The sequence below is a fragment of the Athene noctua genome, chromosome 9 (assembly GCF_965140245.1).
Source record: "Athene noctua chromosome 9, bAthNoc1.hap1.1, whole genome shotgun sequence".
Classification (NCBI taxonomy): Eukaryota; Metazoa; Chordata; class Aves; order Strigiformes; family Strigidae; genus Athene; species Athene noctua.
Genome location: NC_134045.1, coordinates 8325214 through 8397302, shown reverse-complemented (window position 1 = coordinate 8397302; position 72089 = coordinate 8325214). Strand labels below are relative to the sequence as shown.

At 38.6% G+C, this 72089-nt stretch overlaps 1 protein-coding gene across 1 annotated transcript; it reads left to right on the top strand.

Annotated features, from left to right (window-relative positions):
• Positions 1-36441: 36441 nt before the first annotated feature.
• On the top strand, positions 36442-71454 carry MMP2 (matrix metallopeptidase 2). The gene is made up of 13 exons (XM_074912981.1): positions 36442-36733; positions 41012-41238; positions 42767-42915; positions 45047-45175; positions 46793-46966; positions 52783-52956; positions 54863-55036; positions 56189-56344; positions 58104-58257; positions 63951-64087; positions 65937-66096; positions 69487-69596; positions 70631-71454. Exons 1-13 carry the CDS (start codon positions 36590-36592, stop codon positions 70732-70734), a joined length of 1992 nt encoding a protein of 663 aa, XP_074769082.1. The 5' UTR covers positions 36442-36589; the 3' UTR covers positions 70735-71454.
• The last annotated feature ends 635 nt before the right edge of the window (positions 71455-72089 follow it).

Sequence of the window (72089 nt, the reverse complement as noted above, 5' to 3'; positions counted from 1 at the left end):
TAGTCCCAGATCCACCTACTGTGCTCACACTTTGCAACAGCGTAAGTTCCTCAAGGATATCCAAATTACTTTTCAGTATCAAATTTACAGGATCTATGATTCCTAATACCACTTGGTTACATTCAGGAATAGATTTACATTCAGATTAGCTTCTACAAAACCTGCTGCCACCTACCTACCTTTTATCAAACTCAAAAATAGTTTTATTCAACACCTTCTGACAGTGCCCCTTTAAGTGTTGCCTGATCACAAGTAGGAAACAGTGAGCAATCCCAGGCAAGGAGACAGCAGTCTGCTTATCTGATAAGGCTTCATTAGAATAGGTAGCTGCATTTCACAGCAGAAAATCTAATTCCAGTTCCAAATTAAGTCATTTGAACCAAAAGCAAAAAATCAAAACATAGGGCTCAGGGGAAGATGTGAAATATTTTAAGTATAATATCAAAGAAATAAACTAATTTTGTACGAAAGTTTGCCAGTTTAGAGCTTGAAGGCTGTTGAAAAGTGACAACAAAAAATAAAACATCCAGTTTAAATGTCAACTTTTTTGAAAGGGTCCTCATGGAAAAAATAACCATCTTCCCTAAAATTTCAACCACAACTTGGCTTCAAAACCTATATAAATTTTCTATCAACTTCTCTTTCTGTTTCCCACTTCTTCAGAGCAGAAAGCTGAGAGGAGTGCTGGGGATCTGGGGACCTGTCAGCCAGATCCCATGGCTATCGTCCAGGGCACTGCAGCCTCTCCCTCTGGGTGCAGGGGGGGGAAGCCTGGAAGGATGCAGCTCTTTAGGAAAGAGCCTGCAAAGCTCCTGCAGAAAGCATCTTCAGAAGGAAAACCTGGGAGACCACAACCCCAAGGGCATACTGGAGGGTTTTCAGAAGTAACTGAAAGCCCTAGAGCAGAGGCAGTGCTGTCTGAGTCACCAGTCCTGCGGCCCTGAAGCACTGTATGCAGGGTTGCATGCACCAAACAGGGAAGCTCTCTTCAACTGAGAAAACATCCAGAAACAAAGTTTAATATCCTTTTTTGGTTTTGTTTTTCCCCAGAGTAATTCTGAAAAAATACCTTAATAAACCTGCAATATAGAATCACTATTAGATTGTTGTTTCCTTGCGTTTTTTGTGTGTCTTGTCTCACAAGAGTGAGATCTTGTGATGCTCAATGGCAGCCCAGTCCACCGCTGCTGCTTGAAGAGGTGCTTCACATAGATAGCCAGGGAGCTCAAATTTCTTCCCCGTGTGGATAGGATTCTGAGATGGAGTGTTGTTCATTAGAAAGGTCACCATAACATAACCCAGGTTTTATAATCCCACTATAGGTGCTGGGATTGTGAGTGGAGGCAAATGCTCTCACGTCAGTGATGAACTTCAGGATTGGAATTGAGCTAAGGGCGGCTGGAGTGGCTGCCTGCCAGTACTAATATGTACACGAAGGGTGTTGCTTCAGCTTCATCACATGCAACTTTTACCAGAGATACTAAAACAACAGCACTGTGCAGTCCTTCAGAGATTGGGCTAGCCTTGCAGAAATCTTTACAACAGTAAAAGATGCTCCAGGCCAACAAAAACATTGTTGCACACATTGAAAACTTCAGACCACATTGGTTTCTTGGCCAAAGGCCACGAGCCAATTGTTAAGCATGGAGAAAATTGTGGTTTAAGAAAAGACACAAGCCAAGTTGTGCTCAGGTCTGTCCAACTCCATGAAATCAGAGTAGCAAATATCAAGATTTGGTCCTAAACACTTCCATTGTCTTTATGAACACAGCATTTAATGAAGGTTTCTGGGGAATGCCAGTTCCCCCCCCTTACTCTCTTTACTTCTGCAGTGACGTACCCATGGTATTCCCAGTTCTAGCCTATGACCCAAAACAGTGCAATGATAGTTAACCACTGCATGTTTTCAAACCCTAGCTAGAATGATTGCAGAATGATATAATTTTGGTTTTCTACAATACAAAAGAAAACTATGTGCTCCTGAAGAGCTAGTAAGTTGTATATAGATACTTTTAAAAAAATATGTATTAGCCACTCTACCAGGTGCAACTTTGCTCCTGAGAATAAGAAAGAAATACAAGTGGGAAGTCCAATGCAGCTCACTTAACTGGTTTTTGCTTTAGGCTGTACCTAAAGGCACAGGATTTTCTAAAGAATACTTGGATGAGTCTCATTCCCAGGAGATCTGCAGCACTGGATATATGCTTCCAGATAGTTTTGGTGAAGCCTTATAATGAAATTCTGAAATCAACCTGAATAAACCCTTAAGATTATTACCATCTCACACATATTCTCTTCGTGCCAAGAACTGGTTTTACCACACCTAAGTTTCACCATTTTTCCTAAATTCGGGACAATATTGCATCAGACACCATATAAACAGTCAGGCAGACTGTGCTAGATGTGCATTAAAGACGTCCAGAGGTCAGTAATATCATGGTCACTGAGCTACCAAGCTACAAGCATTCCTGCAATTCATCTGTAAGTATAATACTTTGCACTTTTTACTAATAAAGTTTTATCCGTTTCTAGTATTTCAGTTCTTGTGGTTATCCAAGAAGTGGGTAATTTTCCCGTCTCACCCACAGCAGGAGACTCACCGCAGCTTTGTCTGAACAGTATACTACAGTCAACTCTTTCAGGTTTTGCATTTAAGTTAATATTTCTGAAAAAATAAATTCAAGGAACCCTAGTTGTGTTTCTACCATACACACTGGGGGCCGGATCTTCCTGTAAAAGCTTTAGATCACACCCTAATCTCTATTCAGTTAAATCTACTACTTCAAAGGGAGCAGTTTTTTTGAAGCTAACCATTTCCTATAATCTCAACAAAAAGAGAACAGAGATGAAAAGTCTAAAATTTTGATCCAAATTTGAACCAGACCTTATTTGCAGTTCAAAATTGTCTAGCCAACTACTGTCTTCAATTTCTGTTACTGGTCGTGGCTAACTCTGTAAAACGGAATATCAGGACTGTCTTCAGAAAATTAACAGATTACTCTGGAAGTTCAACAATATTGGTGCATTTCAAAGAATTCCAAATGCTTGTTATCATACCTCTAAGACATTCACCTGTCATTAGAGAAAACAAAATATCCCAGTAGACCAACATTTTGCAAAAGACGAATCCTTCAAACATAACAAAAAACCTAAACCACACCATGACTGGCTTTTCACATAGATTTGCTATCTTAGTATGGTTATTAAAACTGAACCTTTAAATTACTAAGTCCTTAACTTTCGGAAGGAAATCAAGGAAGAATAAAAATTGATTTAGTGATTTAAATACTGGAAGTAATAAAGGCTTCATGTGACTTTTGACCTCCTGATAAACTGTGCTGCTAAACAATTCCCAGTTTCAGAGTAGTGATAGCATGATTTGGTAAGGAAGAGATTGCTTCTATACTATACCCACAGGCAAAATATTTTATTCACTGTAGACTAAAAATCAGATTTTTGGGAGAGGAGTTAGTAGACCAAAAGGGATCAGTCCCATACATGTTTTTCTGAATCTGCATCTATCCAAAGGAGGCAGTGATTCCTCAGATGTGACCCAACTATGCAAACTGATACATCCAGTTGATTTTATTCCTTGAAAAGGTAACTTAATAAAATCCCTACAGTTACTAGCCTTTTTATAGCACTCCTATCTTATACATAGTGGTGAAATATAGAAAGATGCTTTACAGTCTGTTGCAAGATTGGTTCCATCCTCCATCTACTACAGGCTCTGCATCATACTTCTTGACAACATCAGAGAGAAAAAGGTTAGAATTTTCTTGAAAAGGCAGAGGGATCAAAATAGTGTTTGTTTGTTTGTGGGGTTTTTTTCCTTCTATTTTTTTACTATTCGAAGCAAGTCAGGAAGCAATAGGACAGGAGAAACTGGAAGTTCAATAGTACCAGGCCAGAAGAAATAGGGCATAGGACCAGTACTCTAGGGTTGGATTTCTCTTTCAGATTTGTGGAATCAGTCGTTTGTATTCCCCAGGAGGCCCAAAGTACTCCTTTCAAGTATAAAAACAGGACTTTCAAAAGGGAATATTTGAGGAACAAACCAGTCTACAATTCAGTGGAGCACAGTGTGTGAACCCTTAAACAAGCTGAACCCCAAACCAATTCTCCTGTGCCCACAAATCCTTTTATAATCCTGCTGTGGAACAAAACTACTATACACATACATATGGCAACCTTCAGTCAGGATGAATTTCTGGACAGAAAAATCCCCCTACAAACCAGCACAAGCAGCATTGAGGCAAAATTTCCTCCATTTTACCAGGTTATTTTGAGTTCTATCTATTTCACCATTTTCTGCACATGGATCCTAAGCCTCTTCTTTCTCCATCTGCATTTAAGAGCCAAATTCTAGCGGATTTCAACAAGGACTCTCAGAAGAAAATGTAATAGAAACAGCAGGAGCAGTCCTAAAAAATCCCTTAAAGATTTTTTTTTCTCTTCTGAAGGTCATAAAACAAAACTAGGGGCAGTAGGGTCTTCACCCTCTTAAAATGTCCCTCTAGAAGTTGACCAGATCTGCCAGTTTGAGACTATTTATTTATTTGAGGGATAGATACTTTGAAACAGGACATGTGAAGAAGAAAATGGGTTAATACAGAAAAAGAGTGAAACCTGTGTAGTTAACCTTTGATCAAATGCTGAAAAAGCTCTTTCATGATGTTGATTGAGGAATTACAGTACTTGACATGTGCACACATCAAATTTTATTCCCTAAGTCGAATGACTTTAATATTACATTTAACAAATGTTGTGAAGACAAAGTTATGCCATACTTTGATGTCTCTCTTTGTTATAATAAATTCCCCGAATTCATTTAGATGACCTTGATTTCTTTAGTCTAAAAAAAAAAAAAAAAAAAAAAAGAGTTCCACCTCATCCTTCCTTTTCTTTTAGCCCTGGTGCATCACAGTTTTACATTATGTCATTTCAGTTGAGAATTCTCAGAATACCAAAAAAACCCCATCTCATTTACTAATTCAAGGATGCCCTGACCAATCACTCCTTTATGGTAGGATTCAGTTAGGCAATATTCCACAGGAAGTCCAACTTAAGAAATATTTTAAAGCAGAGTTTTCTCCCCTTTTCTTCATAATGTCTTTCCCATGTGGACACACAAATTGTGAGTACTGGTGGGAAGCCATCTCCTTTCCCCTTATTTCCATTCAGGATAAAGCAGACTTGTCAAACGGTAATGAAGTTTTCAGCATAGTTCAGGTAATTAAGGATAAAGTATGAGCCTGATAAAGAGAAAGAGCAGCTCAATATTGACATTCTCCCCACATGTGGGAGCAGCTAGCAGACATGTTTGCCATGGTAAGGGAAAACATAATGAGAGCTCTACCAGATCTAAGGCATACGAGTGCTGGCCACATGGAGCCAAGGAGCCAGTGCAAAGGAGCATCTCTTGTGACACTTTTGCCCAACCACAGAAGCATTGCAATGCTTCCTTTCTGTGTGTCACTAGACTTTAAACATCACTCTTTCTCTGCCACCTGCTCACAGATGGGGTACTCCAGAGCCACATGTCAATACAGACCCTCACAGCAAGTTCACAGTGCCACTGACAATTATTTTTCTTTTGCTGGGAGGTCAGGTATCTCACATGGAGACAATCTGAAGAACGAGACATTCACAATACAAATCCTGATTCAGATAAGAAGTGAAAACCCGCTGACATCTTTGGGACAAGCAAAAGTTTAAGTACTCTTACACCACACCACAATGCCTCACCACCTTCATACCTGAGATCAAAAGTCTTCCTGAAATTCTGCTGGTTTTCTAGTCAAGCTGTTTACAGTTATTTGTGAAGCCTGAAGATAAGAGTGGGAAAGTGAGAGCAGGCTACTCACAGAAGGGTTTCCCTGTCACATTTGGGGCTGGGACTGTGCCCATACAGCAGGGACTGTTCCATCCTGCAGGCCTCCCAGCTGCGCACACAGCAGTGTCACGGTATCCACAAGCCCAAACCTTACGGCTATGTACTAAATACAGAAATGACCAAACACCACTTGAAACGCAACATCCAAAACAGGACTTAGTTCAAGATCCATGAACACTTTATCAGCTGTAGTCAGCTAGAAATCTGAAAACCAGGAGAGCTGCTCCTACCCAGAGTTAATCCAGCCCCCAAAGCAGTACTGTGTCACACATCGGGAGTTATGACTAACTGGCACTACTAAAGCACTTTCAAAACCAGCCTTTGTTTTTCACGCTGGTTCTTTGAGAATGTTTGTGAAATATCACCCTGGAGTTGACTGCAGATATCTGACCTTAGAAAGGGCATGTTAGAGCATTTACGATGTGTTAAATAACATTGTACAGACCTGCCGAGCTGTAGATTTTCTGTGCCACACTAGTAGGGAACTCCAAGTCAAATGGCAAAGCCCTAGCACTATTTCTTCCTCTCATTCATCACTTACCCGCTGGCCTGCATTTGGTATCAAGACGCTTATGGAAACCAACCATCATGACAAGAGCAAAGGAGAAACTGCTGCATTACAGAATTTCAAACATGTTTTACTTTGCTTTTATTTTTTCCTTGTAAACAAAAAGCAAATACACACTAAGGCTTTTTGTTTTTAAAGAAAAAATAAATACACAGAAAGGCTCTTTGAAGGTCTAGGGGAAAATACCCAAACAGAAAACAACTTCGGTTCATAAATATTTATTAAAGAACTCTGTGACTATATAATGTCTTTCGGCCTGAGATTTCAAAGTACTGGTTTCTGTGGTGAGCATCATACTCTGCAGTGCTCCTTCATGCTCAGCAGCATCCCTTTATGGTATAAACTGGGTAGCTCAAAAAGCACCTTAAATTTAAAATGCTCTCATATGTGCTTTAATAGTTTTTTGAAACAGAGGCATAGAAGTTGCATCAACTGCTTTAAGTAACAAGACAACCCTTGGGTACAGAGTCCTCCAAGTTTTGACTTCCATTACAATCACTATGCCAAATATTTCCCCCTGTGTTGTAGTAAAATATTTAAAGATGGCCGGTCTTTAAAGTCAAGGAACGTATAAAATAATCCTGCAGATAAACTAAATCCCTCTGTCTCATACTAGTTTTACACCAAAAGAAGTCCCATATGACTTAAATTGTCTGATGGGCTGAAATAACAAAATCCAGAAACGCAAGGACAGGCCTAAATCAGAGCGCTTGGATTTGATGTTAAACAGAGAGAATGTTTTTGGTGTCCATTACAGGACCCTGAACCATCAGGCACTGACCTAAGTTTCAGAGAAGAGAAAGTTGTAGTTGTACTGGCCAGTTACTGAAAATATACATGTATTACAAGACATCTTAATTCCTCTTTCCCCTTCACATATGAACAGCCATGGAAAAGCACCATTTAATTTCCTTCACACTTTTTTTTTTTTGTTGTTGCTGTTGATAACACAAACTTTTAACACATTCCCAGCTTTGCAGAGGTATGTTAAATTGCTTTGCAATGTTGGCAAACACACAGCAATTTATTTAGTTAGATGTTTGTCACACACTGCCCGAAAGCTGCTTCCCACCAGGACATTCCTTCCGAATGAAATACCGTCTTATGCCTCCCACCCCAAAAAGTGAAGCACAACTGCAGGGGAGAAATGCTGTCACCTCCTAACTGCAGCTGGCGTAAGGCCAGAAACAGCTTCAAAGGCTGTGGCACAGTGATCCCTGCATTAACCAGAGCCTGGAGGACATCTTCATGTTATGAACTCAGAAGGGTTTAAATTTCTGGTGAACTGTTAGGGTAGAATTAATTTATTGGTTTCCCTTACTCTGCTTACGTATGTGGGCAGCTATAACCTAGAGCTTAGTTTCACTTGCGAAGAAATACCCAGACTTGCTTAATGGATATGTCTATTTGGCAAATTAACCTTTCTTCCCCCCCGCCCCCCCCCCCCTTTTTTTCAGATATAATTTTCCCTTTTTTAAAAAAAAAAAATAAATCTGTAAGACCTGTCACAGGACATCATGGCCACTTACACTCCTCTAACATGCAGATCAGTAATAAAAGTGCACTATAATGCACAACAGCAGATTAATTTATGTGCAAATATAAAAGGATTCACATGGAAAAAGCAAAAAGTGATATGGTACAATACAGACAATAGAAATTGCACAGACTAGTATGTAAAATCTGAAAAAAACAACTATTGCTGGCCCAGCAACAGCAAAAAATGAAGATACAAAAATCCCAAAGGTCATGTCAAGTGCTTTGATGGACTGAGTGGGTTAACTTTCCCAAACTGTACTGGCATTCATCTATCTCCCCAAAAGGCCACAATTAACTTTTTAAAATAAACTTTTAAAAAAGTAAAATCTAAATATAGAAAAGTATTGGGATTTCTAAATATAGAAAATAGTTGGGATTTCTTTTTTCTTGCTTTTTTCTGAAGAATGAGTTGCAGCATTATTTCTCATGTGATTTCAGCAAACTTTTGATTAATACTTTCAGAAAATTAATGCAGGGTTGCAGTAGATTTATGCTTCTGAGCTTGACCGTTGTTTTTGAGAAATTGCCCCATAACCTATTTTTGGTAAGCAAAAGGACCAGTATATGCTAGGAAACCTATGTTAATTTGTTAACAGAAATCATACATCCACACAATGAAGCTGTAAATTAAACACAGCAAGAAAAATAATCCCCAGCTGTTACTGAGTTTCAGATTAAGATATCTGTAATCCCTCTGTGCTGGATTTGTTCAGATATAAGGTACAGGTGACCCACATAAACTCTGTATAGTTCCAGGTACACTTTAGCCCTGAATGATCTCTTAGCCCAGGGCAGGGGGATGACACACCAAAAAACCCACAAACCACCAAACAACTAAAATCTACTGACTGATTCCACAGCTACAAGTTTGGATCTTTTATTACCTCAAAGGGCCAAAAAGAATTTCCTTCAGACTTAGAAAACTGTTTTTAACTGTCAGCTTTCAGAACTTGGAAAACTCCAATTCCTGAATCCTCTCCTCCTCCATCAACCAAGTTTCATGTATTCTGGATTCAGATGAAACCATTTTAAATTGCAGCATAAATGAACAAGCAGGGCATCACATTCTAGTCCTCTTAATGCACACTGCATCCACTATCAAAGCACACAGAACATACTCCTGACTTAATTCACAGTTAACCTATGCAATGTTCTATACCTGCATAGAAACTCATGCCCCAAGTTAAGCAGATATTAATACCTACACATGGTAAATTGCAAATATAGTAGTAACACAATAATTTTCAAAACTATTTCCAAGACAATGACAGAAGTACCCTCTATACTTTCTGATTTTCAAACTGAGCTGAACAAAATACTTATTTCAGGTCCACAACTGTAGATACACAGTTATTGACAGTAGTTTAGGTAAAGCTGGCTTCATGAATGTCTTCCCTTACACATACACTGTAAAAATGAAAACACAGTCAGGTATGCTCTCAGTTTTGCTCACCTAGCAATGCACATTTCAGTTTGAGAATTCAGTCCCTTATAGTCATTAAGAAATACACATTACATTTATGCTTCCCAAAATCCTGTAGTAATTTATTACAATGTTCTCTCAACAGAGACCTGAGTCTGGAAAGCCAAAGTGGCTTCTGAAGGCCCAACAGGCTGAAGGCAGAGGAGTCTATATTAACGCTTGAAGCAGTGAAAAAAAGCAAATTAAAAAGCCCCTCATCATAGCATCTTTTACGTTGTCCACATAAGCAGCCCAGTATTGATACTCTTTGTAATTAGAATTAACCCAAATAAACTGCTTAGGGGAAATGAGGAATAGTTGCTAATCAAAACACATGGGTTCAGAATCAGCTGCTTTGACTAAAGTCTGAACTTCTTTATGCTGAGATTACATCAATCCCCACTACAAAAAAAATATTTTTAAACAGGAACAAAAAACTTGAGACATTATATTTCATTAGGAAGCGTTCCATCTCACACATTTGTTTTCTTTTCTTCCCAAATATTGAGAAGTCCAGATACAGTGTCTGCAGTACCTCCAGGGTTTCCTGGCAGAACTACAATATATAATAATCAACCCAGGCTCAATCATAAGTGTGTTAAAGAAATGCCACAGTCATGATTTATCCTTAACCAGACTTACACGCCTCAAAAGATTCAATTAACCTAATGAAAAAACCCTGCACATTTTCAAGTTGACATGTCAGAAGTTTAGCTTTACTTCCTGAGGTTTGTTTAAGGTTGCCAAATGCTCAGATTAGTTTATCACTGAGATATCCCAACAGCACACAGGCCAGAAATCTACAGTTATTCACCTCTCCTCCTGTATTTCAGCTTTGTCTGCTAGGTAAAAGAAAGATACAAGACACTTACAAACATGACCCACAAAAAAATACTTTTCTTTTTGAGAAACACTGCCAAGTTGAGTCCCAAACATAGTTCATTATTCAGTAGTTTAAAACTAATAATTAACTGTCCACTAGTTTTATAATGTTGATCCATAAAGCTTATCACATCCCATTTAAAGAAAGGTATGTAGTTACTTAATTTCTGTGCTTGTGACACATGTTTGAAACTTTAACTAGCATAAAACTAGTACAAGGCTACTGACTTGAGGGCATGTTAGGTAGCTTCATATTCATAAGACTTGTCATTACACCATATTGACACCAATTATGCCCAAATATAAACAAACCTTTTATCAGCAACTAAACAGAATTAGCTACATGTTTAAAGCAGAAAATGGAGAATATTTCTGTTTGAAATAAAATTTTATAGTAGAGATTTGTAAAGGTCTTTTGTTCTCTAATGAGAGAAAAGAATGAGGAGAGTAAAACCACTCTGAAAAATTCTACATTACTCATACTGTCTTTAAAACAGACAGGAAAACTAATATTAAAAAAAAAAATCCATTACTGGGTAAAACTTACTTTATAGCAGATAATACTTTCAACAAAGACTTATATGCATTCCAGCATTCATAAAGACTAACTCCTTCTAAGTGAAAACAACCTTTTGTGAGTGAGACAAAAGAAACCTTAGCACCATTTGAAATACAGATCATCACTTAGATTTTCGACTGCTGCAAATCTAGGTAGCTCAAGTGATTTCAATTCCCTTTGACTTTAATGGAGCTCATTTTGTGTTAAACCAGCTGAGGACATCCCTGTAGACATACTTACTTATGGAAACCTAATGCAGCAAATCATTTAGGAATGGTGGTCCTGACTGAGAGGACTGCCCTGCTCTAAGTAGAAGCCTATCAGTGATCGTAAGGATGGCTAGGAATTGTTCAGTTCTTTGTTGTGTTTGGTTTACAAATGTCCTGCTTGCTTGAAAAATCAATGCTTTGTTGCCTTATAAGAGAATTGCTTTATTTCTCCAGAAAACTATGTAGCAAAAGAAGGCATGGAAACTTTTAAGTACATCTCCCTCCCCAAGGATGCATAGCAGACACCACAGTAGAGTGCTCTCGGAGGTGTAAAGCCTCCCTGTGCCTCTATGAGGTTCACCAGTCCAGTTTCATATATCTAGCCAAAACTCATTGCTAGGAATGAAGCTGCCTTAAGGCTTCCTATGATAGGAGTGACTCCAAAAGTGTTTCATTTGCTCCACCAAATGGCCCTGCTATCCTTTACCTGGAAAATACTGTTTTCTTAAATGACTTTAAGGATGCTCAAAATACCTAGATGGTTTTAATGTTTATATAAAACTCTACAAATAAAACTAACATAAACGATGTTCTGTTACATTTCAATAAACAAAAGACATCCAAGGCTGAGTGATCAATTCTGCCTACTATTATGTTGATGTAAATGAAGGAGTGGGGGTATTTGTATGACAGGACTAAAAGCTAGCCTTGATCTGATCAGATGTAACTGAGAACAGAATTTGGCCTACAGCTATAAAGTGTTGAAGTTTAAAAATCTAGCTTTATCCTCACAAGCAGTCTGAACTGCACAGACAAATGCAATAACATGTAGATTTGGCAAACAATGTACTACTGGAGAGGGAAATGTCCCAGAGCAGCCCACAATAACAAATTGTCACTGTTCACGCTAATAAGAACAAGCACTTAGCAAAGTTGATGCAGAGAACTAGACTGATCTTTACATGGTAGCAGGTGACAGCAGCGGCAAAGACATTTATGGAATTTGGAACAGTACATGGAACAAGGGCACCGCCGTCCTCCCACTGTGAGAGTGCCTTAGGCTGTACACAGAAGCATCAGGCTTTAATCTCCTCTATATTGCTCAGAACTGAGACCATAATCAGTATTAGATAAAGAGGCATTTTCATATTTATTTATGTTCTGGATGGCAGAGAAATACATGCCATCATTTGAAGCCTTAGAAATCAGATATGCTGGGGGTTTTATGCATCTGTCACCAAGCATTAAAGTGAAGGATCTCTCACTACTTTACTAAAAGCTATGCTAGGTAGCTATAAAACAACTTTATAATCATCTGTTTGTGGAGATTGCTCCTCATCCTCTTTGATGTTGCATCCCAGATAGTACCCGACAGCAGAATACCTAGTGGGATCATCATTCTGCTGCATACCTAGAGTTCATCTGCTTGCTTTTCTCTCACAGCCAGTTACAAGCAGTAAGCCAGGTCTTTGTTTCATTCATTTCTTGCCCATGCTACATGGCCCTGTCTGCTAATTGCACTAAATTTATGTCACAGAATAGAAGAGTTGGAAAGAACATTTCTTACCACAGAAGACCTATAAAGACCATCACCCTCTAAGTCTGAATGAAAAGTTGAGAAAGGATAAGAATGAGGGAGGGATAAGAGAGGAATGTTTTGTTCATGGTTAGACAAGCACAAACAGAATGGCTGGAGGTTATAAATGTTTGCATTTCTTAATAGGGTGCTGAAAGGTATTTTGCAAATAAATGCAGACATAAAGTCCATGCTTTGAGAAACTCAAAATCCAAACATTAAATTTTGGCCAACTCTTCAGGGTGATGTTGGACTGTCCAGGTTTCCCTAGAACAAAAAGATCCTTCTTAACAACTGTTGGCATGTCCAAAAACTGAGCTGATCTCTTCTATTGCTCCTCTGACCTGCGCTAGTGAATACAGGAGAGTTGGATGCAGATGCTATATAACAATGCCCTACCACAGTGTGACCAGGGAAGCTCTACAGACTGGAAATCTCCAAGTGCTCTCTGTAAGGCTGACACTGTCAGCCAGCCTGAAGGGGCCCAATTAGTGCACAATGCCTCTCTCAAACCAATATAGTGTAGAATACCTATCCTTTCAGGTCTGCTTCCAATTTACTACTTGGTACAACAGAAAATGATCTTGATCTAAAAAGACTAGTGTGGTAGGTTTCTGCTAAGTTTGAGAAACTGAATCTCTCTCCAAAGTGGTGTCACTCACAATTGAAATTCTCTGGGACACACACAAAAACATTCCCAAATTCATGCCAAGAGGCATTTGCTGTTTCTCAACCCTTGTATTCACATCCCTTCTTGGACGTAAAGCTAAGTTTAGTGGGTGCCTTTAGCTTAGGGACATGAGAAAGGCCATGATAGTTCAAAGAAAAAGTCTCATCTAGCTCTATTGTGCCCATCCCTGGTGGTCAGGAGCACATGTCTGGAGAAAAATGTAAGAGACAATAAGTGCATAGCATGATTTTTCCTTGTATAAACTTCACAAGCGTCTCAGAGTCAGTGTTTCAGGGGCTGCCAGAGCTGGTGGGTGCCTTTAGACCACTCTAACAGCAACTGATTGATCTGTGAACTCAGTATGTTTAGTACAAACTCAATAAATTTAGTACTAGAGTTATGATCAGATCTGGATTATTCACCATGACTGAATGTATATTAATTGACATTAACATTTCCTAACACCATCTGTGGGCTCTGAACACCAGCTGCAGAGGCTGTATTTCACTGCTTAATGTATGTGAATGATAGATACTTAGCCAGCTCACCTTGACACCCTTATTTTGAGGTAGTTCATAATCTTTCTTGCTCTTAAAAGCTCGAAGACCTGTAGCATAAGAGTTTTTAATCCCACATGTGCTCTTAATGAGCAACTCAAGCACCTGAGAAAACACAGCCTACTTGGCAGTTATAAACAGCCATCACTCTTGGATCTTCTCCTCATGGTTCAGTGATGTGGTATTTGGCACACTCACCGTACAGTCAGAGGAAGCACAGAGTTACTAACGTAGCATCTGGGTCACAAGAGAGCTTGCAAAACTGAGGGGTAGCACTAGCTGTCCTCTAAATGTGTTCCCCTCACTGTGTACAGCATATGTATGGGACTCTCATACATATTTCTGCTGTCAGTGTAAGTGGAGTAAAGGTCTTGTTTGTCTTGGATTACTTTGAAGTTTGGAACAAGGAGAATAAATTGTAATTTCCTTCTTTTACCCTATTTCACTGTACTTGTATTTCCCATGCACACTTACCAAGTCTGAGAACACTTAGCATGGTTCCTTTCTCCTGACACTTCAGCAAGGAACCTTTTCAGAAGAAAAACCACCTCAGGTTCCTCCAGAGTGGAAGCATTAATGCTTTTCAGTTACACATGACTCCAGGTGATGTGTACTGCATGACTGCCTGAAAGTCACTCACAGCTGCCTGTAACAAACTTTGATAGAATTTAGTATCACTTCAGACATTTGCGATGCCTTCATTAGCACTTGCTGCCTGTAGAGAAAATCTTGCATTGGTTGACACAGAGGACACAAAACAGACTACAGTGCCAAATCTTTAGAATGTCTCTTTTTCTGCCATGAGTACAGATGATTTTTGAGTAAATACAAGTCTGGAAAATGTATATTAACTGTAACCAGCAAATTCTGTTGTAATAGAATGGAGAAATTAACTTTCACCTTTTGTACTTGCCAACTAACTTCACCCATATGTTGGAAGTATTTAATGAATTTAACATTCCTGAATTATTTGGGCTCCATATTCTTATAAATATTTATACTCAGTATGAATCCAAGACAGTGTCTCCATCTAAAAATAGCATTCTGATTTGTGGCTTTGCAAACATGAGATGAGAAGTCAGAGTATTACAAACTACATACAGCAAGTGTGTGTAATTATGCTTATTAAAATACTGCAAGTGGAAAAATTTTCATTACCCTGGGACACAAGAGAAGCAGGGCAGACACACCCTGGATCCTGGTTGCAGGCAACATTTACCAAGACCATGTAATCCCATATTTCTAGCAATTTGCTCAGACTCTCAGCGACTTGCTTCTAGCCCTGAAGCTAGAACCTGTCCATGCAGAGCTGGGGCAGATGCACAACCACTTCCTGAGTAAATCCCTGTAAAATTACTCCATGGGTTTCTGGAAGGAACTCTGGTCTGGACTTCCAAGTGTCAGAGTTGGAATTTGAAAAATGCCATGGAAAAGCTCTAAGCTTTAGAGTCCTGGTCTTCCAAGATTTCATTGTTTAAAAAGCAATTTGCTTGAGTGCAAGCTGAGTATTTAGTGTTGCCACTCAATGGATGCTACAAGTGGGATCTTCTGGAAGCAGAAATATAAATGAAATCACCATCCCATAATTGCCATCTGTCTGCTGCATCTGCCTTAATTAGAATGGCCATTTTACTTTCATTCTACTACTGTCTGGTTTAGTTTAAAAAGCATAAATCTTCTGTACACATTTATTCTCCCACACATTCAGACTTTCTCCTTTTCCCCTCCAAACACCTTCACACTGTTTCCCAAAGATCCCAGTATGATTGTGCACTAAAAAATTAGGGGGACCACGATCCTTTTCACTTCTCCTCTGAATGAAAGCACAGCAGGGAGAACTCCTGTAGTAATGTTTATTCAGCTGTGAAACAGTCTTCCAAAGGAAGTAGCAGAATTGCTAACACCTGAGTCATTTTATCACAGTGACCCAAAGTACTGCAGAATGCATGTCCTCCACTAGCAGAGCAGAGCTGATCCTGTATTGTCAAAAACCTCTAACCCCATGCTCCCTTGTTTGAAGAAAGCAAAATAAAATACAAATCAATAAAATAAAAGTTGTGCATCGATTCTTCTTGCTGGGCAATAAACGCTTGTTAGGCTTCTGATTCTTGTTCTTTTCCAATCCATGTTGCATGGAAATGCAGTCAGTTTGTCTTTCCTCTTGATAGGTGACTGTGTGCATAGTTAGCAGGAAACGGACGCTCTGGAGAACACGTATTTACTGCATGTCTTAGAATAACTGACAGGAATTTAAGTTTTCATTTAATCTACCAACACACTTTCCCTCTAAGAACTTAGTTATAAACCTCATCTTGGTAAACTACTCTCTGGTCCGTTTTTCATGATGTCAGATACGTTTTTAATATATTTACACATTTCACTGGCACAGATGTATCCCAGGAAACATGAAATTTACAGTGAAACCAATCATAGTCCTCGTACACAGGTTAACTGCAGTGCTTCTGCTGTAAGTATAACTCTTTGGCCTGGAGCAGAAGCAGAGATGGTAGATAAGGAATCAAATTCAGACGGTTCCATAATGCCCCTTGTCTAACATTTTCTCATGGTCTCACCCATTCTCTGCACATGCAGGACAGTAATCCAAAGGAGTGTGCACTTATTGACTGCTCAACCTGTAAAAGAAGGTCCTGCTTGTGCTACTGGATTGCTAGCACTTCAATGGAACACATTTTACTGACCTAAATATTAAATCTTTTTAAATCATTTCATGTTGGTGCACAAGCAGAAACTTTAGATTATATCCAATTTTTTTTTTTCATTTGAAACGTCAGAGTAAGAAACATCACCCCATTCTGCACTTGCAGAACCAATTCAGGCTCCAAATGGTTAACCTCTTCCAAAAAAGGAAAAAAAAAAAAAAAAAAAGGGCATTTTTCCTTCCGGGCTTCCTCCCTATAGCTGAAACTGAAAACAGAAGTGCCAGAATACCACAATAAAGGCTGCCTTTACTGTACTTTTGAATTGACTAGAAGAGACAGAAAGATCAATAAACCCTGTGAGAGATAATAAAAGACAAGCGCTTGAAAACTGAATTGTGATGTGGCCACCAGAAACACCACTCTCAGAAGCAAAAATACTTGCAAGTGCATCCCTTGAGAACGGACTGCCAAGACCTGGCTCGGCAGCTCTGCTCTTTTTTCAAGTTAGATTATGCAAGAATCTTCTGTGAGTGCATGGGGGGAGAAAAGCAGCAGTGGCTTTTGTCAAGCATCAGGCTATCGTGAAAATCTAGGAATTACCATATTAGATTAGGCTATGCCCCTATCAAGTTCCTCTTAGCAGTCATTAGCCCCAGATGCTCCAGAGGAAGCCAAGACAGTTCCAGCATATCATATTCCCCAGGAGACCTTCCCCCCCTGTTTCCCATAGTCAGCATTTGGATAAAGCACCTAAGCATCAGAGAAGGACTCCCTCCCTCGGTGCTTGAAAAAACTCAGAGGAAATGCATATAACTTGGCCCTTAACTGGTACGTCTCTGGATCCTTTCAGTGTAATTCAGAGTTAGCTCTAGTCCAAAGAAAATTTCATTTGTAAATGTTTTTAATAAAGCAATGGAAGCCACCCACGTTCTGCTGGGAGAGTAGGGGTTTGTGTTTCTGAGCTCTTGAACCATATTTCAGCAAAAAACTGATGCACACCAGGATCCTTTTAAACGTCATATCAGTCAGTAAGGGATATTTTGCATGGTGAGCTAATTAATTTTTTAATAAAAAGGAGTGATCCAACTAAATTTTTGCTATGAACGCACACAACAGTAGCCCAGCTCAAATGTTTATGCAAGATGAGTACATAGCCCATTTTTTTCCCTATTACCTTTTGAGAGGCAGCAAGGCAGCCTCAGGCAGGCCTCTGTCTCCTTGGGAACGCCACTGGGGAGCTGTACCACTTCAGACTTCTTCAAAATAGGAAAGCATTTCAAAACCAACCACACACTTTAATTACTGGCAATTAGAAATTCCTGGGTTTGTGTGTTTACAGCTGAAAAATGTTAATGTGTGCCAGTTGTGTCAGAAAGTTTGATTAAGCTCTTTAAACTGAACTTGAAAAACTTAAAACACTCCAAACACTCTATGATCAGAGTATCTTGGGGGGCTTTCCAAAGTGACATATAGAAGTCAGAACTGCTTTAATAGTCTCCTCACTGTTCCCAGCAGACCACAGCTTGCCTTGTGAAGACACACACCCAACACAGTTGGCAGAGGAGATTTATATCTGGCAGTTTTACAAAGACTAAGCAGCATCTTAATCACATCTAAGGTCACTATCTGAATGGTAAACTGGAGTTACAGCTGAGGTTCAAATGGATATACCTGGTGTGTAGAGGGGTATATGTGCAGCTATGAAATGAGGTAAAAGTGGGGCTGTATGGGTTAGCTTCTTTTTCAGCTTACAGCAGAGCTGTCTTAGTAGTTTTCTTAGAAAATTAAGGACAGAAAAAACCCAGCATCAATAAGAAAGTGATGTTAGACTAAATTCATAAGAAAAATACAAAGAGAACAAAAGGTACTTTTTCTGGCCTAACAGAGATATTTCCATAGCTATGTAAGGCCGATGATGGATGCCTGCTACAGACCTCTCCATGTGTCATAAAATATGAGCAATAAAATAAAGTCCAAGAATTGAAAAGACAAATGACAAGCCTCTCTGCATCATTAATGAATGATGAGGGTAGAAAGGCAGAAGATAACCCTCCATGCATATAATAATGATGTCTTTGACTGGTGGTGCTTCTCTATGCCTGCACGTTTAATAAGAAGTGTTAGAATTAAAAATTTAAAAATCAAGTCCATGTGCTCCATAAAATATGAGAAAAGAAGCAACTCTAGCCTAAGTTAAGATTTTAGCATTGTACTTCCTATGTAAGAATGAGATGTGTTGATTTATGCAAATACACATAAATGAAGCATGGAACTATTCTAATACTGATAAAAAACCCAAGTCATACAGTCAGTAATCTCATGTCTCATTAAAGGAAGAATTTTCATACTTAGCAAAGAGTTAGTAGTCCACAGAAAACTATCCGTTACTGTATGAACTGACATTTTGTCAGCTGCTTTATAACTGAAGCTGCTTACAGACACCAGGCTATCTAGTAGGATACTGTATTTTTTCCAGAATATCATGCATTAGAGAGAAGACACAAAGAATCCACATCTTGCTTTTAATACTGTCCCTTGCAAAGGAACTGAATACACTATTTAATGAGCAAACCTACACGGTGCAGCCCTTTCAGTATCACAGGTATTTACTAGCGGAGAAATAAATGCACTAAGATTGACAACTTTCTTTTTGCACATCTTCAGGAAGTGTTTTTATGCTGTGCTCTCTATTTCACTGAAATACAACTTAACACTATCCGATTTGACATGCCTTTACTGGAAGTCAAAGCTGTATTTCAAACTTTTTTCAGGATTAATGACATAACAGGATTGATAATGGTTGGACTTGATGATCTTAAAGGTCTTTTCCAGTCTAAATGTTTCTATGATTCTATGTTACACTATTTTCCCACAGGCATCCTCAGACAAACATACACAAAACAGCTTTCCAGTTATAAATATATTGGGAACATCTGAAAAGCAAGACTTAAAAGGGTGATGTCAAAAAACTGGAGAGGTGGCAGTGGTCTCAAGGCAAGGAGACATTAGCCACGGGAGATGTGTTGGGGCTCCTGGTAAAAGTCAGAAGGACATGGAGCTTTGTGTTGTTGATCGCAGGTGACCCAGATTGGTCTGAGATTGCAAGTCACAGCTTCATCAAAGGGATAAAGACCTGCTTATTTGTCTGCTTTTTGCCTACCACAGTGAGGATACAACAACAGTCAAGGTACAGAATCTATAAAATTGTGATCCCAATGGGACACCTGCACCTCTGCAACATCCAGTTTGGAGGGATTACCACTTTCTGAGAGCTCCCCAACACTCACCACCCCACACAGCAACAGTGGAGCTGGTAGCTCCCCATGCTATGAAGGGAGAGAAATTGCCTCTTACAGGACAAACAAGCCACATGAGTACAGCAGATATTTTATCATCTTGTTGACTAAGTATTTAGTTCTTTCCTAAATATTGCCAGAAAACCAAACCAAAAAGCACCTGGTGTTATCCAAATCACACCCCAACCATGCTGGGTTGTTTTTGAAACACCCAGCACCATTGCTTGTGGTTTTTTCCTTTGTTATTGTTACGGGTAGGGTAAAAAATGTGGGTTTGTTCATCAAATTCAGTGAACTGTAATATGAACTATTGCATATTGTGTAATAATAACAGCAAATGCTTAATTGAACTAACATGATAGTGTAAAAAAAAAAAAAAGTGACAGGAAGGGTGGGGGGAACAACAAGAGAGGAAGCATCTGTACATCAGAAGATGTGGAGAATTGCAGGCACATAATTGAATAAAACAGGAGGATGTTCACGACCATGGATCTCATTATGCAAAGAGATTACTGGGCCTAGACTGATAAGAACTCTGCAAACTCAGAGGATCATCACATTCCAAGCCAAAGGTGAAACGCACACTGTGAGGAGGACCTACGGCCTTCCTCCCAGAAGACCACCCCCCACGATTTGAAGACCCCTGACCATAGTTTTAACAACATCTGCGCAAGCGTAAAGGACTGATAAGCTAATTACCATACGAAGCGGGAGTAGGCGGGTTCAAGTAATGAATATGTATATGTGTATAATGACTATGTAATACTTTGTAGTATAAGATTGAAACAGAGTGCCCTGGAGGGTGTGGGCCGTTGTTGGAGCAGGAGACTCCCCGGCCGCCCAGCGCTGTTTTGCTTGTTGCCGCTTGATAAATAAAGAAATTGGGAACTCTGACTCAGCCAAATTTAAGAAGTCAGTTTATAACATTCTACTCTCCTTGTTCATATCCACATACACAGCTGGGGTCACTTCCCAACCTGCCTTTGTTGCTGGCCACATTGCTGTCATACCCATGTCTCACTCACTCAAGTACTGAAAGTGCAGGAAAAAACAGGCAGCAATCTCCAGAAAAATATGCAAAACTTCCTGTACTCCAGATATTATAGGCACAAATTAGGGTGCCAGTATTACACTCTGGGACAGATTTCACCATGCTTGGTTTCTCTGACACCATCATCTCACCTGAATTTGCTGGACAAATGGTGCTGATAATTGTTCTGCGTTACCAGGCAGAAAAAAACCCCAAACCTTCCAACTCTAGCTCTGTGTATTAAAGTTTTGCTGAAGAGAAAAGACACAGCAGATATTTCCATGCATGTCCAGAATCTGGAAATGGCTCAGCTCCCCTCAAAGTTCATTTGATTACTTGTTTTTAGACTTAGGACAGGTATTTCGTGAAGCATGAAGCACGGTCTGCTTCCTGCAGGCTGGAGCCTCCAAGGAACCTGTATATTTGAGCAAGAAGAGAGGTGATTTTGGAAATGTGCATCTGAATGACCAAGTGGGTGGACATTGCTTAGAAGTCTGGGATGTGGCTAAATCATGGGATGGGAGGCCCCTGACTCACCTTAACAACCATTTTAGCAAGAGTCTTTGACTTACATCACCAACAATGCGGTGGTTAAACGACAACAGCTTGCATTTCTGTAGTACAGCTGGTGCTAAACATTCTGACCAAATCTGCAGAAACAACTAATTATACAGAAATAACTAAGCAATCTCTGAATTATTTTGTACTATGACCTCCACAACAATAAAAAACTGAATTTAAAAAAGTGCTAGTCATAGAAGAGTAACCAGAAGTAGAAACAGCATGGTGAGTGTGAGATCATGATATTACTCCGAAATGCCATTGCAGTGAGTTTTATATTGAATGCCAAGTGCAAGCTGTGCCTCTGGAGAGAGTGCTGAAGGGGCAGAAAGGAAAGCGGGTGTGTGTAACCAGATGATGGGGTGAGGCTGGAGTCCTGGAGGAGAAACACATCATAAAATAGGTAATGGAGTAAGAGCATGTCACAACTTTTAAAAAGAAAAGACCCACAATCCATCATGATATCTCTCATACCTTGACAGGTTTTTTCTACAAACACCATTAACAACTCTCTCCCCCTGCTCCAAACTTTGTTTGAACTCAAAAATGATGAAAATGTGCTTTAATGAACCATTAGTGTCTCTTAATGTCTTCCAGGCTAATTCTACTCAATTTACAAAGCCAGTGATTTTCTTTTCTCCTTTTTTTTTTTTCCCCCCCTCCCCATGTTGTCAGCTCTGCAAATGCAACCTGGAATCAGAAGTCTGATCCCAAGGGCTCAAGTATCATCACCAATAATAAAGATCTGGTAACTGAAATCTACCTGAGAGTGATGCTGTTAATGTGCCAGAGCAGAAAGCCAGCTCACTTTCCCACAATTATATTGTCTTTTAATTGTTAGCAATAATAAAAGCTCATTTCCGTTAAGTAAGTAGATACATTAGACATATGGGGACCAGGTCCAGGGGGCAAGTGCCATTGTTTTATAGTCATTTCCCTCACTGTAATGGCATTTAAGAAGAAGTTACTTTCAGCATGTAAACCAAAAATAGGATATGCATGTGGGTGTTGTGTGAGAGACAGCTGGACTAAGAAAAGCATCTGGCTTCTATACAATAGAAATCTTCTATCTTAGAGCGATTAAAGATCTTTAAAGTAAGGGACACTGTCCTGTTCCCCAGTGAAGTGAATGGCCAACCTTCCAAGGTCTGCAAGAGGAAGAGTCCACTGTCAAAACTTTCAGAAGTAAAACACAAGCTATGTGGTTTGCTGTGCTTGAAAAGTTCTTGGTCAAAACAGGAAAGGGTTTTGTTGTAAAAAACTCGTAATGTTAACATTTTTAGTTACGCAATTTTCATTAGGATCTAGAAATTCCAGTTTACTATATAAAGAGAACAAGATTATTTTTAGCAGTATATTCTACATAAAAAGGACTGTAATAAAATCCATTCTCATGACTCACAACAGAGAGCGAAGAGAGGCAGCATCTTTAGCCTGCAGGGGCTGGGAGATAGAGAATGGGTTTGCTGGGTTGTATGATAAAAGGTTCTACCCACGGTTCAGGGGAGTATATTACCCATATTCTAAATCTACATTGCAGCATAACTCTCTGAGAAGCAAGTAACAAACTTCACAATTAGTATTATATGCCAGTAAGAGGGGAATGATTCTTCCACATGGCCTTGCCTATCCACACTTTCATTACAGCAGTGTACTAACACCGGACAAGTTGACTTGACCAGCCCAAACTTACTGTTTGGTGGAAGTGAAAAGCAGAATGAGTGCAGTAAAATTTAAATCCAAGACTTGGTGTCATGGAGGAGAAAAAGGAAAACTTCTTATTAAAGGAACTTGGAGAATGGTGAGTGAGAGCTGTACTGAAATCATATTTTAAAATTATTTTTATCCAGCTGAATGACAGAGCTTGTCACTTCTATGTAGAATAAATGACTGAGTAGTTGGGATGAGCAATAATACCATGGCAGATTGAGTCAAGCCAAGATTTGATTCTTAACCCTGCTACCAATTCATGCAGATAAATCATTCAAATTCTTTGTGCTTTGACTTTCCCATCTGAGAAAGGAGATATTCAGCTTAGTTCACAGAGGTGTTGAAATGTTGATCATTTTTATGCACACAGCAATGTGAACTCATTGGGTGAAAGGTGATTTGGAAGTATTAAATATTCTTGTTGCTATTATGCCTACTTTCCTCTTCATACTGTTTATGTGTGGTGCTATTCTTTTGACTGAAATTCAGCCCATTAGAACCTGACAGCATAGAATTTACATTCTTCGCAATGATAAATGCATTTGATTTTCTTCAAATACATTCAATTCAGCTTTTAAGCATAAAACTAATCTCTTTTGTTTAACATGATTATTGAGTAAAAACAAGTGCTCGAGTGTTTTGTCAAATTGAGCTCATAAGAGCTTTTGCAAGAATAAACAGCAACTGGCAGTTGAACCCTGTGATTTTACAAAGTTTTCTTCCAAACTGTGAAGAAACTGTCAACAATTCGGTTGCCATCCCACCGACATGGATACGGTGTAGTATATGTACACACGGGTTAAAAAAAAAACCAAACCCCAACTAATTTCCCATCATAGTCTTGACTCTTCCACTAGAACTGCAATATCCTGTGTTACATCTTCCTCCGACTTCGGAAGGGAAAGCAGCACTAATTGCAAGTCTAAGAAGTTTGAGGGAAGAGACAGATTCTTCCCTTCACCACCCTTACAGGGACTGAGTTTTCTTTTGCAGTTTATTATCAGGTGTGGTGCATTTCCTAAAACTATAAGAATCTAATACACCAAGAATGTCTCTGACCATTTCTGCTGACTTCCTGTTTTACACATCAGTAGTAGTTCTGTTTCTTACACAATTAAAAAATTGATGCAGGGTACAAGGAAATTTGTGCAACCTATGAGGTATAAACTCATTAATCCCTCTAGAGTACATGCAGTGAAATCAGCTATATACATGCAGATTTCATTGATTTAGATCTTTATATTCACAAATGATTGTTATGAATCAGTTCTCCTTTTATCTGCAGTAAACCAGGAAGTAATATAAAGAGTGCTCCGTTAGACTGTTTTCCTGAGGTGTTGTATTTGATCAGAGACACTGTGACGAGGACTGCCGTTTGTAATCTGCAACATGATGGATTATTAGGACTTCACCTGACTTCAATATAAATAGGTTTCCTTGATCAGAATGAAGTCCAGAAGGCAGAGGACAATGTTCCCTCCACACACCCCCGCCATCAAAATTTTGAAATCTTGAGATATGACAAGGCAAGTAATCATAGCCCCAGCTCTGCACATGGTATTAGGGAAACCTAAAGAGTTTCTTGGAATGTTCTCATCAGCTTTATTGACAGACCTGATGAACTTAAGTGAAACAAATGAAAATGGAAGTTTCTGTGCATACGAACTAATGTACGTAAGAAATAGCCTAGCACAGAACCTACAGGTAAGGCATACTAAGATTGAATTAATGAGCAACATACATGCAAATATTTCTTGAAATGGTGAATTCTGGGAGGGAAATCTGTGGCTTTTCTGTCTGGAGCAGAAAACTGGAAGAGCTAATGTGTAAAAACCTCCAGTGGACATGCAATACAGAAACTAATAAAGCATTTGAGTAGCTGGGACACCTGAGGAGCCTTTCTTCTCTCAAACTCAGGTATTATTAAGGTGAGCAAAACCTAAATTCAGTCATCAGGAAAGGTACTAGATCAGTTCTTGTACAGATATGGTTAAGATTAACTTACACACAATTGGTAGCAGCAAATGCTCAGTGTCGTTATGCTCAGAAAGGGGTGGTGAAGAGGGACAACTGGGTCTTAGACCAATAGTGTAAAAACTTCTTGTCTTAATTTATGAGATCTTTGCAGACAAAAATACATGGTGAATCACCTATTTCATTCCCCAAAGAAGTCTAAATGTCCTACCTCTCACTTTGGAACACAGAAAGTTGAGTTTTTAGGGTTGCAGATTTCTGATGTGCAAATTACCTGAGAGACAGATTTGTTGACTGCATGTACAAGCACCAGAGGAGTGGACAAAAGCTCAATAAAGCAGTGTCCAGAATGAAACCAGTGGGTTTGGTAAAACATTGTGTCTCATCCCAGGTGACATGTGGACTGCCATTCCCAAAGCTACCCAGGAGATCAAGCAGAAAAAGATAATTAATTAACTATGACTGTTGAGGTTGCAAAGATTCTAAATGTGAAGAGCTGAAAGCAAGAGGGCTTGCTGCATTTTCAGGTATATCCCTTCCTGGAATAGGAAGGTGATTCCATCATAGATGGTAATGCTAAAAAAATAAAACAAAGGAAACTTAGTAATACTGTACTGGCACTGCTGTACCACAGAAGATGGCGTGTTTTCAGTAATGCCTTTTAAGCTGTCATTGTACACAGAAGTTCTCACTGTTTATTTTACTATCATCAGAAAACATGTATTGATTTGCTTATGATCATAATTCCTCATTCAAATCTTTGTCTATTACATCACAGCAAATGTGTGGGGGGGAAAGGAAATCCAGAAATAAAATCAAAGTAAATCTCCATTTAGATTTCAGAGTAAAACCTTAAGCATTTTATTCTTTGAAATGGAGGAAAAAATACATGATCCAGATTTTGTGTGAAGAAGTAGTAGTATTATTTAATATCATCTAAAAATCAGGAACAAAAAACAGTACAAAACTTGTGCAAATGGCCCTAGAATCAGTCTTCCTGACAGAAAAATGTAGACATGCTGTATGGCCCATCAAGGTGCCTCTGGAAGTACTTTAGCCATTTATTTGCCCTGTATTAATAATGGTCAAGTATGAAAGAAATTAACGGCTCATAAAAAGCATAGGAAGAGTAATAAAAATGTTGAAAGACAAAAAGTTGGAATTTAATCCCTTTACAGAAACATTCTCACTGACCATTAAAATGCTGCCTTTATTCAGTCATTCCCATTAACAACTAACACAGACCGCTGAAGGACAGGCAGGTGGTGACGCTGGTTCGGGTTTTCGCTCTAATGGAGGTTTTCCTTTGAACTCAATACCTCCCGCCGAACCGCTGAGAGCTGGCAGCCTTTCCACACTTCTCCCTTTGGGATTCCCATGGTACCCTTAGATTTTTCTCCTTTTTGGCATGTTTGAGGTTGTGATTCTCTTCCTGAGATCTCCGTGATGGACCAAAGACCTAGTACGTCTTGTTAAAGGAAAAGAAGCTGACCTTGATACCTAATTATAGCAGAAAGGAAGGCACTAAATAAAAGCCGCGAGCCTGATTTACTTAACAGCCCACTCAAACAGCTCCTGCTACACGCGCAGTGCTGAAAACTGAGCAATCCTGGTATACACACCGAACACGCTTCTGCACATCTGGGCTTGAAAATAGTCCAAAGATTTTCTAGTATGATGCCACAAAACACTGCTCAACCAGAGGAGAGTCTACAATTAGGTGACATTTACTTTGGTTTAACATTCTGAAAATGACCCAAGCCCAGCCCCAGCTGCCCTGACACTAACAGCCCAGTGCTATTAAGACTCGTATACAAACACATCTACCAGCCAATCAGCCTTAAATAATCAAATATGAGTAACAGTTTACTGTAGCAAATTGACAATAAAACCAATAGAAAAAATCTCCAGATAAAACTCCCCCATGATTGTGCCCAGTTTGCAAATTGTAGTTTTACCAGTTAGTTGAATTACTTACATGAAAAATTAGTGGCATAAAACTGACAAACTTTTTGCAACATTAGCAAGAGCAGCCACTGAAGAAATCAAGTAATATCTCCTTTCCAGGGAAGTTATTTTATAAGATATATTTATATTTTTATGTTCATAACTAAGAAATTATTGCCACTGTAAAGGTAAAGATGGTAACTACAGATGGCTGAATGATGTTCAAGATTTATCAAACACATTTTTCAGCAACTGCTGAAAAACTGTGAATCGTATTTTCCTACTGTTAAACCATTTCTATACCTAGTAAATAAGACATTTCTGAATTTTTGCCAGCTTGCAGTGACTTATTTATTCAAATGCAATTTTTTCCATTATTCATGTCCCTCTCAAGGCAATTTTTTTGAAAGATCTTGATGTGACTTATTGACCAATTTCCCTTAGCTCTATTAAACTGTAAATTTTGTTTAATTTATTAGGTTTTGTATATGTAGCAGTTAGTTATTCTTGTTGGTTGGGTTGGTTTATTTGTTTCTGATGGCAAGATCACAGATGGGCCTCCATACAATGGATGGGGAAACTTAGCAACCCCAAACAATCAACTAATCCCACAGAAAGGAAGATCCATCCCTTAGTGGACCAGACAAGATGATAAACCTTAAAATACAACCCACAATTGTAAAATCAAAGCCAAAAATGTTCTCTGAATCTTTGCCCTGAGAAGGTAGGGTAACCAGTGAGACTATAAAATCCACTCAAAGAATCTCATGTAAGTCACTGCAGTAACGGGATAGCAGTATATGTCCCCTAGATAAAAAACATATTTGACAAGAAACTCTGCTGAATCAAGGCATATGGTAAGACCAAATAAACTGAAACAAATTCAACTGTCATAAAAAAGCCATGTTCCCTGGCACAACAGATTTAATCTACAGCAATATATTCTGCTACATATTTGCTTAAATTTAGTCATCAGAACATAGGCCAGAAAGAGATATAATTGATCAGTGCACCAGGTTGAACTCTTCAAAAATACATGAATTTCCCCTATGTTGACTGAATGAAAGCACTGCCTCAGTTTCCCTTTATGTGAAATAAGAATTCTCCCACTTCCTTGACAAGATTCCTGGAGTGAGTACATGATCCATACACAGCATTTTAACACACTATCTCTACAAGTAATAAATGAGTATATAAATATCATACAAATGTGTGTCCTTTTTTTTTTTTTTTTGTTCTACCAATACAGACATTTAAAATATATGAGAATTTTAGAAGGAGAAAAGGGGGGTAGGAGGGGAATCAAATGACTGCAGGCCCCTTGGCCTTACCATTTTCCAGAGTCTATAACAACAGGGACCTCTCTGTTTCAAAAAGCTCCCATTCTGTTCTCTGAATCTGCTGTGATGAAATGGAATTTGCATTCAGCATACAGCACTAGTGGTCAGAGGGAATCACTGTCTCCGTCAAAGATTGTGCACTTTAAATCCTTTGCTAGTTCAACTGCTATATGTTTGATTTTAATTAAAGTTCTGTCATGAATTATAAAAGACTAAATCTTCAAAGTCATTAATTAAGGCCCCTCAGAGTCTGAATACTAACACTATAATGACAAGTGAGATGTACAGTGCCTATCAACAAGCCGCTGCACGGCAGCAGCAGCAAAGCAAGCAGAACTATTATTCTGACATGTTCAGGATTGCACTTGCCAATTGTTACAGCAAAGAGATCTCCCATGAATACAAACAGAACAGTGGTGGGGAACAGTCAAGCTTTGGCATGGCACTGTTTGTAAGTAATGAGCCTCTTCCCAGAATGTGAGAAATGGGTCGCTCAGTGAGGCAATCCTTAGGGTCTGCCTCTGAAATTTGAAAAGCAGAAATTCCATAGCTCCGTTCTATGGGGCTTAGGAGTTGATCACGCAATCACGTCAACTTAGCTTTTGCTCTCACTGTGTCTGTAGTAGTGACTCCCTTACCAGCTAAGGGCTAAATCTCATCATCCTTACTCACATCTTCCACTGCAAGGTGCTTCATTAAGATGAACAGTCTCACTGACAAAATACAATGCAAGCCAACACCAATACAGATGGCAGGATCTGTCCCCAGTGCTACTACTGATCATGCTGAGTTTACCAAGCTCAAGCTAATACAGCAGCATCAAGTCTTCATTCTTCTGTTGACCCTCCAATGACGTGGAATTTAGAGGCAAATTAATTCTGCACATTTTATCTGAAAGATCTAGTTCATTTTCAGATAGAGAAACCCTCAGCCAGAAGTCCCTCCCTTTCCCTAGAAGTAGCCTCACTTATATATATTTTTTTAGACATTTCACAAAGTGAACTATGAATGAACATGAAATAGCAAAGTGTTTTTCATACCCACAACCAACTGGGCAAATTCCAACGGTGACTGATAACCTCCTTTGAAAATCACTGCAGAATTGCATGCTTGAAAATAAGGGGAAGATCTAATGAGTGAAAAGGGAGAAAAAGAAGAAGTATAGAATTAGATACTAATAGTCATGATGTTTTTCTTTGAAATAATACAAACTGATGCACTTGTTTATGTTTTACACTGGGTGCTTGGGTTCACATACGAAACAGGTCAGGTTTTCTATGCCCTTTACAGATGCACTGTCCTCAGAGAATACTGATAAAACTAAAAAATCCTTACTCAAAATCAGCTTGACTCATCTGCCAAAATGAAGGCTTCCTCTTATTCCTCTGCAGCTGAAAGCCTGACACTGAGACCTTTTTCTCACCTCACTGCTGAGGAGTAGTTTGAACTTTGTTTTCTCTCTGCAAACCACAGGCGGTGTGGGCAGCCAGCCCTCTTGGAGCTAACAAGCAAGGCCCTTGAGGAAGCCAGAGCCATCTCCTTGCTTGAGCTTTCCTTTCCTCAAGCAGCTTACCTTGCTCAATAGACCAAACTGATTTCCTTTAATTTCAACAGCTCTATATCTAGAAGGGAGCTCTTCAAACTCATTCAGAAAAATATTATCAACACACACTTTCACAATAGTCCACACTAGTTGTCTGATTTATGATCTCTATTATTAATTAATTGTCCTTGTGCAGAAACTATTTTTCTGACTATTTTCACAGTTTCACCATAAGGAATTGCCTTACATTGTGCTCCATTTATGGCGATTTAGGAATATTTCCCCATTCATATCTCTCACGTTATTAAACTACATCATTTTTAGTGAAAGCATTGTACTTTCCATTTTACTGGCGCAATTTTCACTGAAGACACATTTCAGTTAGTGACCTTAACAGTCAATAGGTCAGTCATATGCTACTTACAAAATCAGTATCTAAATGGACATACCTAAAATACATATTTTTTAATTTATATCTATTCTCTGTCAAAAATTCAGGTGTGGCAAGCAGGCAATGACCAACTTCAAACAGAAGTGTTTGAAATTAGTTTCTAACCAAATTCACAAAGGCTTTATGATTTCTGAACTAACTAGCTAGCAGAATGCTCAACAGCAATGACTAATCAGAACACCCCAAATCCAAATTACAAGAACTCACCAGATGTCACCTTATCCTGCCAGATACTTAAAATAGTTAAAATAGGTAAGAATTCTATTGGGAAAATGTGTAGGGACAAGAGATAAATTTAGCAAAGGAATCTGCATTTTAAACCTTCTCTAGACTATCTGGCAATGTTAAGAAGGCACGAAGAAGTTTGTCCTGGTGACACATGTAAACTTGGCCTGGGGTTTTGCCCAAAGTAGTTCAGTGCATTTCCATGTATTTGCAATGGCAATTAACATCAGCTGAGGATGCAAGCAGGAATTTCTGGTTCAGTCAGAAGCATAATGAACCAATGCAATGGAAAATGCTTTGTCAAGAGTAACAGATTCACTTAAAATTCATTTCTAATTTGGTGTCAAGCTAACAAATGAACTCCATGTGTCAATGGAACTTCACATCCTTAGGACCTAACTTCCCAAAACAGAAGGAAAGGATGAGAGAAACAAAAGCAAAAAATATATAATTGCTACCTTAAATGCTGAAAATCACATCTGGTACCAACTGTTGACCCTTTGTACATTGTCCTCCTCTCACCCCTCCATGCATGCACACACACATACACTGATTTCCAACAGTTTAAAGACTCCCTCATGTGGTGGTCAGATATGGTGAATTAGATCACTGGAGTCTGAGCCAGATATGGCTTATTTATCCAGATAATAAACGATGTGGATGTTTAAGGCTTACGTTCTGTTAGGATCAACCCTTCAACATACGTGTCTTAGATGAGTTCACTTGCCTGCAATATAAATGAGTTCTCACCGAAGTTACTAATCCTTTTAAACTCAAATGGGGATTGCTGTAACTAATCATTGCTTCCTGGAGACAACTTTACTAAAACAGATAAACTGCTAACATTATGCCTTTCTCTGTTCCTGACCTCCATCAGTCAACTGCAGCAGACACGCCCTATTCCTGTTATAGGCACTGAATGGCAGGTATTTGGAGGTCAGAATCTTGCCAGTGCCAAAACACAGAAAGAATGTAGTCCGTTAGTAAATTAAAACTATTACTTGTATGGATGGTCCATCTTCAGCAGAGGTACCACTGAGAAAGCAGTGAGTAGATAAATGATTCATATACAAGTCAGGTTCAGGGGGGCTTCAGTCTGGCACCACGCTGGAAGCCTTGCTACTTTCTACTGCAGTGCCCTACAGGTCAGACATGTGGCAAAACACACCAAAATCCCTCCTTTAGCTTAGTCCAGGCCCATGCTTTCTTCCGTAAGATCTTTTGTTTCCTGGTACTTATAAACGTCTGTTCCTCGGACAGGAAGAAAGAAGGCACTGGAATGATGATCCAGCAGAAATTACAGAACAGGATCTGTGCAAAAGAGGAGTCACAAGGCAACCCTGGCAAACTGAGAAGGAGCCAAAGGCCTGGCTAAACTAGACTAGGGATAGTTGCATGGGCAGCTTTCCTGAAGCCCAGGCAAACTTTTCCATCACCTGAGCTTCAGGTTTTCCAGTCCCTTAGAAGTTCTGAATGAAACACACTGAAAATACCACATTAGCTCTGACAATTTTAATTGGTTATTTCTTTTTCAGGCATCCTGCTAAAATCAGTGCAAGCCCATGTACATTAACCAAACTTTTGTTTTGCTTCCTAAACTTGAGCTATAAACTGACAGCACAGAACCTACAAGTAACAGATACAAGAGGTTATATACACATACCACGATAGTTTACTTGGAAACACACATCCCACTGCACCCAGTTACAGACAGTTGACTCTGTAATCAGAGGAGCAGCTGCTTTCTTGAGATCTTAATTGTCCCAATGATTATTTATTTCTTCAGCCTAGCAACAGGTTTCAATTTAAAACATGAAACCCCAGTAAGAACAAATCCGTCATTCTCCCATGGCCTGTGCTCACTGACACTGCCTAACATATTCCTCTGGAACCACTAGGAAATCATCAGCTTTTGATAAAATTTTGGAATTAGTGACAGTACGAATTGCTACAGTACATTTCTGAAAGGATCACTACTCTGTCAGCAAATTACCCAGGACACCATCTGAGGTCTAATCCTGAAACTGCTGAGTGCTCCTGAATAATTTCAAAAATAATTTTCCGAAGCAGAAAAATCCTTTGATAAAAACAGCATGTTAATACACACTCATGTGTCTCTTATCACAGTCAGATCTAGTGAGATATGTAGCTTACAGCTCACAAGACATGATGATTCCCTTTTTACTGTTATTACTGAAGTATGTCCTCAAAAGAGGCATTTGCCATCTCAGACTCTGTGGTTTCTGCCATACAGTTCCTATTAATGCATGAAAGTAGGCATTTAAAAAGCAAATCTGGCATCTTACTCAGAAAGTAGATGGTTTAAAATTTTCAATATGGAGTGCTTTTAACCTGAAACAAACACAGTAACTAGAGAGGAGCTTTTTATAACTCGGGATAGATAAATTAATGTATATATCAAATAAATACCTAATATAGAAGTTATATGCAACACTGAAACGAATTTTTTCCACACATACATAAAGGCTGTAGTTGTAGTTATATCCGTGTTTATTTTCTGTAGCTAATCCAGAGGTAAGATAGACAAAATAACTTGTAGAGTGAGTTATTAAGGTAAGAGAAAGGAAATCTAGGTTACTGTTTCAGCTCTTCCATAAAGTTGGTAGACAGCCTTGTGTTCTCTTCTCAGGGGGGCTTTTTTTTCTTTCTTTGCTTTGTATTGCATCTTTCCTTAATTTTTAACTTCCAGGAATCTATTCAAAAGTCACTAATTAATGTTAGAGGTAATGTCTTCAGAGTATGGAGTGTCGAGGAATGTTTGTGCACTAAACATTCATAGGAGTTAAACCACTGATCTGTCAATGTCAAAATACATCAGTTCAAATGTTTGAGTCTGTCTCTCTGATTTTAAGCTTCTCTAGTCTGAGAACAGAAAACACATCATACCATGTCTTTTCAAATCCAGCAAGAGTGGTAGGATCATGGAGTAACTTGGGCTGTAAAGGATCTCAGGAAGTCCTGTAGCCCAACCTCTGGCTCAAAGCAGAGGCCTGCCAGCAGCAGCATTTCCCTGCTTTCAGGATATAGCACCACTGCACTCCTGGCCTGAAAAAGCAGACCTCTGTAGCACACTGAGAATAGAATGGTCCCATATAGCTTAAAGAGAAATATAAGGAGATAAGAGATGTTTTACTCAAAATCTAGTTGCAATATGATAGGACTTCTACTTGCACAAAGAATTGCGACCGGCATTTTATTTTGCTTCGCTTTTTACCTAAAAGACAGTACCTCAGCCAGGATCTCATAAACTGCTACTGATCTTATGTGCTAATGGAAGATAATGCCTTCCACTAAATGGTCAGAAACTCGATATATTGGTTCACCCAGTACCCATAAATCCAATATTCCATTATATATTATGTTTCCTAATTGAACACAACTTAACTGCTCACTAGCTGAAGTAGTACTAGCAAAGCAGTTCACCTGCTAAACCGCAATCAAAGGTGAGAAACAATGCTTCACTGCAGATCCGTATGGTTTCTGTTTCTCTGCTGATTTTTTTGAGGAAATGTGTTGAAAAGGTGACCTCAACCCACTCTCACTGCCAGCAAAGATACGAAACAAAATACGGTGAGAATTTCAAACTGCACGGACCTCACAATCCATTCAAAAGTTTCCTCATCCATTTCTGATTCGATGTTCATTAGGACACACTGAAAACTCAGCATTCGTTAGATTTCAGTGAGGCTTATGAGTGCAACAGGAATGTGCCAGGACATGTTTGACTTTAAATGGCTTCACTGCAGCACCCTTCTAAATGAAAGCTACTGAGCCATCATAAATTACATTAAAATTCTTATGAAAATTATGAGGTTCTTATGCTTTGAGATTTACAGCAGCCCTTGACCTAATGCAGAGCACAGAGATAACTACAGAATCTCGTGACACAATGCATAATATTTTTACTTCTTAATTAAGGAAAAGCTAAGAGTAACTTGGCACATCTCATGAAGGCTTTCTTAGCCTTTGCTCTCTTGCAGTTTCATGTGGCTGGACACAAATATGAACTGTCATCACAAACAAAGCAGGAGAGTCATTCCCCAACAACCAAGTGCAGGGCTGTGGAAAAACTGGATCATATCTTCAGAACTGCGGTTTATTAAGGCAATTCTTAGAAATGACTGTTTTTTAGCTGATGGGGAAAAGCTTAAAAGGATGTAGTTTCAAAGCAGAACCATTAGGGGAAAGATGTTCACTGTAACTCAAGTGCCCTTGGAATCACACATCAAAGGATGAGAGGGCATAAGTACAAAACCACTTGCTTACAAAGAAAGCTCCATCCATGTGCGGAGTTCCCTTAACTCCTCCTTCCCTCCTGAGCATTAAGTGCTGCTTCCTAGGGCTGACTCACCCAGCGGCCATGCGTACAGCTGCTCTGTTGGGTTGTCAATGGAACTGTAACTGTACAGGCAGCAAAAGCTCCTGCTAACGTTTTCTCCCTGAACCCCAGAGCCCCGCCCCCCCCCCTCCCCCCCCCTTAGAAACCCTTGACTTTAATAAAGACTATTGAGTTCATGGCTTACTGGGTGCACTTAGCAAAATAGCTTGATATTACCATAAATCAGTGAACTGTCAATATTAACTATTTAAAATCTAATATCAAAATATTATTAGTAAATACCAAACACCAGCAAAGTATTTCCTTTTCATTAACAGCCCTATTTGATAACAAGAGTCATATCTGGAAAATTTGCATTTATCATTCAGTGGAAAGCTGTGACAACATTTATGCTGACGTAGAGCTCCGAGGAACCGAGATGGGTGGACGCACGTTTAATAGAAACTGTAGGCACTTGGCTGGCCAGAACACAGTTTGCATTCATGCAGAATTGCTAGCCTCCTGTCTTAAAAAGTCATGAGCCAAGACCCTAGATTAGGGATATTCAGCTAAAAAAAAAATTCCACTTGCAATAACATCTCAAAACTGGCAATATTATGAACAACACAGTAAAAAGGCTGTCCATGACAATGGCCATATTTACACCAAAATTTCAGACCACGGCAGCCGCACCAGTGGACCAAACTCCTAGCATGAGCAAACCCCAAATTTCCCTTGATGTCAGTTACTGAGGATAATTTCTATTGCTGAATATGCCTGATGATCTCCTATCCTGTAGGTTAAGGTGATACACTGTGCCTTTTGGTGGCAAAGCCTCCAGCTGGTTCTAAACCCAAACAAGCCACAAGAATCTTATTCAAAGCTCTGCACATTCTGCACAGACCAGGGAGGGAGCGACACTCACGCCAAGTGTGGGTGAGCACTGTGTACACAGACCTACAGTTAGTGTAGTCTAAACAGGAGAGGGACAAGAAAGCCTCACTCCACTGCACTGCTCCGTGCAGGGTCTGCCTCAAAATCCATAATCAAAATGTTTACTGTAAGGCACTGTGTAGGAGCGTAACCACATATGACTAAAGCAGATTATTATGTCTGCGGCAAAAAAAATAACTAAAAATTAATAAAAGTACTTAGCCAGGAAAAGAATGTTTAGGAATTTATTTTTTAATTTAAAATCTATGTGGGACACTTAATCTTCAAGTTTGTCAGATTTTGCATTTTTCTGCTCTCTGGCTTAACTAAATGCTTTCATATATGCAAATGAGGAAAAAATGTGGCCTCTTTCAGCAGTAATAAGTATCTGCCTGTTACTACCTTAAAATCACAGCAATCACATCTGGTAACTGCCCTTTTCTCATGTTTCCACTAGTTTTCAGACTTCCTCTTGTGGTAGCTTGAGACTGCGCATCTGGATGTTTTAAACATACAAAGGAATTGCTAGAGCAAGCAAAAGAGAAAACGGTGCAGGGAGTTAAGATGTGCAGATAAGCAACTGGTGCACTGTGCAGCTAAAGTAACAGACAGGCAGTCGGGGAAAAGCTTTTTCTACAGAGGAGAGCACAAGTTTAGGCAGAATGAAGACTCACAATGTTTGTGGCTTTGTTTTTGAAGTACTATTACTCCAAGTATATCTTTTTAACAAAACTTTAGCTGCACCGTCACCAATCATTAAGTTTCCTGGAGACAGCACTCCTAAAACAGACAAAGAACTAGCAGTGGTAAGTGTTGGTTTCATCTTTGCTTCACATTTATATTGTTGTTTCATAAGCAGATGTTTCTTTCTTGTTTCAGCTGAGGCTAAAGAATGACTGTAGCATTCTCTCCCTAGAGTCTCTGGAAGTGCTAGCTAGCTTGCAAAGGTATCAGCTTTCAAAAGTTAAAACTAGAGCCAAGAAATGTTTCCTCTCTTATAATTTTCAAATCCGGCAAAGAAAGTTGTTTTTTTCCTTAAGTCTGAACATACAAAATAATTTCATTATATCATCGTGACTATAATCAAAAGATTGCAATGGTAAGAGAGGAGAAGGGCAAATTAGAGACATCTAGTTTTTTTACTTAAATCAAGTAGAAGTGAGGGTTTTTGAGACTCTTAATGCTCACAGCTTTCAAATGTTTGTTTTCCAGATTGTTTACCGTGTGTTGCATAAACATAACTTTAAGGGACAATTACAATCGAAAGCTGGCTCGAGTTTCAGAAGCCATTGTGACTAGTTTTGACTTTGAAAAAAAATCTCATCAGAGGTTTAAAGAAACATTTTTCTCTAAATTCAATCTGAAACAAGAAAAAGGAGTTTGGATTTCTGCGACATTACCAAATTATAGCTATAACTCTACAGCATTTTATTCTAACCTTATTTTAGCCCTGTGGACCTTCATAAAAATGACATTATGGGGAAAGTCCATTTAAGGGGAGATTGAGATGGATTATCCTTATTTTAGCATGTAAATTATAGACATTTCTCTTCTTCATCAGTGAATCTATTCGAAAGAATATTGAGATAAATTATTCTTATATTAGGACACAGATTTGAAAGTTGGTCACTTTTCTTTAGGAACTGGTGTGCATCTTGGGAAAGCTTGCCAGGTTAAAGAAGGTCTGGGGGAGGGTAGAGAGAGAATTTCCAGATGGGAGCTAAGGTGGAAAGTTTAGGAAAAACAGACAAACTGACCCAAAAAGGGCACTTCTCAGCCTTTAACAAAACAGATTCACCCAAGGTTTTGCCTCAGCAGCAGAGCAGCCAGGGGATGGGGGGCAGTGCATATGGGAAAGAAGAGTGGGGTCCCACATGTCTAATAGCAATTTAAACACTTTTAGATAATCTATTTTCCTAGACACAGTCAGGCTTTTATTCAGTAACAGCAGTCCACATCTCCCCTCATCTCTGTTTCTTTCAAACAACCTATTTATTATGTGTACTCAGAGGAAAATTACAAGCTGGTTTAACACTGCAGTTCTTCTTTGTCTTTCTTATAGTATTCTTGGGTAATGCTAACTGGCTGCCTTTCCCTCACACCCTCCATCAGAACAGCCCCAACACTCAGCATCAGAACACAAATTGCTATGTTGCAGCTGGACCCTGTTTCATTAATGGGTTGGATCAAAATTCCAGATCACCACAGCTCCCTGCTGACTCTGGGGAAACTGAATTTTGCAGCCTAGGCCAAGATGTGGTTTACATAGACACTACATTTTCTTCAAGATTCTCTTCTCATAGAACAGCTGGTTATGTTCATTTCTCATCTTCAGTAAAATCTCCATTTTAGGAAAAACTGAAAGGAGTTAGCAAGTAAAATTCTTTACTGTGCCTCATTTTATATTTTTGGTTGTATACCTTCCTCCCAAAGCTAAAATGGCAAGAACAGCATCCTGCTTATTCAATAAGCTTCAGTTCTGATGTATAGTTTATACATGGTACCTCATTGAGAGATGCAAACAGAAGCATAAGAGAGTATCTCAAACTACATTAAAATGAAAATTGGGATAAGAACAGAACCTCCAAACAGGCCTGTTTGATTATGTTCTTATTGCATTTCACATCATTTCCACCAGGCCCCATTAACTCTGAGTAGACAGAAGCTTAGTGTAGCAAAGGTGAAACCATTCTGTGTCCATTATTTGCCAGTGCCATAGTCTCCACTGGAAAAATACCACATCAGAAGTTCTAAAAATTACAAAAACTAGGCATAGTCTGTGCTTAGTCAGTAGGTGGATGGAGGACCTTCTGAAGGAAATGGTGTAGCCTCTTGATTAAATCCTTTTTCTGAGTAAGCTCTGAACCATTTCCTATGCAGGGTAGATGAGGTACGCCTGGACTTAATGAGGAGGTGGTGAAATCCAGGCTTGACCAACTGCCGTCATCAAATATCCTTTGCTGTATTTTGCTGATGTAGTGGTCTGATCCCCAGTCTCCTGGGTGAACTTCAGTGAATTAATTAGATACATAAAGTAAGGTTTTCCTCCAGAACACTTCCTGGCACAAGGATTTAAATGTGCAGTCATTTTGTCAGGCTTCTTGTATTGATGTTAGAAATAGAATCTGTCTGATATATTTTCGGCAAATATACCTTTACCTTATTTTGGGTGGTTTCCTACCTTGGATTTGTGGTTAATGTTTTGGATACAGTACCTGAAGGATGCTTCTTCCTCTGCTATAGTCAGTTTTACTGGAAAGATCCATAAATTGCAACCTTCCTGTCTAACAGCATCATTACTAAGGGCATCCCTCAGCTTGTGTCACGTTAGGCACCAGTTTGGGTGGCCTTCCCATCAGTTTGGGAACACCTGCCATTTGAGATGGCTGTAGCTTTTCTTTTAGATCTAGGCATAAAATCCACTTGAGTGGGAGCAGGCATCACTCCACTTGAGTGTGGAGTTCCTGAAATCTTTGTGCAAGAGAACCGTAAGATTCACTTTACTGGATAAAATCTACAGCTCCAGATAGTTTAGCCAAGCTGTTTAGAACCTGTGAATGAAAATAATTAGATAATGATAGGTTATTAACAATATAGAAGTACCCAAACTGACATCTTCATCATAAACCATTTATCTACTCCACAGTGAAGATATAAATTCAATAATCTAAAGCTGTACGTAATTTAAACAGCATGATGTGCAACAGTCCAAGCTAAGGTAACATCTTGAGCTACAGGTTTTCTCAAATTCAGTCTGTATCCAAACTGAATCCAAAACCTCTAGCTAGCCAGCAGTCTGTTGTGTGGCCATGTTTGTTAGTCTCCAGTTAGGAACACAGTAGATAATGGATTTTAGACAGTTGCTGAAGATGTAACTTCTTGTCACTATTTTTCATTTCAATGACTATGTTTTTATGGCAGGTTTCCCCATGTGCTAGAGACTGCCAGGCATTCTCTCAGGGTCGGTCCCTAGCCCAAGAGGCTCACAGTTCTTCTGCCAGTCGACCCAGAATTTAAGGGAAAAAAATGCTAAATACTTAATTGTTTGTGTGATCTTACTTGTGTATCGCACAGGAGGTGGGGACCATATATGGATAATCAGGACCACTGCTGTTTATCTACAGTTTACTTTAATGTAAACACAAAACCTATCAACACACATCTGAAAGACATGGCTGCTTAATTGAAACAGCTGCCAGGGAACAGACTAATCCATTGCTCCTCTGGGATTAGAGGCAGCAAACAACAGATCTTTTTTTTTTTTAAACTGCATACATCTGCTAATTAGGTTAGACTGATCAAAATGGAAAGTGGAGGAGGCTTGGGTGGATATTATTTTAGATGAGATGAAAATAATTTGTGCTACCTTTTTGATTCCTTATGACCACTGTTTTCTAAGGAGAGGTAATTTTGTGATCTGCCACCATGGTTGTATCAGAAAGATCAGTCTGGCCATAATCTGCTGGAGCATTTGATGGAGTCTGAAGTATGCAGATATGGGTTGGCTGCAGTGTCCAGGCAACTGAGACGCTACCAAAGACCTTCTTCCTCAGGTCTTTGCAATGTTTGACTCAAAAGCAAATACATATAAATAGCTTTATGTGGTTTGAATAAACTTTTTTTATTTTTCATTTCAATTAATGTGGTCTCATTTGTGTGGCCGCTTTGATACCTTGACAAGTTTCTCAATAATCCACAGAGTCTTCCAAGAAAAAAATACATAAAATCTAAAACTGTAAGCATATTTATACATCATAAAGAAGCCAAAAAAGATAAATCCATTTTTACTTTGTAGTTCTACATTAAAGCTCTATGCTCTACTTCCTAATAAAGCAATTCATTAAGTAAAGGTGATAGCTAATAGTGAAAATGATTGCTCAATTAGCAATGTTGTGTGATCAAGGATGGTTTGTGTCAGTTAAGGAGATTCTGCTGGTCTCTCAGTTACTAATAATAGTAATTTTAAAAAGAAAACTTGCAAATTACAGATGGAAAGCTAACAAGGAATTACAGCGTTTATTTGTAATGATTAACTATTTCTTTTATGAATTTTAAAGTCTTTGTTCTGTGCTTTTTTTTTCAAGCAATACCTGAATAAATACTATGGGTGCCCAAAAGACAATTGCAATTTATTTGTCCTGAAAGATACTTTGAAGAAAATGCAGAAATTTTTTGGGCTGCCTGAAACAGGAGATTTGGATCAAAATACTATTGAGACAATGAAGAAACCCCGCTGTGGTAACCCAGATGTAGCCAATTACAACTTCTTTCCAAGAAAGCCAAAATGGGAAAAGAATCATATAACATACAGGTACTGACTGGTGATGTTGGGTTTTGCTCACATACAGCCATAGTGTTTTTAAGAACCAATCATACAAGACACTTAGAAGTGGAGTAGCTGCTTAGAGGGCTAGACAGGATTTCTTTAATTAGAATCTCTTTGTGTTTGGATAACTACCACATGCTTTAGCAAACATCTCTGAAATTTCAAATTGTAAAATTTCAGGAATAATCATCTAAAGATCAGCTTTATGGTTCTGGTTGAGACTAAAGAGATTCTGGTTTTATTCTTTGCTCTGCTGCAAGAATCCTAAGGGAACTGGAGGAGGAGTATCTCACCTGCCCATCTCACCTACTGTACAGTGGGGACCACAGTACTTACTGACTGCAGAGGCTGTGTAGGAAAACAAACTCCTCTGTGTTCAGTAGTCATAAATTTGAGGGAATCAAATAAATTTTAAAATAAAACAATCATATTTCAGATATATACTGACATGATTTAAAGCAAACCTATTGCAATAGGTTTGGCATGTTTTAATTTCTTACTCTGAAGAGTTAGGGACCAATATAGGTCTCACTGAAGCCAGTAATTAAAAAAATAAAATCATGTCATTACCTTAGGTGGTCCAAGAACAAACGTTCAGCACCAATGAGAACAGAAGATTTATCTCAGCTGCATGACTTAGTCTGCTGCTTCCTCAACAAGTTATGACTCAAAGCATCCCTCACACTGCGACTAGCCTAATAAACACTGAAAAAACCTGTGGCAGCTTTTGCAGCCCCCGCTTGCTGAATTGCTTCCTCTGATTCTTCCTCATTCTCCTTAGGCACAAAGTAGTTTCCCTCACTATGCACAGCCCCAGCAGCAAAGAACTGGAAACTTGTCTTTACATGGAGGTTATCTGGCCACAATATAAGGCACTAAGAAGTCCAACTAAAGTATATGAAGAAGAAAGAAATGAATTTAAGAGTTTGTCCCATTCCCATGTCAAGCCTATGGCTCTCTCTTACATGCTTTTACCTCCTATTTCCCCACGTAGCCTATTGCCAATGTAACCAACACACTGGTAAAGGATTAGCATTCAACTGGGATCAAACTACGAAGGTGAGGGATAAAGGCTGTTTCTCTGTTATTATTAAAGAGCAAAACAACCACACTTGAAACTTTCAGAATGTTATTGAGCTCCTTTCTGGCAAATAAATGTTATATATCAAGATGCGCTTGTATGTTCATGTCTAAAGTGACAGTATGGCTTTCCAGCACCTCAGCACTGATGGAAAAACCTGAATATTTTGTGCAAGGCCCACTGCCATGCAGGCTTTACAGCCTCTGGCTATGTAATTTTCTTCATGCTGCTGCATCAATTCCAAAGAAAAATAAATAGCAAATGCTACATCTAAACACATCTCTGAATCAAAGAAAAGTGTTTAGATCTCACATACAGCACTGTTACCTCTTAATTGGTTTCACTACTGAGTCTACTTAGCATTTTGATCAGTAAACAACAAATACTGGAAGGGGGTTTATGTGTTATTTAACTCTTCCTTTTACCTCTAAGGATTATAGGCTATACCCCGGATTTGGATCCTGAGACAGTAGATGATGCCTTTGCTCGAGCCTTTCAAGTCTGGAGTGATGTCACACCGCTGAGATTTAACCGAATAAATGATGGAGAAGCAGACATTATGATTAATTTTGGCAGATGGGGTATATTTTTCTTCTTTTACATACGTTTTTGGTTTTGTTCCTTTTATTAATCCTTAGTATTGGAATGATCTACCCTCAGTAAGTAGTACCCATGAGCCTCTCTGGCAAACCTTGTCCTAGTTTGCACTTGGCTTATACAGGCTAAAATCTAATTTCACTAAGATTTTTTTTTTTCTTATATATGAAGGAGAGAGAGGAAAGTATTTATACAATATCCTTACACTATATTTATCTTTCCAAAAGAGAATCACTAGGGGCAATAATTTATTTTTAAATTTACAAATCAGAAATAGAACTGGGAAATATTGGTACAGAACTTCAGATGATGTGAGCTGGCTTTCTGCCACAGAAGAGAATAGAATGCCATCATACTGTTTATTTATAGTTCCATACTCAGTTTTTCAGTGATAGTGGTGGAGGTCCTAACATACTGGAGCTAAAAAATGGATTTTTGGCTTTCAATTTTGACTCCATAGCTGGTCTGCTTTTTAGCATAGCAGAAAGCAGCCTTCAATGCATCCTTTGGTCCTGAGGAATTTGAAAATATGGATCATAAACTGAATCACGGTTTGAGTCCAGCTGGTGATAGGTGACTCGATTCATTTTTGTTGTACATGTCTTCTCAATTAATTTTGGTTTCCCCTGAAAGAATGTTTATAACTTTTCAGTGTAAACCTGGGGCATTTTAACTTATTACAGTCACAGAATTTTTAATACTAATGAAGATGCTTATGCAGCCAGTCACTTGGGAGGTAGACTTTAGAAGTGAACGGTTCAAAGAATAACCGAGCTCTTTGTAAAAGCCTCCATTTCAAGCTGGTTTTCTTTGCTTTAGCTACTGATGAGTTGACCTCAAAAGCTTCAGAGATTCTGTACAGAACTCAAAACTTCAGATCCTCATCCAGGCTGGCTTGGTTCGCAAAAAAGTCTTACAAAAACAGAAGTGTTTCTGCTGGTTTTAGTACTTGCTGGTTAGAGTTAGCTCAGAAACAGTGGGAGAAGAGCTTCTTCCACATTCATACATTCTTATCACTTTTCTGCATGTTGGATTCACAGGAGCTGGGACAGCCACAAGGTTTTTCAGTTTTAAGCTTTCTCTTAAGCAAAGGATCTACTATGAAATAAACGGGAGTAAAGCATCTAATGTATGCCAGAATCTTCTTGACAACTGGCACACCAGTCTACTGAAATGAATGAACTGAACTAGTACTAAGAGAGTGACACCAGCATGAAATCAGTGTAACAGAGTAGAGAATCAGGCCTGTGTATTTAGGGCTTCTGTTAAATGGCAAGACATCAGAGCAAAAGGCCTGAAATGATGCAACAGGAGATGCTGGCAGCCGCCAGCTTTGATGCACAGGTCAGTGTGGTAGGAAAGCTATGAATACCAGGGTTATGCCCTTGCCAGCCTGCCTTGCCCACATGCGGTGTACTTCCAAGAAAAGCCAACAGTGTAATCACAGGAGAACTACTTAACCTGCTGTTGCCCTGTGAGCTGCCTGAGTCTCAGATGGTTGGTGTGGAGGAGAAACAGGCTCATTCGCAGGACTCAGAGCACGAATAAGAGCTAGCTTTCCAAGAGGCTCACCACTGAGACACTCAGTTGATTTGCTTTCCTGCTCAAAGTAGTTAGTATCCTGCCCAAAGAAAAGAGCACAGCAGCCTGAGGTGTGGCAGAAAACAGTAACCTGCAAAAAGAAACCTGCCTTTACATTCCAATCACTGTGCTGGATACTGATACGAATTATCTGAAAACACTCCTCATCTACAGTGTTTATTTTACAGCTCCCTACCAGTATCCATTGAGAAATAGCAGTGTGTATGCAGTCATACATATAATATACAATATTTCACTGTTCTTCACTGTCTTTGATTTCTTTCCACAATACTTAGGAGATATAAAATAACATTCCTGACAACTGCAGTACTGACACTTAATGTTCTTTGTAAGAACTGGCTGCTTCTCTTCTGGTTCAGTCTTGCCAGCACAGCCCATACCAATAAACTCACTAGTGTATTCTGCTGCTGTCTTGGATGGGGAAGTACACATGATAATCATCATTCCTGTATAGAATCTCACAGAGTTGAGGTCATTAGAAACTGCTCTTTTTTTGTCTGCTTCCTCCTGCAGAACATGGTGATGGCTATCCATTTGATGGCAAAGATGGTCTCCTGGCTCATGCCTTTGCACCGGGGCCAGGAATTGGAGGAGACTCCCATTTTGATGATGATGAACTGTGGACTCTTGGAGAGGGGCAAGGTACCAGACTTTTTAATGTTTCAGAACATAAGGCCTGCTGGCTCCTATGTTTTAGGACTGCACTAAATGTTTTCATCGACATGTCAATAAAAGTTAGGGGGTGAAAATTAATTTATACAATTTAAATTGTTCTCTACAAAATGTTTATGTAATTCCTAAATAAATGCTACCTATGATTTCCCTTTCTGTTCCTCTACTGTTGCCCCTTGAAAAACTGAATTAATAATGGGCCTGATGCTGCTCAACCTTCATGAATTGTGGGAAAAGTACAAAGCCATGACTACAATTCTGAATGCTTAAGTTCTCAGGGTCTCAAGCTACAACATCTTTAAATTCATTCGTTAGAGGCAGACTGGCCAGTGCTTTTCTGCTGACATACTCTTTTTAAGATGACTTAAGCTATGGCTCTGGTTGTTAAAAACTGAACCATCCACCTGAATAAGTTTTCATAGAGTTGTGGTATCTGTCAAAAACAAATGGAATATAAATCCCTCAAACTGACGACTGAAACAAAATCAACATCAAACAGTGGATTAAGAACATCTCTAGGAATCTTTAACAGGCAGTTTGCTCTACCCTTTAGAAGAAAACAACTGAAGTCCAGTTAATATCACCTGAAGTAGACAAACCAGACCAAGTAGTAGTAGTATGGAACCTCTTTTTTCTGTTTGAACTTTGCCACAACCATATAATACTAAATATAATTCTTCTACTGCAAAATAATTTGGAGAACTAACTTAGAAGAAGAATGCATTCTCATGTTTGCCTTTCATTTCAAATTCTAGTTTTCCCAGCTGTCCTCCCATCAAAAAAATAATTGAACTTTAATACCAAAATAGTCAACTTCCTTCTGTTTGGCTTTCTTTTAACTTTAGCAGAAGCACTGACCGGTAGCTGTAGTAACTGGACTGGATCCCTGCCTCAGACTAACAACGAAGAGGAGGAAACTGTTTTCCATATTAGTGGAAATACTGCACAAGCATCCAGTTAGTTACTGGCATTAGAAGAAATGCTATGGATAAATGAATTATCTATACATTAACATGTATTACAACACCAGTACCGTAGTCATAAGACTACATGTGACAAACTGAAATAAAACCCAGGCTCTGGGTGTGTCTGCATTCCCACCCTATCCCCGCAGTGCTGCAGCAGATCTCATTCAAGTCAAATTGGAAATACCAAAGTGGTTTATGAGGCACAAGTCATGTTCAGCTCATGCTCGACTGCTGCCTGGAACTTTTCAACTTATACTGAATATTTTAGACCATATTACCAAAGAAACTAAATTACTAAATGTATTAACAGCGTGTTTATAAGTTTGCCTTGCCATAGTAACAACAACATATATATTTTTCCAGGCTGATTTTAAGGACTGTTCATTCTAACGCTTCACCATGAGTAATATCCATGTAATTATTTCAAAATTACCAGTTATTATTTCAGTTATGATCATGTTGCCAATAGAGAGACCAGCAGCATATTGAATTTTAGAGTGGAAATTCAGACTGCATTTTTATATCAATATCCTCCAGGAAAAGAAGATATCCAGAAACTGTATTTTTTTTTTTAATCAGTTGGTGGCTAATGTCACCACTGCATTTGTTCTCTTTATAGTGGTTAGAGTGAAGTATGGAAATGCAGATGGTGAATACTGCAAATTTCCCTTCTGGTTCAATGGCAAGGAATATAACAGCTGCACAGATGCAGGACGCAGCGATGGATTCCTCTGGTGTTCCACAACCAAAGACTTTGATGCAGATGGCAAATATGGCTTTTGTCCCCATGAGTGTAAGTAGATCATTATTTCTACTGCTTTTTTCCTGGTAGAATGTTCCCTACATATTTGCCCATCCACTTCTCCTTGTACTTTTTCCACTTCCTTTCTGGCAGATTTAGATTTAGTGCTCTTGAATATCTCCTCAGTATCTAGGCAAACAAAATTCCCTGTAGGCTTTAGCCTTCAGGCTCCCTTGGTGTAGGAGAGTTTGTAACTGATGATGACCCAGACCGAGGCCTTTCTCTGTAAACAGGGACATATTGAAGATATGTCTGAAGTGGTCACGGCCCCATATATACATCAAAAACACTACAGGTTGAGTTTCACAATCCAGGAAAGATGACCATCTTTTAGATGAAGGACAGGGCCAAATTTGGAGACAGAGCACATTAAATGACAGAAATCTCTCCCTAAATTGCAGGCCATTCCACAAACAATTGAAATTGCATCTCCTTCAAGAGCAGTAACTGACAAAAACTTGTAGTTAAGGATGAAACCCATTAAGCCAAACCTCTGTAACTCTGGATAGCAATTTTACCAACTGGTGGCCCAGGTCCTCTGAGTCTTGGAGCACTTTTAGTGCAATGTGACACTATTATTGTACAAATCACCCTTTAAATGACCTCATACTGCTTTTCAAAATAGAAATGATTGAATTTCAATTGAGTATCTATGCTGGTACAAAGTTATTTATATGCTGGTACATTGCAAATTGTTAGCCAGGAAAGCACTCACATTTTTAGAATTTAGGGGTTTATTTTTAACGCAGGTCTTAGGACTCTTACTCGTGAAGCAGTGCTAACGGCTCACTTTAGATACAGGAATGACACTGTATTTCAGAAATCATAACTCTATATCAGTATCTGTACAAAACTGTTAGAAGGTCTAGGAAAGCTAAGATGGTACTTGATTTCTAAATTTTTGGAATGCGAACATAATCCTTCACAAGCAATTTATTTCATATTTGGAAACACTCATTTACAGATTAGACTGTGTATAATGCTTTCATGTAGCCACAATGTTTTAAAAATATACACAATATGATTATTATCTTTCAAATGAAATTATGACAATACGTTTCCTGTTAAACATCAGGAACATATGCTTGAAAATCTTTATGAGTCTACTGGATATAAGATTTCAGACAATTTATTATATGAGTGTTAATTTGATCTCCTGTATATCACACAGCAGGAAACCTTTCGAGAAGCAATTAAGCATAATAGGCTGTAGCTTACTATGCTAATTTATCAGCAGTGTGAAGAGTAGAGAAGGTATGAGGCTTTTAGCCACTTGTTCCAGCTCCTGTTTGCCAGCTCCAGTGCTGGCACATATGTTCACAGACATTCCCAGTACTGCAGTTTCCCACATTCACTTTTTTCCCTTTGTACATAACCAATTGCTATAAGCTTTTGGCATCAGGGAGTGTTTGCAAGGTAATTCTTGTTACCTTACATCCTGAGCAATGGATCCACAGGGTCACTAAAACTCCAGCCTGCTACTGCTGTGTCATAACAAATATTAAGAGAATCATGAAAGAGAATGAAACAGAAAACAATTGAGCTTTTGTTGGAGTCATGCTAATCCTGCTTGGAACAATAGTACTAAACTTATTTATAATATTATGGCTATATGCAGTCAGTACAAGGAAAGAGAATGCAGATTGCTGAAAGAAAACTAGTGATGCTTAGGATGCAAAGCTAACAAAACAAGACATGTTCAGGGTTTTTCCAGACCAAGAATGCACAAGCACAGCCTGACATGTCCCATGCAAGCCTCAACAGGTACTGTAAAAATGCATGTACATGTGTTAGTATGTGTGTGTCAGTTAAGTACGCATAATTTTTTGAAAGATCAAAGATACGTGTACGTAGAAAAAATTCAGATACCCTGTCTTCAAAACCTCTCTGGTATCCTGTTGTAGCCAAACACTAAACAGATTCCTGATTGACAAATTATGGGGTTTTCTCAAGTTCATCTGTGAGACCATACAGCTTCCAATATAAATTACAAATTTTCTGTATCAGGATACTAGTGGCTTGCAAAGATAATCTGTTGTAGAACATAGTCTTCTAGACCTAATGTGATAAAAAAAAATGTATTCTTTCATTTCCAAAATCCTAATTGCCCATGATAGATCACATCTAGAGCTGGGACCTACCATAGTGACAGCTATTTATACAACTATAGGAGATGAACAAGCAGGAGTGTGAACTTTTAACAGACTTCAGTTGATCAAAACAAAAAAGTTATTGTTAGTTACAGTATATATTAGTTTCAGAACTAGCTTCTTTAGCCCAACATTTACTTCAGGAGCTTGTATGTGTGCACACGCACATACCCGCACAATCATTTTTCCTAAAACTTTGCCATCTCCTTCATTCCCCACCTTTCTCCAATTCTCCTCTTCCTCAGGTTAATCCTTCCAGCTAGAAAAGAGCAAAATTAGGCTTATTTCTTTAAAATACTCCAAATGCTCAGATATAGTCGGAACAAAGCCATGATTATAGGTTAGTCAACCCAAGATCCACATACCCTGACTGATACCTTTGTAAAATTCCAAAGTCATATAAGACCAAAACCATAAGCAGTGAAGCACTCTCAGGGAGAGTTCATTCTGGAAGTCAGTGTTCCTGGAAATGCTTGTGTCAAGGTTTCTGAAACAGAACAGAAGGGTTTCAGCCTTTTGTTTCTGATGTAATTGTTTCGCAAGATCCTTGAACAGTTATACACAGATGTTTCTTATTAAATTCAGAGCAGCATTGTTCACTCATTATTCCAAGACACCATTTGCTAAAACCCAGTTGATAATTTCAGATAAGGGAGGATTTACATCATAGAGTCTGTGTTGGGGGCAACACAGTTGTCAGTATTTGTTTCTCTCCTGTTAACTTCACTGAAGTTAGTTTCAGTTCTTCTCATTATAGAGCTACGCTGCATGTTTGGAAACACTTTTAAAGCTATGGTACTGCACCAGGCTTTTCTAAAGTTAATCCCAGATGTGTACCCTAATTTTGTAGACTGATTCAACTATCATTTGCCAAAGCAGAAGGGAAAGCAGGAAGTTATCTACCCGCTACACAAATCTTATGCAGGTGTGCTGAACCTCTCCTTTGCCATATGGGATCAAGGGATCATGAACCTCTCTTTACCAAACTCCATTGACACTACAGGGAGTTTAGGCTCCTAACTTTGGTCCTCCAATATCTAACGTTATTGAGATCTGTACTCTGCCTGTACCTCCCTCACACTGGTCACAGTTCTTGGAGGCTGCTGCTCGACTGCTCTCCCGGGCAGAACCCTCATGAAGCTGCAGCTACCTCCACCTTGGATGTGTGCCACAGGGTTTTTAGCAGCCTTCCAGCCTGAGGTTTCCTTACATCCCAACTGGCTGATTTTTCTGGGAACAGCTAACAGTGCAGTGCAGCTCACAGATTAGTAACGTCCAGTCTGAATCTGCTCTCACATCAGCGTATCTTCACTGATTCTTAAATTGATTCTTAAATTGCTGAGCTTACCTAGAGTTAGGCCCTTTAAGATCCCCTTACAAACAAACAAAGCTTTTGTTTTGGAGGAAACTGACCTAGTCTCTGTATTTAATTTTCATTTACATTAAAGCAAAGAATTTTCTGGTTGAGGGGAAGGATTTGAAAATTTAATAAACCATTGTCACCATCACATGATGTTACCTCAAGCAAAATGAAAAACTGCATTTTGACTGTGACTCAGAAAGACTGCATGCAAAGCAGTAAGAGAGATTAACTTTCCATAAAGTTTTTGCAGCTTAGCCACATTTAAACCAATAAAAAAAAAAAAAAAAAGACTATTAAAATACAGAGTTTGCTACATCTAGAGCTGGAAGCAGCTCATGTGGTAAATGAGTCATCTAAACAACTCAGTTTAATTTTGCCTTTCAATTCTATCATTCCTTTATAAAAAAATTAAGTCTTTCTCCAATCATGAGAGCCATAGTCCTAACATTACACCTTCTGAGACAAATACGAACTTTTCCAGCTTGCTCTTTTTGGGAGGCACAGCGTGTGTTGCAGTTACCTTTTGCCTAGAGATAGGACCTCTGTGTGGCTGCTTCCATGTCCAGGATGCAGAAGAATACAGATGAGAGCTTGGCCAGATCAGAAGTTCAGCAGACTCATGTATGTGAGCCAGGCCTGCAACGCTCCAAGTCCTCTCCTTAGTGGGACTGGAACTTGGTTCAGTAACTTACTGGTTCATGCCCCCAGTACTGTGGCCAATTACTGATTTAAGTGGAAAAGGCAAAATGAATCATCTCTATCACAATACCCCATTGTTAGAACCCTTCCCAGTCACCCTTCAGCCAGAAAAGATCTTGGGTTTTTATTTATTACTACTCTAAAAAGTGAAGACACTCATAAACAATGTCTCTTCCCATCGATGTATCAGTCTAAGCAAAGGCAAACCCCCTCAAATCCTACACAAAGACACTGAGGTTATAATGGCTTTTTGGTCATGAAAAATGACAACAGCAAAGTTAAAATAACCTGCCAGACCTTCCCACATACAGGTTTGGGTTTTAGCTTAGCTTTAAACTGGGGGAAGAACAGGGAGAAAGGTGTCCCTTTGGGTACCTTAAAAAAGGTCAAATCACGCATACTTTACACTGGGAATTCAAACAGATGTGTTTCATTCTGAGGTGCTATTCTTAAATCTCAAGGGGAACTAGTGCACAGCTGCATGAAGGAAGGATTTTTTTGTCTCTGTTCAGTGCAAGGCCTGGCCCTGTTTGTTGCCCCCATGGTTTCCTCTCGCCAGCACATGGCATTCACAGACACAGTCCTACCACTGAGGATTCCCACAGATAGAGCAACGAGAGAAGACACAGGCAGATTCACAAGATGTCAAATGCTCCAAGCCACCTGCATGTTCATGTAATTCAATTTGGACATACATTTTTTAAATATCAGTATGAGTAATTTTATCTGTCTTCCTCTAGATAATCCAGAAAGTTTATAAAATCCTAGAACAGATCCCCGAACTCTTGACTCGGTTTAATCCTTCATCCACAAGAGAGATTTCTGGTTCTCAGGGCTGAGCTATGGGGTCTTGTCTGTGTATGTGGACAGACAATAAACAACCCCTAGAAGACCAATACACTACCTCCAGGAACATTAATGAAGCAAAAGACAGGAGAAGCCTCCATTGTTCAGTACTGTCAGAGGAGTCATAGTTGTCCTCTTTCTCATCTACTGAGTGCCTGAACCCAGATGCAGGGATTCTCAGAAATGAGAAGCAAAGCCTAGAGGAAAAGTCTACAGGTCATTATCTGACTTTAACTCTACTGTATGTCAGCATCTTAAAGAAACTGAAAATGTACACAGATGGCCATTAGGAAAAACTGATCTGGCTTGTCTGTGGCTCTGTACAGAGTCTGACATTCTAGCTTACATTTTTTTATGCAGAGTGCTAAGGAACATGAGTGACTTTCTCAGAACCCTCTTTCTAAATGTTTCAAGAAGGGATATTAATTTTATGTTATGAGGCAGGCTGTAAAGGATATACACAATTCAAATCATATTCAAACAGCTCAGTAGAATTGTCTTCATTCTCAGTTCATTTATAAAGAACAATCAGTCATTCCTTTCTATACACTTGTGAGATTGTAACATCCTTTGTCTATCTTGCCAAAGCATTTAATTGTTGGTGTAAAATAGAGGCTCTAAAGTGTGAACTGTACCACGCGTGATGGCTTCTAATCTCTGTCAAGACCTTCACATGTTACCATTGGCACACTATGATTCCTTGTAGATACTGAACACTGCATATTGACATTTTTCTCTTCTCCCTACAGCACTTTTTACAATGGGTGGCAATGGTGACGGGCAGCCATGCAAATTTCCCTTTAAATTTCAAGGCCAATCCTATGACCAGTGTACGACAGAAGGCAGGACAGACGGATACCGATGGTGTGGAACCACTGAAGACTATGACAGAGATAAGAAATACGGATTCTGTCCGGAGACTGGTATGAGGAATGTTGCTTGCACAAAACACTGACAAATTAGACTGTGTTAAGTAACAAAAATCTCTCTTCACCAGAGCACACAGAACTTGATGAGCTGGGCACAATTTCAGCATAGGTGGCCAAGGAAGTAACTAGAACAGGACTGATCTATGTAAACGATATGGTATGCCACTGCACACCAAGTTTATCAGGGATACACAAGTGTCATTGAACCATAGGACTAAATATCTACCACTGAAGGATAATTATGAGTAGATTACAATTTGTTAATGGCCCTGGAAGAGAAGTCTCATGTGATGGAAGAAAGCATGAATAATATTTTAGCTTAATACTTGCCATTTACACTTGAAGAAAGAAATCCTGTTTAGTATGTTAAGCTTGAGTTAATAGAACTTTTCAGCAATTCAAAAGAACTAAGTGAAATGATTTAGCCAGGAAAATAGATTTCTGCTTTATTTACAATCATTTATACTTTTTAACTTCTGTTACATAAAGGAACAAAAATTAATTTATAGCCTTGTATAGCTTGGCAGGTGTACAATTTTAGGATGCAGACTAGAGCCAGTAGTATTTAGGCTGTATAAGTTAGCTATGGCAGTTCTAAAATCTCAGGCTTTTAATCGAGCCAAGGGGAAGCTCCATGCGCCCTGTAGCACCCTGAAGCTACATTCAAGCCTACATGCACCCTGGCTTTTGAGAGTCTTTAGAAAACAGACTAACCATTTGCAATAGGGATTTGATGTATTTGTATTTGGCTTCCTGTTACTTTTGATAACCAGGTGTAATCCTTCAATTTTACCTAACAGATGTTTAAAAAAAAATAAATTCATTGCAACTTGATACACAGTTAGGAACTGAAAATTCTAAAGGATAGTTCAACAAACAAAAGAACCAATACATCTAGAATCAATATATTCAAAGTCCTAGGTAGTACAGTCTCTATCACTGGAACCAAGAAATACACTTAATTTAAGCTTTTTTGGGGCATAAAAGGTTATTGTTGCAGGTAGCCGTGATTTTTTATTATTATTTCTGGCTCATTAATTAATGATAATGAATGAGAAATAAATAATAATAATTAGGGATACCACTAGCTTTGCCTCAGTGTTGGTCTCCTTTACCTTCCCAGAAGATAGACCATAATTTGAAAACTGTAATTTCAAGTTTTACACCCTCTTCCCTCTAGAAAATACTTGTACATGCATATACAATTGTTATTTCTTATATATTACTGTCATATACTACAGAGATGAGAACACAGGGGAAAAATTTACAAGTTTTTTTAAAAATACTGAGTAAAAAATATGTCATCCACGTTTGGTATCCTTCTCTTTTGAAAATGTTTAAATCCATATGCTTTTAAACTGTACCCTGCTGTCAGCATAAAGCAATTCCTCAATTTATTTGGTATAACTCCTGGTTTGGACCTTTTGGGGACTTTTACTTCAAAACTTATATTTCAGTGGGCCCCCAACTAGACAGGTGGATAGTCAACAAGCCTTTAACATTTCTGACACTAAATCTACCTTTGGCCCATTTGAGACATACTTTAAAACATCACAAGGAAAGCCCATCAAAAGATACTTGCCATGCAATCACCTTCCACAAAACACTGTTAACTGCTGCTTTCTCAGAACTGGGAAGATGAATCCAAGGCTCATTCTCACTCCCACCAAAACCACTGGCAGGTTCATTGCAACAGCCATGCCTAGACTTTTTCCTTTTTTTCCTGTCAGACAATTTTCTGTTCAAATATTACTTTTAATCTTACTCCTCACATTCTTAAGAGCATTGCAGATTTTCTGCTTGCTTTCTGTTTTTAATGTGTAGTTTAGAAGAAGGTGCATCAGCTTAATCTCACAAAAGGGATTCCTTTCTCACTGTGTTTTTCTGCCATTTTCCACAGCTATGTCAACAGTTGGTGGAAATTCAGAGGGAGCCCCTTGTGTATTCCCCTTCATCTTCCTTGGGAATAAATATGAGTCCTGTACAAGTGCAGGCCGCAATGACGGCAAGCTGTGGTGCGCTTCTACCAGCAGCTACGATGACGACCGCAAGTGGGGCTTTTGCCCAGATCAAGGTAACACACTGTCAGAGCAATACAACGGTAACAGCATATTGACCACACTGATGATATCACACTTAATGATGATTTCATTCTCATACTTATCACCCCTGTCTGGTTACAGTACTTCTCTCCAGCTCAAAATTTGAGTAAAACCCCTATGTTTAAATGGGAGACTATTGTTAAAGAGTCAGTCCCAGAGCTCATCTGCCTGAAACATTCAGATTTTCTAAAACTATAACGAAGTGTCTTTCTAAAACACAAAAATAAATAATAAATAAATTTGATAAATAAATAAATAACATTGTCCTCAACACAATTTCTTCCTGCCAAGGCTAAAAGTCAGAAGTACTATAGTATTTCACTAGTATGTAATAATTATACTCTTGATATTGGCCAAACTAGGAAGAAATGCTAAAAGTAAAAAATTAATACATTTGTGACTGATATTGCCAAAGATGAAAAACACATTTAAAAAATGAGAGATGCAGTGTAATGTTTGCATGGTGAATATCAGTGTTTTAAATTATTTTGGTTAATCTTCATCCTTATTTGTAATATGGGTAAAATTAAATATAGCAAAAGGCTTTTTACACATTTACAAACAAATGCTAGATTCAGGTTTCTCTTTTAGGAGGAAAATAACTGCCAAATTTTAGAGACTGTTTGAACATAATTGATAAAATGTCATCCTATGATAAAAGATTTTTTTTAACCTAACAGCATTTGGTAGAAGAGATTCAGGTTCTGTTCACAGACCCACAGATGTACAGACCTGTTTATCACTTACATGCCATTGCATGATTAAAAGTAAGATTTGAGGTCTAGATTGCAAGTTTAGTTTTTCTGTGCTTAAAAGAAACTGTCTGATTTTATTTGCTACACTTTGTTTTTTCATAGAAGTATTAAGACAGTTGTCAAAATCACTTGCATGTGAGACAGCAGCAACAGCTATAGAAGAGGTTTTAGAATCTCTCTAATGAAATGTCATTTCTGGCAATATGTATGGCATTCACTGTTGAAGGCTGTAAATATTAATTATGGTATTTATTATTGACCATTTTTGGTGGGTAGCAAGGAAAATAAAATTGTAAGACTATGAACAACCTGTGTAGTACACTTCTATTGAGATGCAAGCAGCTAACAGTATCTTGCTGTGTTATTTAGGATACAGTCTCTTCTTGGTTGCTGCTCATGAATTTGGCCATGCTATGGGATTAGAGCACTCTGAGGATCCAGGAGCTCTTATGGCCCCTATCTACACCTACACCAAGAACTTTCGGCTTTCTCAGGATGACATTAAAGGGATCCAGGAGCTATATGGTAAAGTCCTCTCTTCTCAGCAGACTCATCAGAAAAGCATGCAGTACAGGCTGAAATCTGGGATTCAATTTGCACTAAATTACATACTGCACAATACCACCAATGCCAGAAACATCCCCTGTTCCTTTCTCCCTGCTCTCTTCATGTTATTACTTCAATCAAATGTCACAATTTAAGGATGAGGCATCACTAAATTTACTGAACTAACAGGAGCCCCAAAACTCCTCATAACCAAACTGTTAGATGAAAATTTCTAATGCCTTTACTGGGACAATGAAATGCTGTGCTTTTCTCTAGCTTGAAATATCTGACATGGGTGCTTTGGGGTATTATTGTCTACAGCACTCTGAGCTTCCCAGATTGCAACTCCCTGTAAGAGGGGAAGGATGTTTCCTGTCCTAGCTTGGAAAGAGTTCACATTGCCTTCCCACAGTAATTCAACTGTACTGTCACAATAACATTTGCAGAGAGTGTGTGGGACCTGATACTTCAATGTAAATTCATTTGGAAAGCTGCTGGAGAAAAGGTGGATTTAAGTATTTTTATGTGGGTACATCTTTAAAATTTGTTAATTTCTCCACAGATACTTTTAGTAAAATGCATAAGTATTAAGATTTAAGTTCCTTCCATGTATATATTTTCTACCTTGTAGAGGCACAAGTATACTACAGTCAATAGAAGAAAATCTACATAATTTCTCTTTCTGTACTTTTCACTTTTCTACTGAGATATTTTCCTAATTGTGACTATATTCTACAATATACAACACCTTAGAAATGATAATAGGAATATACTAAAATGATTACCACAAGACACCTTTTTATCAAAAATCTGATTTGAATCTTCATTTTTTTCCTTGTTCTTAGCTGCTTTAATTAAGACTGGGAATTGAGATATGGGCAAGGTTAAGCGAATTTTCTAAGTTCATATGGAGTATCTTTGATAGAGTTCAGAATTTAACCCAGTTCTCCCAAGGCACACTTCAACACCTGAGACAAAACTATCTTCCTTGTCTCTTTATAACTGATATAACCCTTTACAAACTGCTTTCTATATGAAACAACTGTTCAAAAAAACCTTTGTTTTCTTCCAATATTATTATCTCAAATCAGCTACACTCCACTTTGTTTCATACAGTAAATCAACCTGATTCTACGAAAAAGGCAAATGCCTCATAAGGCAATAGAGCAGTAGCAAAATAATGAAAAAAAATAAAACAAAACAGATGGCAAAGTGCATGTTCTGAAGAGCACATTTTGATTATTTATGAGGGCAGAAAGGTAATACAAATGGCTCAAAATGCATCTTTGTAACTTGCAAACTATTGGCACTTCTGGAAAGATAAATCCACTTTGACATCTCTCTCAGTGGAGTTGCAGATAATTCTGTAGAAGGACTTTGAAAGGCATTTCTCTTCTTTTTAGAAGCCAGTAAAATAAAAATTGTAATGTCAACATTTAAACCCAGTATAGTGGCTTCTGAATATCTTTCAAGTTAAAGAGGCAGCTCAACATGGGAAGACACTCACACAGACACAATGAGGCCACACCGCAGATTATGGCAGGACTGGAAGCTAAGGCCTTCTCAGATGTTCTTGACTACCCTTCTTCTAAAAAGATTTTATCACAAAGTTTTTTCTCCTTCAAGCAATGCCTCCAAATTATCCCCCTTCTAGAAAATATTGTAGTTCATGTTCTCTATGTAACCTATGCAAACACTGTATTTCAGTGTAACAGAATATCTCTGTTCACCATTACAGAAGTATCGCCTGATGTTGAACCTGGACCAGGGCCAGGACCAGGGCCAGGCCCACGTCCAACCCTTGGACCTGTCACTCCAGAGCTCTGCAAGCATGACATTGTATTTGATGGAGTCGCACAAATTAGAGGAGAAACGTTTTTCTTCAAAGATAGGTAAGTGAGATAAGTTGCTTACCAATGGGGCCTCAACTGGACGAATCTGTCAGACCTATTCATCAAACTCTAGAAATTTAATAGGCACATTCTCTGTCCTTTCATTTATGTGTTTAGAGACAGCAAAGTGTCCTAATCAACTCCTAACAGAAAGAGATGGCAAATTCTCATTTTATGGTTAAACAATAAGGCCTTCTTTGCCACAAGGGCATACTGCTGGCTCGTGGCCGATTTGATTTCCACCAGGACCCCTAGGTCCTCTTTTCATGAAGCTGCTTTCAGTCTGTTGGCCCCCAGTATGTACTGGTGTTTGGGGTTGTTCCTCCCCAGGTGCAGGACCTTGAACTGGCCTTTGTCAAACTGCACGAGGTTCCTGTCATCCCATTTCTCCAGATGGCAGCACAACCCTCTGGTGCATCAGCAGCTCCTCCCAGTTCTGGGTCATCAGAAAATGTGCTGAGGGTGTGCTCTGCCCCATCATCTCGATCATTACGGAAGATGTTAAACAGTCTTCTACCCAGTGCTGACTCCTGGAGTACACTGGTAGTTAGTAGCCTCCAGCTAGACTTTGTAGCCCAGCCAGTCAGCCAATTTTCAGTCCACCTCACTGTCTGCTTACCTCATCCATACTTCAACAGTGTCTCTATGAGAATCTTATTGCAAAACAGGGTTAAAAAAACCTTTCTGACCTTCTCTCCCCTCATCTACCAAGCCAGTCATTTCGTCATAGAAGGTTATCAGGTTGGTCAAGCATGACTTCCCATTTGAAAATCCATGCTGATTACTCCCAACCACCTTCATGTCCAAAAGATTTTTGTAATTAGAGATAGGTGAGATGATTATGCCATAAATTCACCTTTTCCTAGAGCTACTCTCAAACTTCTTTGAGAGTCTGGAATTTTCAACTTCAGCCATTATTTTAGGCAGTTTTGTGGTGGTTTTTAATTTCCAGTTTCTGTCCTATACTGGGATTGCACAAGTCAAGATGCTATGACAGCAACTGGGCTGCTGGTACTTCTAGCTAAAATCAGGACAAGGAAATGCCACAAACCTCACAAAAAAGCCTGTTCTCATGATATCTTCTGCCCAATTTTACAGACTGGAGAGCAAAAATTAACCCGGGTGTCAGCCCTGCTGACAAATAAGGGTTGCTTAAAAGGGTGAAGTAGGTGGGAGACACATCCAAACTTCTCAATGCTTATTATGCAAACCAGATATGACCCATAGAATCTTTAGAGATTTACCCATCTGTAATTTTAATCACAAAATTAGCAATGGAAGAGATGCATCAGCCAGTCTATTCCCTGCCAAAGAAAGATTCATTCCCTGTAAAATTTCCGGATGCCTTTTGTAGCAAAACCTACAAGGATTGTAATTGAGCAATGGAAATCCCATCACTTCCAGTGAAGTAGAGCTCTGGAGGCACCATCCTTCCTGATTTCATTTCATATAGTCTGCACTCTGGGGGAAAGCTTCAAATCTGGCTGAAAGAAAATTTCCAATCTCAACTATTAAAAACACTCCTTCAAAAAAGTAGTTCACCCAAAGCTAGTCACAAGAATCTCAGATGCCTCTTCCACCATGGAGACATTGTTTTAGCAAATCTTCAGTTGTAGTATAATTTTCATTGTGATAGACTGATCCAAGAGGATCTGGTTCTTTCCCATGTTCATACAGATACAATCATGAAATCTGTGAGCAAAGTCTTGTCCCTGAGTGGTTTAATCCAATTTGAGTCCAAAATCACTAAATAACAGTATTATGTGACTCATGGCTGCTGTAATAACACATCAAGGACACTGGTGATTGGGGCTACATGTGTGCGAGGCCTCTGTGGCAAAAGACACAAAAAGCATTTCTGATGCAAAAGCAGGGACATTCCTGATAAAATGAGGTGGCTGCACAGCTGCAGCTCCCACTGCCTTTGCCAGGGCCTGTATTATCCAGCTGCTCAGAAATGAAGAGCATCTCCCAAGGACTATAGGACTTGGCAGCACCATGTTGAGAGACACTAAAGCTCCTTTTTCTCTGCCCTAAATCAGTGCCCAACTTGAAATCATTTATCCTCAGTTACCCTGAACATTCTCCCAAAGCCACTGAAGATCTAGGCCCACACACATTCATTGCGCATGCCTAAATCAAACACTGTCTGCTATCATACAGAAACATATACAAGCATCTGAAGCTGATGGAAGTATTACAACTCACCTGCTCATTGCTCCTTCCCAGATGTCAGATGAAATTTAAGAGGAAGCAGGAACCAACAAACAAGGTCACCCTCACAAAACAGCAATTTAATAGTTATCTCCTGTGGGTATAAAGTCCTGCCATTTCCTCCAGATTTAAATTATCAGCTAGAAGATATGAAGGATTTATTACTATGCTCCACAGTTTAACTCTACTCACCAGCTTTTCATATCAAAAAAATCATGGTTAATTGGGTAATTTTGCAGGCCATAGTATACAGTAATTCCTTCAGTACATTTTCTTCTAGTTCCCATCTATGTGATACGCAGAATAATGGTGCTTTGGGTTTGAAGTCTGACATCATCTTTATCACAGGCTTTGTGTTTTAACAATGCAGAAATTGGATATCAAACTTCTGGTTGTAAGAACATAAAGTTCCCCATTTCTATTACAGCTGCTAGGGGCAAAATAGCTCACTGAACATGCCTGTGAGGACACCTGTGGTACCTTTTGTGCTATTCCTCTTGGCCCTGTCAGCGGCAGGCTAAGATTCCTTACAATCCAGTGATCCCTAATGGCAAGAAACTGCCCTTTCTTGGCCATGAAATGGCCTTACAGAAAGTCAGCACTGGGCCCTTTCACCAGCAAGTTGCACAGAGCTGGCGCCAACACACTGGCCTAACAAGTTTGCCAAAACCAGTGCCCACTTTTGCAAGCACAGTCATCAGAGACCTAAAGTATTCACCTCAGCTCAGTGCCTTCAAAAGGAAAAACATTCTCACAGTATTAGAAAACCCTTTCAAGTTCCACACTGTCCACAGCACACTGATCTTCTTTTGCCCACTTGTGGGCCTTGGTTTTCAGCCAGACCTCCACCTGGCTTCTGCTTTTGTAAACGGGTAATCACGCAAGGCTTGATCCAACAAGGAACAATTTAAAATCTATTCCTAAATCAGCAAAGCAAATCCGTATTCTATATAATCCCAACAAAACAGAATTATTTCGCATTCAAGTACAGTTGGCCAAAGAACTACGCGCGTACCAAAACAATCTGTTCAAACTGACTCATGCTTTATTGAACATGCAGCAAAAGCAGACAATTGTTGAATTGTTTTGCTCTGGAATTGCTTTGACTGTCAGTCTTGCAGCTTTCCAAGTTATCAGGCAAGCAGCATTATGACTCACTTTTGGAATTCAAAAAACAAATGTCTATCATGTGCCGTGTGACTTCCATGATTCATGAAAATGACCATAGCATCCAACTGTCATATTACACAAGCAAAAGGAATAAATAGCAAAAAGGAGGTCAGATCAGATTAATTCTTTCGAAACAGTGTTTTTCTCTCCCTCTTCAAACCAAAGAAATAAAAGGGAATTACTGGAGGTGCTGCTGGTTATAGAGAACACTTGAACTTTTCCACTGGGCACAGAATCCTCCAAGCACCTGAGTGTCGGAGTACAGCATTTACACGGATGTTTTTCTTCTGAAAGTGAACAAAAATTCAAACTTCTGATTTGGTCCCTTTACAAAACTGCATGTAGTAGTAGTAATAATAATAACAGCAAATCTTGATTATATTGAAATATAATGTAAAGTATTTACTGTTACAAAATATTAAATCAGTCTATAAACATAATATTAAAATTTAACCTGAATGTGTTAAAACATTTTAACATGTTCAAAGTGAAATGAGAAAGCCAAATAATTATTGTCACCATCTCTTCAATAAGATGAGTAGAAATAAAAATACCTCCTACCCGATTCAAAAAGAGAAGAAAATTCAGCTTTGACAAAGTTTTCCTTTCCATGAGGAAACCTCACCATTTTAACAAGTACTTTGAAATGTTTGCTTTAATAAAAACTCGGTGTTCGAGTCTGTTGGCTCTGGAAAGTTTGGAATTCATGCAGATACTAATTATTAGTGCTGACTCAACCATAAATCAGGCCCAAATGTGACTGTGAATTCTGTAACTTGGATTTTTAAAGGAGCTACTTTTACGAATGCAGTGTTAGAAAGATCTGTTACATGGATTTCCATTTCATGTAATATTGGAACTGCTTTTCTGTCTAAAAAGAGAAACATGAAACAAACATTATTACCTTTTACAGTTTCATAAAGTTTAAACACTGTCAAGAGCAAGAGTAATTAGCTAAATGCCTTATTCCTTGTCTCTTTTTTAAAATAAAAATTATGATGAGTTATGCTCAGCTATATTTTTGTACATGTTAAAAAAACATATATGTATGCAAAATGAGAGTAAGTTAACATATTACTGTTTTCATTATTAGTACCATGTCAGGTGAAACTAATGTGTATTTTAATTAAGAGACAGAAAAAACAATGAACTTTCCAGTTGTACTCTTCCTCATATCAAACAACACAGATTTCCGTAATTCAGTCTGCAGCAACTAATCATACTTGTAAATGCATTAAAAATGTTTTATTTGTCTCAAGCTAGCTCTGTTCACAGTCAAACTTCTGCTAATAAAAATACAGCAATTTATTAAATGACTTTAGGTCTCTCCTCCAAGTTTTCGGCAAAACCAAAACTCAGTTTCAGATCCTGGGTTTAATTATTCTAGGTAGAAATGGGTAATGATTATTTATAGTGTGGAAAAAAAAAAAAAGATGCTAGTAGCACCTTGAGCTTCAGCAACATAACTATAGTAAAAACTGTTTGACCTGAGAATTTAATAGCTATAGTTTGATGCAAGAGTGATTCCACCAGCTTGCTGATTTTTCATTTTATGACCATGGCAAAACTTTGAAAAAAGTTTTTTCCTTTGAAAAAAGGAAAAAAGTTCTTCACTCTATGAAGGAGGAAATAGTAGTGTCATTTTTAATACCAAAATCCCTCTGCACAAAGCTCTACCATTTAAAGATAATTACAGCTTTTTAAAGCTTAAATCAAATGATGAACCTACTTATACATAAAACAGCCAATAAATTACCCTTTGCATTTCTCTAATGAACATTTTTAGTGCTAGCAGTTTCTTTTACAGCCAAGCTCACTTCCAAGCAGTTTGATATACTGTTATTAAATTTGAACTTTTAGTCACCACAATAGTAATTGCAAGAGCAATTCACAGAATATAAATCTCTGCTTTTGTCAAACACTCATCTATCTGCTCCATACACAACAGCAGGAGAGCTCTAATAGTTTAAACACCTTGTAAATTAGTTTATTTGTAGACTCAAGCACAGAATACATTTTGCCCTGATGGAAAAAGCAACAGGAGCTCCAAAGCAATCAGTGCAATCAGTGCAAGCAATTTCACCTGCATGCAGCTTATTGTGCAACTGTTTGAGGAACATGCTTCTAAATGAATCATTTGGTTTTTCAGTCACCGTAGGAAAACAGCCACAAGTGTGTGTTGCTGCTAATGTGTGTGTGCGCATGTGTGTATAAGCACGCTTATGTGGCCTTTGCCAGAAATTATGAGAAACAGATGTGCCGGTGAATTAGTTCATTGTAAATCTCATACAATTTTCTGTTCTGCTCAGATTCATGTGGAGGACTGTAAACCCCCGAGGAAAACCCACAGGTCCTCTTCTTGTTGCTACATTCTGGCCTGATCTGCCAGAGAAAATTGATGCTGTCTACGAGGCCCCTCAGGACGAGAAGGCTGTATTTTTTGCAGGTATCAGTTTTAAGTTTTAAAATGTACGTAGCCATTTGCATAAATGTTGCATTCAAGCTCAACTTCCTCCGAGTTGTAACTGGGCCAGAGAATGGCCTGCCTAAGAGGCAGTGGAGCCAGCAGGTATGGGTGACAGATCTCAAAACATCCCATGGTGATGATTTTAGGACAAAGGCTGGGTCTGAAAGACTCTGAACAGCATTCAGCCTCCATTGCAACAAAGGGGAGCTATCAACACCTAGAAAGATACACTCAACAATAAGCAAGACTAAACAAGAGTCATTACTTAAAACAAAAATCAACAACAGTGGGAGCTCTGTTTCATCACTCACTGCTCTGTTCTTCTGTTTCTTCTCATTTTAAGCTATTGTCTCTGTACATGTTGCTTGAGAAGATTAGATCTTTTTCTCCTGCCGTCTCTCTCCTTGTCTCCTCTTTTGCCAAAGACTGACTTCTACTCTGGCTTCCAAGTATCTGCCATGGTGGCTCACCAGGCAGAGGATACAAGCAGCTGTCGAGCTGCCTCCATGGGAGAGGAGGATAACAGGAAGCACTGTTCTGTCTGTCATAAGTCACACATATGGTTCAGATGCACTGGCCACATTAGTGGAACTGGGAGGCTATTTTCAACATGAAAAACTGAGCCAGCAAAAACTGGGCTCCAGTATCTACTAAAAGATGACTAAACATCTCCAATCATGTAAAAAACATATGGCCAGTGCTGCTGTACATTTTCTGTACAGGAGGGAAAAAAGTAATGATAATCTATTCCACATGTCTCCAAGGCCATTTGCCTGAGTTTACATGGAGGGGGAAAACAAAAAAAAAAACAAAACAAAAAAAAAAAAAAAAAAACAAACAAAAAAAAAAAAAAAACAAAAAAAAAGCTTGGAAAAGTTTTATTTCAGGCAAGCCAAAACAGTTTAAATACTGCATATACTATACATAATCCTACATCTTACATCTAACCCCTCTCCCTCTCTTTATAATCTTCAGGAAAACCTACTTGATAAATAAATAAGTAAATACAAACTATCAAACAAAGATCGGTTTGAAAGTTACATGTACCCCAACTGTCTTAAAATACCTACTCCTGAGACCCACCCTTTGCTCCCAAATGGCAAAATTGTAACGTCGCATGAACTCAAAACACTACACTTTACACTTTTCTCATATTAATACTTCACTTACTTTCTTTCCCACTAGCACAGAATCAAGGAATGTCCTTTCATGAATGAATCTTTCCATGGCTTTCAGTGAATCCCGTGAGGGTGTTTACTAAGTAAATTATAATTCCACATAAAGAATGTAGAATACTAGTACATCTTCCGTTACTACATATTTGGAGAGACATTAGAAAACTCTGTATGACAATAAACAACAGAAATAGGAACTCTGGGCAAAAACTTCATGTTAATTACTCAATAAAATTGCTCTACAAATGGAGGGTGAACATGAGTTTCTGCATTTGACTTTCAGATGCTAATGCCTGGTTTCAGACCATCTTCATCATACAAAAAATTACAAATATTAACTATTTGAACATAACCCCAACTGTACTAAGACAGTGTCTGTCTCAAAGATGAGAAGTTAAGAAGGGAGGAAGCAAGAGCATGCTGAAGTGATGTCTTTTGCTAAGAGGCAAGCAACACTCAGGAGGCAAAAGCAGAAATTGAAATCAGAGTACACCTGCACTCTAATCTAGTGCTTCACAGTTGGTAAAATACTAGAAAGACTGGTAGTACAGTTAGCGCAATAAGAAGTCTCATACAGAGCATAAAAGAAGAAATACTGCTCTGTATCTGATTAATAAACAGTGTGTGTTTGTTTTGTTTTCTTCCCTGCTTAGGAAATGAGTACTGGGTTTATACAGCCAGTAACTTGGACAGGGGCTATCCAAAGAAACTCACCAACCTGGGACTACCCCCTGATGTGCAGCGCGTTGATGCAGCTTTTAACTGGGGCAGAAACAAGAGGACATACATTTTTGCTGGAGACAGATACTGGAAGTAAGATGCATTGAAGTGATGGTGGTACACTGTTAGCCAAGCTGTGTCTCTAGAGCTGAATGCACACTGAGGTGCAGGAGGCAGGAACCAAACACAGGGGGTTCAGCCTTAGAGAATACACGAGGGCTGTCAGGACAGAGCTGACAGCAGTGGCAAGTGAGGATGCTGATCCACGGACTATGGCTAGGAAAGCACTTCAGCACAGCATCAGGAAACTAGCACATATTTGAGAACACAGCTTGCAATGGCAGTATCTGGGAGTCTCTGTCAGGCCACTCACCGCTAACAACCTATTCCTCAACCCCTGTTTACCAACAACTGCCCCACGTCAACTCTCAGGCTTTTGAGAGGGGCAAGCTGTCCCTTCTGTCAGCTCACTATTGCTGGGGGAAAACTCTGAAAGGAATTCCTTAAAATGGGCTGATCTCAAATCACTTGAAGCCAAAGACTGACCAAATTGCCTTTGAAATTCTTTCGCTAAGCCATTGAGTTTGGAGGCACTGGATGTAAAAGAAACGGCAGTGTGACTGGCAAGGCATGTTGGGGATGACTGTAAATCCTTTTGCTCTACTAATAGAGTTGGCACTGAGGAGATCTGAATAAAACACAAGAAGCCTATCTGTTAATACTTTGGGAAGTTCATTTTGACTGTCTCTACAGTCCTTTCCATGTTTGCAGTACATGCTCAGAGAAGTTTTTCTTGCAAAGAACACCACAAATGTAGTATTCCACAAATGCATGTAACTGTATTTGAACTAAGGTTCCTGTTCAAAAGACCGCATGAGAAGCAAAATATAATGCAATGCAAACAACCAAACTCAGGTGACCTGCTGCCACGCTCCATCCAGGAAGGATCTTGGACTCTTAGATTAGGAAAGAATGTCCTTAAAATGTCTCAAGGCTATAACTGTGGTAGAGATAAATATCCTACATTACACCTGATGAAGAATCTACTAGTTGCATTTAATAGAATTTCATTATCATAATTGGCAGGAAGATCTGGCACAAAAGATCATCTTAAAAAACGGAGACACTGGTGCTTTGAGGAACTTTGAGTTACCTCTGTCTATCAGAATGGCATAAGAACAAAACAGAGACACTAACTCCTGCTTTCACCATCAGAGGTCTCTTTGAGGAACAGGGCTTTACTTCAGGAATGCAGACATTACAAAACAGGCTGAAAGTTGAACCATTCATTAACTGACAATTTAGAGGAAAGTTAAACATTTGAAACACCCACCAGAAATCTAAAAGATTCTCCAAGCTATAAGGGTTCCTTCTGAGAGATGCTCTATATAAAATATCAAAGGAGGTCTCGGTATAATTGAGTCAATTTTATGTGAACATTAATTTCATGTTATGATCAAACTGGATGAATGTCTTTATTATATCCTAATGGCTGTGGATTCCTGTAAGTAAATAAAATACCCTTTCACAATTGCCACTTGATCATAACTTTCAATTACTTTGAGGACAGTACTCTTCTCCATTATCTAAAGAAAAAAAAAAAACAAAACCACAACTTAAAAGCTAAAGAATGTCATTAATTTTTCAATGTATTGTAGAGACCATCTTAAACATTTGCAAGTAGTTCTCATACAGCCATCCGCAATACTTTGGATTCCTACCAAGACCTACAAACTATGAGTTAGCAAAGCTGCTGGTCTCCTCTGTACCAATGATTGTTTTTATTAATCTACTCCAGGGCCTCTAAGTAATTCATGACTCTAATCACAGACAGTATTTTTAACAAAGTACCTTATCAGTTGTAGTCACTTCAGAATGCATAATTTATTGTTAAGGAATCAAAATAAGAAGTGATTTCTATCTGTGTAAAGAACCAAGCCAGCAGTTGACAAATATTTCAAGAAAAAATGCATCTCTGTTTAACACAGATGCTATAACTCTTAAGTATGTGTCTGTTTTATTTTATACAAGGACTCTGCCAGACAGAATCAAAATAATCCTTCCTGTGCCATTATCACACTTACTTTAAATGGATTTTTTGAAAGTGTTGTCCTCTCCATCCTTCCAGCCCCAAGCTGTTTTAGTGTTATTATAACAAGATTGTTAAGCAAGGTGAAGAGGAGGTGGCTCAGATTCCACAGCTGAAGTTTTAAAGCTACCCAGCATGACACTAGATTTTCTTTAAGTATCCAAGGAAAAAATAGTAAGTAATTTAAATTCATTATTTAAATTTATTTTGACCAACCTACTGCTCATTTGCACTGGTGTTACTCTGGAACTACTATCCAAGTAGTTCCATACAGGAATGAGGGAAAGGTAACCCAAGATAATATGGATAAATAGAAACAGAGAACATAAATGCTTCCCTCCCTCCAGTGCTAGTCAAAGACGACCTCTCTGAAGTCCACTGCTCCCGAAGAGTTGCTGCCAGGGTGACTGAGGCCTCACATGCATAGGAAGTCTGGTTCAAACTATATCCCATGTCACTGCTCCTCAGGACATCTCCATTCCTCCTGCACAGCACTGACTCCCATCTATGAATCAGAAAAATGGGGAAACCAGGCCACAGTCTCGCTCCTTCCACCTTCACTCTCAAGGACCTTGCATCTCTGGGACATTTATTCCCTATATATGGGCAAGGGAGATCCTGGATCACTTGTTTGTTGGAGTGTAAAACTGGTTTTGCACAAATCTATCTTTGCATTCTACAGTGGAAAGCACACAAATGTAACAACTGCTCATCTGCAGGTGTGGATTCAGACAGATCCACTCACTTCTGAAGGGCACTGAAAACTAGATCCGACTTCCATGGAGTTTGGTGCATTTACACTGGCTGAGTCTTTCCTCTTTAAAGCATAGATTGTGAAAGCCATTGTGATTTTGGGGTTTCTTGCCCCCGAAGAAAAGCATGTCTTTTTAACTTGGCATTTATCTGATGATCATCACTGAAAGAGAGACTGGAAATAACAGGGGTTTTTAATGAACTGTTAGGGAAGGTAATTAGTAACTTAATAGAAATCCATCAATTACATGGACTACAAGCATATTTCAAATAAGATTTTTCAAAGATAGCCATTTCACATTAAAATCTGCTACCTTCATATGCTGGCTGCTGCCTGAAAAAAGTTACCTTTCCTAGAATTATGTTTGACATTTTAAAGATACATTTCTGGAAAGGGTTTTGCTTAGAAAGTATATTTTCAATTCAGCAAGAATTGCATTTCCAAATGGACATAAAATTTCACAGGGTTTTAAAGGAGTCAGGAATAATTATAATGAAATAGAAACAATGTTACAAACTCAGTTACTATATTTCTGTTTGATTGCTTTATATAGTCACATTTGATGAGGACTTCCTGAAAAATTATGTTAAATTTTAACATTAAATACAGATTTGTAATGCAGGGATATAATTTTCTTCAGGTACAATGAAGAAAAGAAGAAAATGGAGCTTGCATCCCCTAAATTTATTGCTGACTCTTGGAATGGTGTTCCAGATAACCTCGATGCTGTCCTGGGTCTTGGTGACAGTGGTAAGCCATAATTCTGATTTAAGTCACTAACAAGCTCTCTTATTTGTCTGCTGTAAAACTTATTGGAGACTAATTTCTTGTGGTCCATGAGTAGGAGACAAATTCCCATCCAGCTTTGGATACTGGTTCAAACAAACTTTTTTTGTCTCTTTATTTTCCCATTAAATATCAGTTGATAAATACCCTACTAATCACAGTTTAAAATCTGTAAAATGAAACTTTTAGGGAATATGACCTCTCCTGAATATTTTTATCCAAGGAAATAATAATAATACTTATGTTAGTTTCCCTTTTCGTGGTCATTTAATTCAACCTGCTACTACTCTATCATTTAATTCCTTGATGCTGAACACTTTTTTTAAATAAAAAAAAAAAAAAAAAAAAAAAAAGCAGCTATATACTGTCTTGTTTACGGGTCTTGAAGCATCTCATTGTTTTCGATTGCTATGTTGTACACTTTTATGTCAAGATGTCCCAGAGACTCAGATCTGGGTTCATGCTGGTTTTCCAACTTGGGCATGGGGAAAATTGGTTCCTCAGCACCAGCATGCAGTCACAATACCATTTCAGCATCAACCTGCTGTAGCAGAGCCAGAACTCAAGTATGATAATCTTGAGCACAGGCACAAACAGGTTGTATTTTGCTCTTTTGTTTAACCTCCTATAAACTGCAGCTGAGACCCTGGCCCATGGTTTTAAGTGGCCTCATATTTTGCACAGATACACATAAATGTCTGGAAGCACCACTGATATCACATGAGTCTCAACTCAATTACATTTTCAACATCTATCTTGCCAGCAAACATTTCTTACCAGAAAATGCTGGCTCACAAAATGGTAACCTGACTGCAGGCTTCAATTAACAAGACCTCTCTTCTCCAGGATGGGAATTTTTATGTATTTTTAAATTAAATCTCTTTTGGGAAATAAGTCTTCCAGTTCATTAAGCTTCATAATATCAAACAGACAAAAAAGCTTTGATCAAGAATTATGTGCTCCATAATCTGAGTATGCTTTTTTATTTACCTTCACAGGATACACCTATTTTTTCAAAGATCAGTACTACCTACAAATGGAAGACAAGAGTTTGAAGATTGTTAAAATTGGCAAGATAAATTCTGACTGGTTGGGTTGCTGAACTGTATGAGATATTAATAACCAAATATTTACTTTTTCGTTATATGCCTTATCTGTAATTAGAAATAGATCTGAATGCTAATTACTGGACCAGTCTGGTACTGGCACCAAAACATTAAGTACCAGTACTGTACACATCAGATAATTTAAGAGTGTTTGCCTCCTCAGTATACAAAAGATGTTTACGTATATATTCTGGTACAATTTTTCGGTTTTCATGCTATTCATAGTAATGCTAGTAACAGAACATCCATCGTTCTTTATTCCCTTGGTGCTTAAACAAAGCATTGAAACCATTGGAGACTGGATCATGCCCCTGTGCTACACACATCCCATATAGGCTCAAATGAGATGTACCAGCAGTGCACTTTGATATTTTTTTTTTTTAATTACAGCTCTGTTATAAATAGATTATTTGTCTCGATGTTTTTCACCCTCTTGCGAGTTTGATCATTACTTCCATTTATTTACACAGTAATACAGAAAGACTGTCATAGGCACAGGTTGCCTCAGGATTTGATTTGTATTGATGCATGATGGAATCATGGCAAGAAACTGTTAAAGTATTGTTTTAAAGTACTTTTTATTTTAATACCTTAGTTAAATTTAGCAATTTGCTTCATGCACTTTGTTACTACTATATAATTTGTTTATATGGACGGAATGACTCAGATTTCTGAAGTCAATGCGTTATACATAAAAGTCAAGTATTATTGTTTAACTTTTTTTTTTTTCCTGTTCTTTTTAATATTGGGGTTTTGGTCTGTTAGGTTTTTTTGCTTATACATTGGGCAACAGAAAATGTTCTTTTCATAATCTGATGGAATGTTTCTCATTAAAAAAATAAAACAGAAAATAATGTCCCACACATGAAGTGCCAATGATACAAATAAAATCAAATTACACTGTCAACACTTCTCATGGCCAGGCTTCCTTGTATCATTTGAAATTAGAAATTCAGTAGCATGTTACAGCGAAATAACTGTCAAAGGAAAGACAATATTACCCCAGTATATAACTGTGTACTGGATTTATTTAGAAATCTAGGTTACTTTCTCTGTTAGTTCTAAGATGTAACTGCAGCAATTTACATTAAAGAGATTATATGGTCCACACCTTCGCAAAGCCTGCTGCCTTCACAGAGCAGTTTACATGACTGTCTATTACTAGAGCTTTCTCCTTATCAGCAGGCTACCTCATCACACTCCAGTCTGGAAGAGTCAGCGCTATACATATTCTATAGGGAATGTAAGCTTGAGAAACAGAGATGCAAAACCTTACTCCTGCCCATGAGATCAGTTTGGCCATTTGGATCCATTGGCCAAGGATCTTACGCAGCTCCATGCCCGTGAAACG

Coding starts and splice junctions, on each gene's coding strand:
- MMP2 (XM_074912981.1), top strand. CDS start 36,590: ATGAAGACTCACAATGTTTGTGGCTTTGTTTTTGAAGTACTATTACTC. Junction 45,176..46,792: donor GACTCTTGGAGAGGGGCAAG/GTACCAGACTTT, acceptor TTCTCTTTATAG/TGGTTAGAGTGAAGTATGGA. Junction 64,088..65,936: donor GAAGGCTGTATTTTTTGCAG/GTATCAGTTTTA, acceptor TTCCCTGCTTAG/GAAATGAGTACTGGGTTTAT.